Source organism: Mesoplodon densirostris, chromosome 3, assembly GCF_025265405.1.
Source record: "Mesoplodon densirostris isolate mMesDen1 chromosome 3, mMesDen1 primary haplotype, whole genome shotgun sequence".
Lineage (NCBI taxonomy): Eukaryota > Metazoa > Chordata > Mammalia > Artiodactyla > Ziphiidae > Mesoplodon > Mesoplodon densirostris.
The window spans coordinates 15,105,198-15,177,286 of NC_082663.1; the positions used below are offsets into that span (position 1 = coordinate 15,105,198).

The 72,089-nt window shown below is 40.5% G+C and overlaps 1 protein-coding gene across 1 annotated transcript; it reads left to right on the top strand.

Moving 5' to 3' along the window:
• Positions 1 to 3,542: 3,542 nt before the first annotated feature.
• On the top strand, positions 3,543 to 57,938 carry BASP1 (brain abundant membrane attached signal protein 1). The gene is made up of 2 exons (XM_060092752.1): positions 3,543 to 3,759; positions 56,369 to 57,938. The coding sequence occupies exon 2, from the start codon at positions 56,378 to 56,380 to the stop codon at positions 57,062 to 57,064; it is 687 nt and encodes a 228-aa protein (XP_059948735.1). The 5' UTR covers positions 3,543 to 3,759; positions 56,369 to 56,377; the 3' UTR covers positions 57,065 to 57,938.
• Positions 57,939 to 72,089: the final 14,151 nt, after the last annotated feature.

The following is a 72,089-nucleotide window of genomic DNA, read 5'->3' on the forward strand; positions in this document are numbered from 1 at the left end:
AAAGATGGCTAGGGCAATACTGTCAACATGCCTTTGCTTCATCCATGTTGGTCTACATGTTTTATTTGGGATCTTAATTATCTTTTTACTGTTTAGGAGGAAAGGATGGGGAACTGGGAAGATGCTTAGCCTTGGTGGGTGATATGAGAGGTACTGAGAGCGGAGATGTGGGTGAGGTTTGGAGGTGAGATGAGGTCTATATAATAATCTATTATATATGTCTCAACTGACAATAGATACAATTTGAAAAGCTGAACACATATTGAGGTTTTTGTAAACCTACTAATTTAGGTGGCAATGAGTTCATTACATTGCAAGCAATTCTACAGCAAATCATTTAGCAAAAATCAGTAGTCACCGAATCATTTATCTTTTGGATTAATATTTCCATAATGCAGCTTATGCCTCACTGAAGCAAAATATGTAGGCAATTGAAAATGACAGTGGAATTCATTTTACAACCCAGGACGTCTAGCTTTATTTATTAAAAAATTATTCATTCCTTTAGGAGAATAAAGCAGTCTTTATTTTCAGGAGTATAATGTTGAAAGGAAATTAAATTTGTTATAAATTGCACCTTTAACATCTACTCCCAAGTTCATTCGTCTATAATCTAAACAGCTAGTGACATCCACGATAGTTAATGTTAAAAATTTTCTCAACTCCAGAGCTTTAAATGCTTATTCATTAATTTCCTAAGTGTGTGTTTAAAAAAAAAAAAAAAAACTTTCAAGAAAATGCGCCTTAAAAATGTAAGACGTTAGATGAACAACTACAAAGGGGACTAAAAACTTAATCAAATTGGATTTTATGTAGTAATGTGTTGGGATATAACATTTTGGGTACCATTTGATGTATGTCTATAAATTCTGGAAAAGCTTCCATTCTTAAGGTTAATAGCACTATCAGCCAGCTACATTATTTTATTAAAGAAGAATTCCTTTAAAAATCTTTTAAGTAAACAAATAAATCTGATGGAAGACAAAATTGAGGAGACCTGCAGTCTCACTGGTGTAAGCTTTTGCCTCCTGTTTCTATGATAACCTATGATCTATATTCTAATCACACCTTTAAAAGGCTTGGTTTCTCCATCATGAAAATTTAGCCAGTAGCACCAAAGACATTAAATTTTATGTCTCTTTTTGAAAAACTGAAAAAAAAGAGAAGATAGAAAGAAGATAACGTCCAGAGGCTTATCAAGCAAACACAATAGGAACATATATTTACTAATTTTGAGATGAGTTTACATGCCTGGAAGATCACAGGGATAAAAACTGAATGCTAAACGGAATAACTACACAGATACACTAACAAGTACACTCAGTACAGGTTTTGAGCATAAAATTGTAAGTGCTCATTTAATTTAATAGGGTAAAAACTTAGAGACTTGCTCACGACAGTTAAAAAAAAAAATTATAGCCCAGTAGTTTTCAACCTGGAGTGACTTTTACCTTCCAGGGGACATTTGACAATGCCTGGAGACATTTTTGTCATCACAGCTGGTGTTGTTGTTGGTGGTGGTGATATGTGTGTGTGTTACTGGTAACTAGTGGATGGATAGAGGCCAACAGTGATGCTGAACAGCCTACAGTACACTGGACAGGTTCATCCCCATCCCCATTGGAAAATTATCTGCCCAAACCAGGAGGTTGAGAAACCCTACATCTAGCTTCATAGATAATGTGCTGGAAAGAGGGACGTATATTTAACATATTAAATTATTGAACATTTACCTTCAAATAAATGCAATGCTTTGGAGGAAACCCTAGTTGTAATTTGCTTCCCTGTTTTTGTACCATATTTACTTCTTTGTTACTTCATTTAAATGGCAAACAGAAAAAAGAAAAAATGAAAAAGACAGCAAAATTCCCCTGCCACTTTGGCTTTCAGGTGTGAACATCCAGCTTGCATGTCTTTGTCTAATCTGGTGTGGCCTGGATAAACTGTAAATAACTGCACAGTCGGGGAGCCTTGTTCCACTGCAAAACTTCTAGCCTAGTATGGGGTTGACACTGCCACCCCGCCGAATTTAAATATAGTAATCAGATTCTGGTAAGTTTTCTCCCTGTTCATCGAAAATGGACTTACCCCAGTTGAAAGCGGATGCACTTGCCTTTGGCGTCTGCCTCCCTAAATACGGTTACATTTTGTCGCCCCGATTTTGGAAAATATTTCTATCCTGGAATCCAGGCCCAGGTCAAGAGGGCAGAACCATCCTGGAGGGGAAACAGCAGCTCAATCCTTTTTTCTTTTCTTTGCTGCGACGTAGGCGAGCATGAAAGCAATTCAGACACAGCCAGAGGGCGCCCAAATGCCGCAAATGAAAGTTCCAACGTTCAGATGGGTTTTGCAGGAAGGAAAAATTGGCTTTTGTCTAGTGAAAGAGCTACCGTGCTAAACGATGTCGTATTTGCTTCTTGCCAACAGATAAGCAAGGTGAGCATATCTTCCCACCCTGGTGGTTACTCTGTATTCCTGTGTTAAACCAAGTGGCAGCCCCCCGGGCCATGCCGACACACGGCAGTTGGCTACGGTTTTGACCTGTGCGTTTCTGAGCGGCACTGTGCAGGTTGCCTCGGCTAACTCAGTCTTCCTGAGAACCGGTGCCTCCATTAAAGCACAGGCATCAAAAAAACCCGACGGCTCCTTGCCTAGGGCTCTTGTCTTCCCTCCTTCCTCTCCCAAGTCCTGAGAGCATCCTCGCAGGGGCTACGCCGCGCGCCCGGCCAGCTGAGCCTTAGCGCCGCGCTTGCCCAAAGCTGCAGCCTTCCCGGCTCAGCCCAGCGTGCGCGCCAGCCGCCCGCCGAGCGCACTCGGTCCGCCGGGGCGCCGCCCAGACGCGCCTGCAGTTGGAGGTCACTGTCAACCGCGCGGGCATCTGTCCTGATGGGCTGAGGGCAGCCACCAGGTCACCCCCGACCTCACTGCCTGCCCGGGGATCAGAATCTCAGCCGGACGTCGCGAGCGGCCGGGTTGGGATGCTGAGAAGGGTAGCAGGTGGCAGGGGGCGTCATTCACCACCTCGAAGCAGCCCCTGGAGCCTGAGCGAGAGCCCGAGCACTTCTTATCCAACCGTTCCAAACAGAGAGAGAGAAAGAAAGTGAGAGAGAGAGAGAGACTGAGAAAAAGAGAGAGTAGTGCCCACGGACATCTCCGGCGCCGCGGGGAAGGGGAGGCGACAGAGGTGGGGGGCTTGGGACGGGAGAGGAGGGGAGGGATGTGGGGAGGAGTGGGAAACCGGCGTTCAGATATGATGTAGAGAGGCAGGAGGGGCACAGGGATGGAGGGCAGGGGAGGGGGAAAGGAGGGGACCAGCCGTTTAGAGGAGAAGGGAGGTGGGGGTAACCGGGATGGAGGGGATTTGAAGGGAGACGGGCGGGGCCCCGGCGTGGCGGGGAGCTCAGGGGAGGCGGGAGGGGCACCGGGATGGAGGCGAAGGGAGGGGAGAGAGGTGGGCGGGGTGAGCGGGAGGAGGGAGGCTGGGCGGGCGGACGCGCCGGGGGAGGGCGCTGGGCAGGAAGGGGAGGGGGAGCGCGAGCGCGAGAAATGCAGAGGCTGCAGCGGCGGCGGCGGCAGCAGTAGCGGCAGCGGCGACGGCGGCGGCGGCAGCGCTCCAACTCGCTCCTCGCTCCGGGCTCCGCCGTCGAGCCGGGGAGAGAGCCACCGCCAGCGGCCAGGCACCCGGCCGGACGACGCCAGCGACCCGGGCCCCTCCGCGGCACCGCGCTCACCCAGGGGCGGCACAGGCACCCAGATCCGGTAAGGAGGCGCGCCCCGGTGGCCCAGCTGCCGCCGCGGACCCGGGGTGCCGGCCACCCGGGGGCCTCCGTTCCCCCCTCTGCCCCCGCCCCACCCCCGAGGCCCTTTGTTCTCTCTCGGCGCCGCAGCCCGGGGCGGGGAGGGAGTGGTGCGGGCCCCACTAGACGGCGCGGGTCGCGCGGTCCCCCTCCGTGAGGCCTCTGTCGCGCTTCGGGCATCTGGGGTGATGGGGGGCCCCGAGGTGGGTGGTTTCGACCGCTCGCAGGGCGGGGAGGATGGGGGGTTGGTGAGCCTGATAGACGGAGTTGGAGGTGGGCGGTGGGAGGGAGGCTGCTAGTTAAGGAGGAAATTGCCGAATGTGAAACCCCTTAAATGAATTGCGTCCCGAAGAGACGGTTTTGTGAGGCCGAGGGGAGAGTATCTGCCACTGGCCCCGTCCAGAGCCGGGAAGAAAGCGCTTGGTGCGAGGGGCGCAGCAGCAGAAGATGGAGGGTGGGGTGCGGTGGGGCGGGGGGGGAGGGAGGGGAGAAGGAATACGGGGAATCTGGTGTGATCCGAAGGGAGGAGGCGGCTTCTTGGTTCAGCAGATGGGTTTCCTTGGCCCGTGGGAGTCCTGAATCTTGGTTTCGGGTGGCCAAGAAAATGCGAGGTTCACACGACAACGTGCCTCCAGAAGCACAGCTGAGCAGATCAGAGACCCGGCCTCGGTCGTGGCTGAACTGCCTTCCCATGAACCCGTGGGCTACATCTGAGCATTTTATGTTTTCGAGTATTCGGTTCGGAGAATGCGCTGAGCGCCTCCTGTCGCGGGCCCGGCCGGGAGGGTGTGAGCTTGAACCTGACAGCGCGCGGCCCCTGACCGCCCAGCGCGGCTGTGAGCGAAGGTTTGGGGTTTAGCAGGTTTTGCTTAAAGCGCTAACACTGAAAGCCGACTCCCGGCCCTTGTTCGCCCTCCTCGCCCAATCGCCCTCGCCTACCCCCACCCCCCACCCCAAGAATAAAAATTGCAGAATCCCTGGGTCCGCGCGCACACACAAAAAGCGTGGCTACAAACCGCATTCTTTCATGAATATTCATCGAATGCTTGGCTGGCCTCCTGATCTGCTTCCTCGGAGACATGTCCGCCTTGAAACGGACTCCGTGAACAGTCTTTGCCTGTAATTTTCACTCTGCTTAAATTAGCACAGCGCACATGGGTGCATTTTTTGTACCTTTACCAGGATTGACACCACACCTCGGTCTGCCGCGAGGCCACTAGCACATCTGTGGCGGGTTAAAAATCAAACACTAGTCTAGAGGTGGTCTTCTTGCTATAGGGGTGTGGATCAACCTCCCAGGGATTACAGCCGGGGCCAGCAGATCCTCAGTACTGCGGACAAAATGAATGAATCGGGACTGTAATTACCTATTCCTTTGTCTTGGCCTGGCGCATGCGCCGGAGAACAGGGAGTGGAGGGCCCAGGCAGCCCTATCTGATCTTTTCATCACCCACCCCCCCACTCCCTTCCCAAGCCCAGGAACAAAGGCGTTTGCCCTAAATGTTGCGTGAAACCGCTGGATACAGATGACAGTGTTTTTTTCCCCCTTGTATGCGTATTTCTTCTTTTCCAGGCTATCTCATCTCTTGCTTTCTTAGCGATTTCAATTGATGAAAAATAAGATTAGCCTTGACGATGAGGGCAAACTGGGGATTAAATATTTTTGTAAATGAACACTGCTGTTTTCCTTTCTCGTGCTGTGCATTGTTCTCTTTCCTGTAACGTATTGCGCTGCAGTGATGGTGGCTGTCTTAATGTGCATCAATTAACCGTCTGTCTGACAGATTTTTGCTGCTGGCCATTTGATTAAGGGACCTTGGTCTCAGAAATGACAGTGGGTATTGCCCCTAGTGTCACTCCTTGGGAAAAATTAAGACATTTTGGCGTTTAGACGAACAAGATGGCCTACAAAACCCAGAGCTGAGAAAAAGGGTTACCTTGTCAGGATCCTAACGCTGTCTGTTTTCTCTTGATTCCTAGTACCTCATTGTTTCATTAGGAATCCCAAAGACGAACCCCATGGAGTTGGAAATCCACTGATAGGAGAGGAAGAAGGCAGCTGGGGCTGCTGGGGTGAAGATGGTTGATTAAGTTCTTTTTTTTTTCCGGTGTCTAACAAGCCATGAGCCATCCTCTCTCTCTCCCTCCCTCTCTCTCTCTCTCTCTCTCTCTCTCTCTCACACACACACACACACACACACACACACACATTTGATGGTTGATGACTGATTTTTTTCCAGTGATGCAGTAACCAGATTATGGCCTCTTTTGGGGCTAGTTTGTTCTACCAACTAAAAGACTTACTGTGTGTATAAAAAGGAGCTAAATATTAATAATATTTTCGCAATGGTACGTTATGCTTGAGAGAATTTTATGCTTAAGTATTCTCGGTACACCCTGGTAAGACAACACGTGGCAGGAAAATGGAAATCATCCCTTTTGTTCCTTTTAATAAAACTTGATATTGATCAAGTTTACTGTATCAGGACCTTTATTTGGTAGGGTGCCTGCCTGCTACCCTCTCTACTCCGTAGTATTGAGTGGTTTTTTTTTTTTTTATGGTTTAGAGGGCTAGATGTAGGGTTTTTTTGTTTGTTGTTTGTTGTTTTTCTTTTCCTTTAGGTTATGTTTTTGAGATGAGTCAATATAGACCACATGCAATGGCAAATATATACCAATATATCCCCAATTCAATGAATCTTAGGTTTTTGAGAAAGATAATTCTTAAATTGAATTATAAATGATCCGTTACCTTTTTCTTTTATCCAGCTAGTTTTTTGGCAAGCTTTAACAGGTAGAGAAAGGGAGTTGGGCCTTTTGACAAAATGCGCCAACAATGACTACACAGTATTATCAGTGGTGCCAGTGGCGCATCTCTCCTTAAGTGGTGCTCACGCTCTGATTATGTGGGCACAGGAGGATCTTTTCTCCCCACAGACCACCCTAATTTGAATATCTAATTTGAACACCCTAATTTGAATGGAAGAGCCCTATGGGCTTTGGTTCCCTCTCTTTGGAGGCATCTTTAAATCTTCCTGGATTTACTAGACCAAACCATATTATAATCTAAGATGTGACATATTCTGTCTCTTTAATTTTTGTCTTTTTTTAAAAAAATTCACATTAACAACAATTTTAAACCATTTTCACTCCGTGGTCAAGATGAGTGGAGTATGAAAAACTTAGGTTTGGAGGAGATTCAGTCACTGTACAATGGATGTCTGTAATAGTCACTGTAGTTTTGTAAAAAATGGCAAAATCCAAAACCATTTTTAAAGCAAGTAAGGTGCCGTGTATATACACATACACAATTTATACATATATACTCATGTTACGAAATAAAATTTTATAAATGATATGAAACTAAACTAGTTGGTGTAGAATATCATTTTACAGTGCTTCATAATGGTCTTCGGAAAGTAATCAATTTTCTTTTTTTCTCAGTATGTATATAGATGGGAGAACCTAACTGGTCTACTGAGATGCTCATTTCCACTTTTTACCCATGTACTCCTGAAACAAATGGGTTGCATTGAGCATCTGAAATTAACATGTTCATTTACGGGCTTAAATATTCACATAAAGCCCTTTAAAAGCTGTAATAAACAATGCTTACTAAATAAAAGATTTATAATAAAGTTGCTCTGCCTTATTTTTGTTATCGTTTGTAAAATTTTGTTTTGAAAAATATTCAGAAAAGGCGTGCTAACTATTGTTTGTCAAAAGCAATTGCCTTTGGTGTCTGCTTCTGTTGAGAGCAATGCTCTGATTTGCTTAGGTCTTTATCTTTCTAATAGGTAGTTTTTACCTACTCATTTTACACCCTGTTTATCAAAAGATTAACATCTTAATGATTGTTTTAGCTGGTAAACTGGAAACCAGGTAACTGCTGAGGGAAAACCGAGCATGTATGTGGGTTGAAGTTCTGCGGGTGGGGGGAATGGGTGCGGAATCTGTCATTTTATCCAGTTTTCTCAACTCACTGAATCCTTTGCATTTATTCTGCCTCTTAAGACTTTGGATAATACAATGCAGTGTGAACTTTACAGCTAAATTCTGGTGGATTAGTATCAGGAAATAACTGAGGTTGTGAATAGCCAGAATGTTTTTTTAAAGAGCAAATACCCTTGATGGGGAGGTTTCCTAGGATGTAGTTAGTGGAAAAGAGAGTCAGTTTGAAAAATCTCTAGGCACTGGCTCGGCCACTTTGGCCAAATTACTTCAAACCTCTTTGCATTTCACTTTATTCAATTGTATAATTGGAGTAATAATTCCTAATTTTAGGCTATAATAAGGACCACACATATGTCTGAAAAGTGCATAAGTACAGTGGCTAGCTCTTAGGGGCCGGCCTAACCTCTCAGTCTGCATTTTCAGCACAGTCATCAGTGTGATTGACATCGGTAACTAATTTCTGTATATTGAGCTGTATTTTTGTTCCACTCTGATTAAGACCTGAGGGTTTTGGTGTATTCAGTCAGAAATAGGATATTTCAAACCTCATGTAGATATTTGAAATTCTGTGATATGCTGTGTGGGAATTTGCCCCAAAGTGGATTGAATGAAGCTAGGATGGCCACCCTCACTGAATTTCCCATGGCTGCTTATGTAACTCAGGAGATGGCGTTTAAGTTCTTTTGAGAAAATACAGGGGTAGTCTTAAAACCACAGAAGTTCCCAGCCTGCCAAAGGAAGATTTTTGTTAAGTGCCATTTCCTCCGCTGCTATTAAGACAGACATCTAAGTAAGTGTCATGTGAGAAAAAATGTCCAGTAAACCTATCAAAAGTAAAAGATAATCGTTTAGGGAATCAAATTCTTACCAGGATATAGTGAAATTGTAATTTTGAAAAGACACAAGCCTAAGAAGCAATGAGGTTAAACCACAGCCTTTTCTTCCCTCTGGAACTCAGAAGTGGGATGAGATGGATGCAGAGAGTCTCAGAGTGTGTTTTCCCTCTTCAGCACCCTGAGGGTTTAAGTAACTTTAAAAATCAGGCTTTCCAAAGGCAGTAGAAGTTTTGAACAAAAACAGGGAAAGCAGAGATTTTTTTTGACTAGCGAAGGCAGTCAGTGAGGGGAGGTTATGATTGAGCATGCTTCGAAGTCTAGGAATAAATTCCTGAAAGCTTTCGAGACTTAGAAATGGAAGTCATCTGCAAGCACAACAGGGAACCAGGTCATAAGCAAACGTTTCAAGATAATATAAGAAAATGGTGTTCGTGAGGAAGGCAAAGTATTTACACATTTCCTTCTTATCTCTTAAACACTTTCTGAACCTGTTTTTGACTTGATTTTTTATTTTCTTGTTCATTTTGGATGAGGGAGGAAGGACTGGACTTCATGGGTTTGTTCCTTGAACTTCTGTTTGAAATATAGGGCTCAGCCACTGTACATTGTGTAGGAAATATGATATTTAGAAAGAGTGACTTGGAGGGCTGGGTGTGGAGCCAGATTCACTGGGTTAAGAATTTTGTCTCAACCATTTACTAGCTGTGTGACCTTTGGCAAATTGCTTAGCTTCTCTGTGCTTCAATTCTCATCTATAAAATGGGGGTTATAATATAGAGTTATTGTAAGGATTAAGTAAAATAGTCAAAGACCTAGGACAATGCCTCACACACATTCTGTGCATCTTTATAATGCACATACACTGTAAAGTTGTGAGAGGACCAGCTTTCTTTACTTCATCCTCTACATTTATAGCTGTTTATATGCTTATTTCAAAGATTATTATTGCAAGACAAGCTGGTGGTGGTACCCTGGACAGTTGGTAGAACATAGAAGTCTGTAGTTTAGAAAAATCCTCCAGGTATAGCCATGATACCTTGAATATGTTGCCAGGGCACTTGTACTAGCTTTGAAAGTCCAAAGTGGGTAGATTCATAGAACCCCAGCCTCCATATTGATTGGTATTACAGTATAAAACAATAATGTGAAAGTCCTTGGAAATTGAGAGACCTTCAGAGAAAGGCTCACTGATTTGTTATGTTGAGATCTGGACTCCACTGGATAACCTTGGGTGTAGACATAATTCATTCATATTCCTGAAGAGACTTGGCTTTGTTGTGTCCTGAGTCAAGGTGCATTCATCAGCATATGAAAGGAGTGTTTTAGTCATTAGTGCAAAGATTGATATAAACCAATTTAGATATTTAAAATCCTGAGAACACACCAGGAATAAGCTTTCACTTTTCCACATCCCTACCACCCACACCAGGAGTAAAAACTAAAGCTTGTCTTACTCAGGAATGTTGAGGGTGTTGTCACCTGTTGACAAAATCTTTAGAAATAATTATCTCTCTGGCACCCTTAGTCACTGTGGTGTCTTTGAAAAGAAAAAAAAAAAAGGGAAATTCTTTGGAATTTCAGATATTTGAGATGGTTCATCCTGGAATCAGTTTGACCTTTCAGGCATTTAATTCAGGGATCTGCCTAAGTGATTTGTTTTTGGCCTTCTACACACCGGGCTTTGCTGCTGAGTGAAGGTAAAATCATTCTCATTTTGGCTAATTTTTTTTAATAGTTTCTTTAAACAGGATTTTGAATCTTAAGGAATCAGGAAGGGAATTATATTGTCTTACTTTATCTGTCAGGTATTCAGTATAGGAAAGAGGTTTTGGATATAGTGATTGTATCATTTAAGAAATTTCCTCCATCAAAGGTTTTTTTTTTTCTTTTAAATCTGGAGAAGTTAATGGACGAAATTGGACACTTGTTGACTATTTATTGTATGTCATATGCTCTAATTGAAATGTATGCCCTCAAACAAATTGTAAGATGCATTTTACCTGTGAATAAAGGAAAAAATAGAGGGTTAAATAATATACATAAGATCCTAGAGCTAATAGAAATTGATAGAATTTGAATCCATGTCTGGTAGCCCTATTCCGCTGGCCAATGCTGCTGTCTTTCCCATCAGCCATGGCCATTTTATTTCACGTAATTACGGACACTTGAAGATAAAATGGATAACATATTGTAACACATTAACTTCTTCAATATTCATTTAGAGAGAGTTGTCCTAAGTTCTTCAATGAAAAATTATTTGTCTTAGAAGAGATACAGTGTCTAATAAATATTTAATCTGTAAATACATTAAGTGATCTCTAGATTAGAAATGCTTCCTGTCACGGTGAACATGGGCTGATATCCTTAAATTATTTCTGGGATGATGATGGTGAGGATGAGGGCTGCTTTTCAGGACTGTAGAGAAACGTGGGTTTGGTTGCCGCCTTCACTTTCCTCATTACACTTCCCAAGTGGAAGGAATCATTCAAATGCCTTACCTGTGATTCTACCTTTGAAATACTAATCAGAGATACTAGTCAGCCCTCTTCCAGCTATGCAGTTAGGGTTGCCTGATTAGAAATAAACCAAGTCCTAAATTTGTGACCCCATTTTCCTTCTGGCCCCACACAGGATTCATTTACAGAAGGTTGGTGGCTGCTTGTAAATACTATGCTAACTCAACCGCAGTCCTTTGTAAGTACTTGCCTCATTGTAACAGAAGGTTTGAAAGCTCATGACTAAAACACTTCTTTTGGAACTGAAAAGGACCTTAGAAAAGTTAGTGGCTTATTCAAGGTCCCCTGAGCTGGTTAGTGGCTGAGTGGAAACCCAGGTTATTTCTCAATAAAGCCTCACTCCTATGGCCCCTCCCTTCTGTCTGATTGAGTCAAGCTCTTACTGTCTATAACTTAAAAAAAAAAAAAAATTCTTACCATTCTTTGACTCTGATACCAGTTTTTGAAAAACCCAGTCCTGATCCTGTTTCTCTCCCTGATGCCCTGTCTCCCCTCTCCAGCAAGAGAAGCCATTCTGCCTTTGATAACACCACTTGTGCTTAACTGCCCGCTACTGCTTTATCTACGCGCCATCTTTCCCCCTCAACTTCTCTCTTTTTTTTTCTTACATTATAGGCATGTGGTTTCCTTTAGATGCCAAAGAATTTATGGCATGCATTAAAGCAACTTCGCCCAGAAAACTCAATTTTCGTGTCATATCTTTGTTTTCCTCCTAGAATAAACAGCGTTGCAGGGTTTGGAGCCTGCACATGGAGGGCAGGAGTTTGAAAAGAAAGCCAGTTGGTTTTAGACTAATTTGGGGGCTGTAGAGTGAGTGGAGCAGTCAAGCATGGTACTCTCCAAATGCTCCAGAATCTCCTGGAAAAGCTAGCGTGCACAGTGCTGTGGAGAGGTGATGGACACGAGCTTTTACGCTTATTACTAGTGTTATCTGGCTTATTGGTTTGAGAGCTGTGTGAAACATGAGGTTTAATCTTTTTTCTTTAAAATTGTCATTTATAGTATTGGGGCCGATTTAGAGGATTTAAAAGGGCTGTATGTTTCTGAAGTAGTCATTAAGATATGGAACTTAAGTACTTAAGGTGTTAAAACACTTCATAAAGCTTCATATTCAGATTTTTGAAACGGATTTTAGCAATGTAAACTGTTTATGTGCATCTGTATTTGGAGAAGCTGTGATAAGTTTAGTTTTAGATAAGAGAGTTCTAATTTCATGTTTAAAATAATCTCTTTAGACATTTCAATAAGTGGAGAATAAGTTTTGGATAAATTTATATTGTTTCCCAGGGAAACCTGCAATAAGCAAGTGGCGTCACAGTTTTTGTAATGCTCTTAATTATTATAGTTTTGCAGGTTCAGAAATAGATATATTCCTAAAACAAACCCAACTTAAAACTTTTTGTAAGTTTATGAAGAAAAAGATGTCAGAGAACAGCTTTTCCTGGTTGAGCTTTCTAAATTATGAGTTTCCTGAATTGCTTGGCCAAGTGATTTTGAAAAGACCCACATCATTTACCCACTGACAGGCATTCAAAACACAATTGCCACATAGACTAATACAATAGCCAAGTTAAATAGTAACAAGATCTAATTGGGAAAATAGTATATCAAAAGAGAAAACAATAGGAACCATCTAATAACTGAGGACATCCCAGTTTCTTAAGGTTATAGAGAAGAGCGTCTCCTTGGAATTGTTGGGTAGTCACAGAGTACTGTTTTAAGCTTCTCTGAGCTTGTCTTGGAAACTGTAGGAGCTGTAGGAATATTTGCCGTCTCTGACCTTTACAAATGTTCTCAGCTGTTTCAATACAAGATAACATCATCTGTATTTGCTTTCGGCATATTTAAGACTATTGGGTAAAAGGAAAATTGAGAGAAATCAGTGACTTACAGGTGGAGAGATTTTGAGATGACTTTCTCTCCTCCTTTATCCTGCATTCCATCAAGAAGGTAGGGTGAGGTTATATGACCACTTGGGTATTCACTAAAGACTTAAATGATTAAATGAGGGGTTCTGGAATCTTTTCTGAATGACTCATTTTCCTAAGGAAGAAAGGAAGAGTCTCAGTTAACAGTTGGTGGTGACAATAGCTCTTGGTGGGTCTCGTGATCACCCAGCCTCAGTGAATACTACCCTTATTGACCAGAGGTTATTGTGGCACTAGGGTTTCCTCAGTAGCCCTGGTGATCTTTTGTTGAGACCTCAAGCTTTGAATTCCTAGGCCTCACCCAACTGGACTTTTCCAGCACTTTCAGTGTGTGGTTTTCAGACAAATAGTAACAAGTGTTTGTAGCAATGTTCTCAAGAAGGTTGTTAATACAAGATTGATGGTTTCCCAGGTATGTGTTTCTTCATGTGACTCACGTGATTATCAGTCTTCTTCCTCACCTCATCTGGTTGTTGACTAAGGAAAAGTCTCACTGAACGTTTCATTGGTGTAAGAGACATAACTAGTAGCGCACTCCATTTACCTCCACCTTTTCTATTCTTACTGGTTTTGTTTCCACTATCCAGAGAGCTTAGCTTTGATTTCATCTATAATAAAGTCTCCTGGGTGGGTGGGTGGGTAGGTGGGTATGAGGGTCATCCTAGGAGAACTCAACTGGCTACAATGCAGAGAGAAGCAACCACATGATGGGATTATAACACGTGATTTCACTAAGGTAAGAGTTGTAGTTTTAAATGGGAAAGGAGTTCCATTAATATGTCTAAGCTATGATGTTTGATTTACTACTAACTCTTGAGTGCTGAGAATATAACCAAAAAATGAACTCCTGAAAAACTGAATTTGCATGTCAACAGGCTTCACATCCCTCTGCCTCATCAGCCATGTTAATTAGTCCTTCCTGCTTAAAAAAATATCACATTGTTGCACTTTAAACTTTAATGTTGTCAATAGTAACACATCCTTTGACTGTATCCTTATTTCCCGCAACAAATATTACCATGTTAAATGGAGAAGTGGTGGTTAAAGGAAGCAGTTGGCAAATTAGGATTTGTCCCCAGTTAAATTAGGATTTGTACCCATGCTACTCCCTTTAACTTGCCTTCTTTAAGACCAAGAGCTACTGCTCACATATCTCTTTCCTGTTATTGATCCGCTTTGCTAGGCATACCACCTAAGGAGTATCTTTTGTCATACCTGTAGTGAGATAGCCAAGAATCCCAGATAAAGGGTAAAGAAGTCCAGAATGATGTAATACTGCAAAAACTGTTACTGCTGTTTCTAAGGTGAGTGAAAAAAAAACTCAAGCCAGTTTTGGGTTGAGCATGATTTCTGTTGGAAGAGGGTGTGACCTGAGGGAGATATATCTAAAAACCCCCAAACCTCCCAAACCCTTAGGGTATTTAGACAGCATAATATAATACAATTAATGTTAGCACACAGCATGGCAACCCAGCAGGCCCTGACATGCTAGCAATTGTTTGCATAGTTTACCTAGTAGAGAAAATATCTTAACTACTAGAATAAATGTTTTAGATCACTGACATGCACCATGGTTAGTGTGAGATGTGAGTTGGCTGGGGATGAATTTCCATTGAAATCTGATTCTGATAACACATTTAACTACCACCCTAGCTAATTAAACCATCTCATCTTGAGAGAGGGAGAGGCGTTTGGATACAATAACATTTCTTGTGAAATACTGAGCTTTGTAAAACCCTTCTGAAAGGGAGCAAATGGCTACACTTGAGGGAAGTTTCAACGAGGTACTTTTGCAGCCATATTTCTGGATGGAGAGAGGGGAATGCCATTCCTTTCTGTTCTTAAAAGTGTCTGGATTCCCCTTGCGTGGGCAGGAGTTCTGGTAAGTACGCTACAGGAAGCAAAACTACATCATTCTAGATCAGCAGTCAATGACCTCGTTTCCAAGCCCCACACCGCCCCCTCCTTCTAGAGTTTTCTGGGGGAGAAAAGGAGACTAGAGCATGCGAGGAGGAAGGCGAGGAACAGGAGGGGAGAGGTGGAGATGCTCACGCAGTGATAGGAATGGCAGAGGCAGGGATGCTTTGTTCCTGTATTCATCTGCTAGGGCCGCCATAACACAATACCCCAGACTAGAGGCTAGAATTTCAAAGTCAAGGTGTTGACAGTCGAGGTGTTCGGTTTCCGCTGAGGTCTCCCTCCCTGGCTTACAGATGGCCTCCTTGCTGTGTCCTTACGGGATCTTGCATCTGCATGTGTGCACCCCTGGTGTCTCTTTCTGTGTGTCCCAATCTCTTTTTATAAGGACACCTCAGTCCTATTTGGACTTAAAGGCCCTCTCTCCAAATACAGTCACATTTTGAGGCACTGAAAGTTAGAGCTTCAACATACGAATCTGTGGGAGGAGGGGACACAGCTCATAACAATTCATGTTTCATATTAGGAAAGGTGGTTTACAGTGAGGAACATTCGAAGCCCCTGTGCAAAATGCCATTTTCCCTGCCCTCAAGATGAAGGGGGTGGGGAGAATGAGCTACCCTGGAGCCTGTGGTTTAATCCTCACAAATCCATGTGAGGCAAGCCTAAGTAGTGTTCTCTTTGGACAACATGAGATGCAGAGAAGTTAATTTCCCTGAGATTCACGTTGCTGGAAAAGGTAGAGCCTGTGTGGAATTCAAAGCCTGTTTCTGTGGCTCCCTTGGACTGGGGTTGGCAAAGTGTGTATGCAGGTACCGTTCCCTCTGTTGTACTCAGGATGGACTTGGGTCTATGGATGAGGCCTCAGAATCCTTCTCAACACAGTGCTCTAGGCAGTCGCCACCAATCAATAGGCATTAATACGTGGTGAAGCCTATTTTTCATTCTAGCACTGTATGATCATGTTTTTCCTCTGCTCGAAGCATTTCCCATTGGTTATCCATATGCCTAAAAATGACAAGAGTGAATAAAGAAAGAGAGAAGGATTTACTGAGTCCATGTCGTGTAAAGAACTAGCCAGTCTTGGGTAAATTAAAATAGAGGTATTCTGGTGGAAAAACCAGCAACAAAAAACAAACAAACAAACAAAAATCTCTTACCAATAGTGGCATTGATAAAGAGCCCTTCCTACTCTAGATGGAAGAGTTGACCAGATGCGTCAGCCAGTTTAAAATCCTATTCTAGCATCTATGCTTGTCGATAGGGATTCACCATACAGAGTATTACTACAGGGCAAGTTTTATTGCATGGAGACTTGAAGACATTAGAAGATACGAGCTTTAACAGAAAGCAAATGTGGGAAGAATGGTTGGAGTTTTGATAGGTTTCTGCACAGTAGGACAGTAAAGAGTGGGAAGTTAGTGTCAGGAGTCGTGTGAAGTCTTTGATGACAACAGAAATCCAGGCTCATGAATGTTGGGGCCTTTCCAAGTAATAAAACAAGTAGTGATACTGAAGGGATTTTTTTTTTTTTTTTTTTTTGTGGTACGCGAGCCTCTCACTGTTGTGGCTTCTCCCGTTGCAGAGCACAGGCTCCGGACGCGCAGGCTCAGCGGCCATGGCTCACGGGCCCAGCCGTTCTGCGGCATGTGGGATCTTCCCGGACCGGGGCACGAACCCGTGTCCCCTGCATCGGCAGGCGGACTCTCAACCACTGCGCCACCAGGGAAGCCCCTGAAGGGATTTTTTGAGGGGCATTCCCAACAAATGTGGATGTGGGTATGTCTTCACTTAACACTTTGGAGATGCTCTTTTTCAAAAAGCAATTTACAGCTTTTGAATGTGCCCTCTCAAGTGATTCAGCCGTTGCCTTTCTGTTTCAAGCTGCAGGTCACGTCATGTTGTGTTAACTGCGGCAGTAAAAATATTACCTCACTAAGCCACAGTCTAATTGAATACAGTAATTCACTGTGATGATTCTAGATGAACCAGCAGCCCTAAACTAATTGAAATTTGGTACTGTTTAATATCTTTTATAAAAAATTTCACTGGTAAATTATTTTCTGCATAAAACCTACAATGTGAGTTACTGTTGAATTTTTTATTTTAGCTAGTTTATGCCACATCTATTTTCGAGCCAATGTCTGCGGTCTTCTTTCAGTGCTCAACGTCTGGTTACTAGCACCTTCTTCCATTCATTCCAGAAAACTGGGCTCTTCCTGCTAACAAAACTCTATGGCATCTACCTTATAATTAGCCCTCACATCCGTCCATTCCCCTCTACACTAAGCTAGGGACCTAGTCGAAGTTTGATCCCTCTCCTCGATTACTGCTATCTTCTTCTGCTAAGTCTAAGCATGGCATTCCTGTGCTGAAGACTTTTCTATCATGACTTTCTGTGACACTTAGAATAAAATGTAAAAATCCTTTGCTGATCTGTCAGTTCCCACGTGTTCACCTTCTGTTTTCCTCTTCCTCCTCCTCTCGTCCTCGCTGTCACCCACCCTCTGTTCGCGGCCTGCCTCTCGGGTCTCCCAATGCTCCAAGCTCTTTCCCACTGTTCTTCTGCTGCGAGTGTTCTTTTTTCCCACTGTCCGAGTACTCCTTGGCTTAAAAATGCCACTTTCTCAGAGACGCCTTTCCTGATTATCCCCACACCTCTCAGAACACTTGGCAGTTTTATCCCCACATTCACCAAAACTGATGTGATTATTTAACGTCTCCATTCCTCTAGCTGGAAAGACCTGGGAGGCAGGGGTGTGTCAGTTTGGTTGATCCGTAACTGTGCTGTGCAACACTTCTGGGACTTAGCAAGCACTCAGTATTTGTTCAGTATCAAAGTTTGCCTACAGGACATTATATTCATGCAGCGCACCTGCCCTCTGAAAGGCTGAGGTCCTTTGGCAGCTGAGGTTACTTCCATTTATGGACGGGAAGTTTCAGCTCATCAGTTGTGCTTACTATGAAGATGAATATCTGATGAACTCCAATTAGTGTAAGTATTCTGTTTCCAAGCGGTAACCTTAGTGGTCATTGTACTAAAGCCCTGGGACATTATGGCATGATTAGTACTAATGGCTCCTGCACCCCAGCTTCCTCCTAAGGTAGGGTGTCAAAGGAGGAATGAAATCGTATTGTTATTTGGGAAACAAATAGTATTACACTGTGAGGTCTTCTCAGGCGTAAACCACAGTGAGACTGAAAGCTGGGGCTGGCTGTGGTTTTGTTTCTCATCCATACTTGCAAGTCACTGAATGCCATGGATCAATAGTATTGAGCACCTTAACTCATGAGTGTTTGTAACAGTCTTTGTGGGGTCAGGAGTATTAGGCCTCCAGATGAGCATATGATTTTACATCTTAACACATTAGTGGATTATAAACCTAATGAAGTAGATACGAATTTAGCCCTGGTTCTGTGCTGCGACCACTTACTCTAAATGGTGAGTTCATCCATGCCAGGACTTGCTTCCTTCATCTTTGGATGTCAGTTTCTAGCACAAAACCTATGGTCCAGTAAGGGCTGAAGGCACAGAAGGGTGTCTTTTGTGGCCATGTGACATCCTGCTATACAGATAAGGCATATTTCAGAGTGTTGGCCTTTGCTGTACTTTCACATCCGAGGACCGGCTTGTAATGAATCTTTAGCAGATATCACAGTGTTTTCTTTGGGGGTAGGGGGTTGAATACAGTTAAGACAACATTTGTGATTTAATCCTCACCCCCTCATTTACATGTCAGTATTCAACTTTTATTGTCTCATTCCTGAGTGTCTCTGGCCTTAGTGGGAACTAAGATTCTTAGAGATAAGCGTTTTCATGTCAACCCTGGGGTCTCTCACAAGACAGTGCCTAGTGCTCTAAAGCTGATTCTTAATGATCGAATTCTTATTGAATAAAATAAGTTTGTAGGTTTTTACAGTGTTAGGGAATTGATTTCTGAAATAACCTGTAGTTAAGAAATAATAATGCAGGGTTCCAGTAGGCAAGTCTAATCTGGCAATACAACTTACTCATTCTAAAACATTTCTAGATATTGATACTTTATTTGCAAAATTTTTATTTTAATAAGCTTCCTTTTTACATATTCAAAGTGTAGTTATGGTTGAGGTGATGGCCAGGTATTTATTGTCTATATCTGTGAGCTGCTTTGGGCTCTAGGACATTCTCATACCCTCTCCAAGATTTATACTATAAACATGTGCTACTTTTACTATTAAATCAATACTTTGTCTTAAAATGATCTCATTTTAGACAAGATGGGACACATTCCGGTTGTATGTGGCTGATTACTCAGATGGTCTCATTTTATATGAATTCAGTTTATGAATTAGCCAATGGCATTCTCTGCAGCTGTGGCTCCTTTATCTCCCCCCCCCCACTTCCCCTGGCGCCCTTCCCCACTAACATATTAGGATGGCACTTCCATATGGATCTAAAGGAGCAGGCCCTCAGAAGGGAGAGCATAACTAGGCATCATCTACTCTGTAGGGTCAAGTCAGTTGGATTTAAGTTGGGTAGTAGAAGAAAAAGGTTTTTTTTTTAACATCTTTATTGGAGTATAATTGCTTTACAATGGTGTGTTAGTTTCTGCTGTATAACAAAGTGAATCAGCTATATGTATACATATATCCCCATATCTCCTCCTTCTTGCGTCTCCCTCCCTTTCTCCCTATCGCACCTCTCTAGTTAGATACAAAGCACTGAGCTGATCTCCCTGTGCTATGCAGCTGCTTCCCACTAGCTATCTATTTTACATTTGGTAGTGTATATATGTCCATGCCACTCTCTCACTTCATCGTAGCTTACCCTTCCCCCTCCCCATGTCCTCAAGTCCATTCTCTACGTCTGCGTCTTTATTCCTGTCCTGCCTCTAGGTTTTTCAGAACCATTTTTTTAAGATTCCATGTATATGTGTTAGCATACGGAATTCGTTTTTCTCTTTCTGACTTCAATCTGTATGACAGTCTCTACGTCCATCCACCTCACTACAAATAACTCAGTTTCGTTTCTTTTTATGGCTGAGTGATAGTCTATTGTACATATGTGCCACATCTTCTTTATCCATTCGTGATAGCTCTTTGCAGCTAACTTTTTATCTTATGCACTGTTGAGTATCCCTAACTCACCATATGGCTGGCTGATTACCAAACTTCATGCTTTGTTTTGAAGCCCTGAGGTTGTAGATTATGTACTTGGGATATGTAATCAGCTGGCATGACATGGTATTGATGGTTGACCAGCAATTTATGACAAATGAGTAACTGGACGACTGGTATACCTTTAGATGTGTATTTCCAAGCAGTTTACTAGATGATATTTTCCTTACTTAATTTTTTTAAAAAGTCCTCTCATGTGACTTGCTAGGGTAAAGGTGTCGTTTTGGTTTTGCGATTGAGGAATATAAACAGGAAAGTTGCTGTGGCTGCAGTAAGGAAGCCCAGGGCATGATTGGCTTAGATGTCTAAATTCCACCATCCTCCAACTCCAGGAAACATTCTCTATGGGCCTCCATCTTCTGCTATTGTGGGTACCTACATAACTCCCCTTCAGTTGTGTGAAGACAATTCTATTTCTGCTCTATAAATGCCTTATTGGGTTGGATACACAAGATGTAAGTTTAAAAATGTATTTTGTATAGTTAAAAGGTGCAAGTATTGCTTTGGTGATGAATTCATTCTTTATTCAGAGATCAGTGGTTTTCTAAAACATTTAAAAAAAAAGATCGGTTGTTTTGGTAAGCATATTTTTAAGACTAAGCTTTTTAAAAGCAGTTCAAATGAGCAATGGATGTAGGAGTTTTCTACTCTGCTAAATGCAGTGTAGGAAGACACAAACCACATTAAAATCTTGTAGAATTAATGTTTGTTTACTGAATGAGCTGAGAGGTGCAAAGACCTGTTACCTTGCTTTTAAGAAGCTCACAGTTGGTGAAGACAAACAAGTACACCAGTAATTACAGTGAGACAAGCGTTGGTCTGTATAAACAGGATAGAGATATTAGCCGATAATCATTGAATTAATAGCATGGATCAATGATTACCTCTGTCCTTACTCTATTCTGCTGTCAGTAGATCCATCTCTTCCACTTGACTAAGCCATGTGGGGTATTCCAAGTTCAATTGGCTATTATTTAAAAAGAGTTTTATGTAACGATCTCTTTTGAGAATATGGAATTCAGGATTGATTTCACTTAATTCAAAGGTTGTAAGCACTCGGTAGAAAAGTCATTTACATATCCTACATTTTCATCAAAAACAAAGTACTTTAGGATTATAAATTGAAGGAGAAGCCTTCAAGAATAGTTAGTTCTTAAAACACGGTAAGGATATGCTTTAGATCTCGAGTGAGCAGCATCCTTACAGTACCTGAGGACCTTTTGGGGAAATGTCCCCAGCTGGTGCTCCCTCCTGCTGGCCTGACTGCCTTAAGACAGACTACTCAGCTTGAGAAACAGTGAAGAATTTCTGTTGTTCTTTTTTCAAGAGTCTCAGAAAAGCACACAATGGTTTGCAGGATCCTTCAAGTCTTTATTCTCTGGAAGTTGCTCCCTGAATCCAGGAATGAATGGTGCTGGTCCTTTGTTCCAGAGAGAGATGGAATCTCTAGGGACACAATGGGAGGTGCGTGGAAATTACTGACATGCAACTAAGGAGTGTCTCTATACAAAGAAAACATTTTATTTTGATAAACTGTGCTTTGAAAAATGTAAATTCGAGTTTCTTCTTGGATTGGGTAAGTTTGCAGTGCTAAGGTTGATAGCAGATCATTTTTCCATTAATGTTTTGTCACAGGAATTATATTTCCTTATGTGTCTAGTCCTTTTTGCTCTAAAGTGCTGGTTTCTCTTGACTTCTGAAATTTGCAATTCAGGAGCTTACAGAGACTCTTGAACATGACTTTAAAAAAAACTCTCAATGATATGGCAAGGTTGGTAACCAATTTCTTATTGTTCCTCTAGCCTTCACCTTCTAGTCTGATTTGTACTACCTGCCATCTATATCAGCTGACTGACAAATGATTATTTCTCAACCTCATGGGGAAACTCCTTGGACATAGGAGCCCTGTCTACTTGACTGTTGTTCTCCTAGAATTAAAGGCAATAGTTGGCCCAGAATAACTGCTCAACATAAATCAATGTTCTCCTAGAATTAAAGGCAATAGTTGGCCCAGAATAATTGCTCAACATAAATCAATGTATTAATTTTGGAGATTATTCTACCTTGAGGGAGAAAAGCAAAAATGATTACTTTTTACATTTTAAAAATTTATTACTACATGAGTTTAAACCAGTGATACATTTGTGGGTCTCTTGGGCAAATCACTCAGAGAGCTAGTTTCCTGGCTGATAAATGGGAATTAAAGTATTCATACTCTGTTGATGTTCTTTCCTAAATAGTTAAATGGCTACTGAATATATCCTGAGACCATATCCTAAGAGTTTAGTTTTCATGTCATTGTTAAAAAAAAATCAAATATTTTAATAATACAAATTAAAGATTTATATCATCTTTGTAGCTCCGAATATCAAAAAGTTGAGTAGGTCAAATGTGGCAAGTAATGCACACTTCTAATTAGATCCATCTTAAGAAAAAATTCTTAAGAGGCAGTCTTGGTTTAAATAAATCATGTCTTCATATCGAACAAGCTACTGTGTAATTCCTCTGAAATTTTCAAGAGCTGGAATTTTTGTGTATACCTTTGAAAGCTTGTTAATGGAATGTTCCAGCCCACCCTGCAGTAAACAAGCAAGAATTCTTCCTGGAGGTGTTGTAAGGAAGACCGATAAGGCTCTCTGGTAGGGAAGCAAAGAACCCTCCTTGAGCTCATCTGGAATTCTCTTCTGAATTAAAACACAGACTATAGGTCTGTTTTTAATGTTAGTAACTTGGATAATTTTCATTTTGAAGAAGGAAAACTGCCTAAACCTGGGGTTGGACTTGCAGGCATTACAGTGTAGACCTTGGATAATGAGGTGTATAAATGAGGCTTCTGTAACCTGGCCTTTCCTGGGTGTTCCCTGATGTGACTTTCTAAAGTCAGAGTACTTGTGGTGTCACCAAAAGCCAGTACAAAATGGAACATGTGTGAAGAGGCCATTTAATTATATAAATGCTTGTTTGGGGGAGTCTTGTCTTTTCCAGTTCTCAGTCATATTCTCTTGGATGGATCTGAGCAGTTTGACACTTGGACTAACACTTGATTTGGTTTGCCACTTGGAATATGTTTGTGAATTGTACCTCTTCTATTGTCTAGGTGCCTGTCTGTTTTTTTCTCTATGTCAAGCGCTTTCTCTTTTCAGAAAGGCATTGCACTTCTCTTCTCCTTAAACTCAGTCCAGATTCCTTTGGTTCTCCTCAACATCTTACTCTTAATATAGGAAAAGCAGTCACCATTTTCCACCAACTCAGTTTACGTAGCTGGCTATCTGAGTTTTTTTTTTTTTTTTTTTTTTTGCGGTACGCGGGCCTCTCACTGTTGTGGCCTCTCCCGTTGCGGAGCACAGGCTCCGGACACGCAGGCTCAGCGGCCATGGCTCACAGGCCCAACCGCTCCACGGCATGTGGGATCTTCCTGGACCGGGGCACAAACCCGTGTCCCCTGCATCGGCAGGCAGACTCTCAACCACTGCGCCACCAGGGAAGCCCTATCTGAATTTTTATTGAAAGCAAAATAAAACTTCAAAGAAACTTAAGAAGCTTGAGCATCCCCTCTCTCTCTTCCAACTAACACCTACCGAGGTTTATCTTTGGAGTAATTTGATGTTTATTTGATGAAACATGTAGTTAAGTGTTAAAGGAGACCAATGTCAAGCTTCAGAACGGTGTGCAGAAACCTTGGATATTTTCTGTTGAGCGTTGGCTATCCTTTGGCCATGGGTTTCTATGGAATCCCTGAAAGCTAGTAGATGCTTGCCTGACTCCCCAGTAATCTCAACCAAATGTGCTGAAGTGTAGCCACAGCCATTTCACATCTGAACTTGACCCACCTTTTGTTCATCTCCTGCTGTCTCTCCTTGCTGCCTTGGGCCATCTCCAGTTTGCCATCCCACTATCCAGCAGCACGAGCTGCTCCTAATTTCTGATAAATATCTGAAGTGAGGCATAAAGGATATGACTCTTTAAATGTAACTCATTATGAATTGTATTTAAATATTGCTATGACGACCATTTTCCAAAGAATACGTGGAGACTTCTTTTTGAGTGTGAACTATTAATCACCTACTTTCCTGTTGAACTTTGGTTATCTTTGGTAAATTTTAAGGACCTTTCCACTCAGATGAAGACTGCCCAGCTCTCTGATAAATGCCTGGAAAAGGAGGATTGGGTTAGTGCTTCCTCATTTCAGTCGGGTAAGAAGCCAGTTTAGCTGGCTTGAGCTGAAGGAATGTGTAAAGAAGTGGGGGCAATAAAGCCACACAACTCCTTATTCTTACCTGAATAGTCAGTCAGCACTTGGCTGAGTATGACACACTACTCTAGCTCCTTCTGAAGAAGGTCTGGATGGCATAGATGAAAAGTCCCCTCGCTCTGTTTTTTCTTGGTAAATCATTTTCTTTCTTTCTCCCTCCCTCTCTTCCTTCCTTTCTTTCCTTCTTTCTCTCTTTTCCGTCCCTCCTCCTCCTTCCCTTCCTCCCTCCTTCCCTACCTTCCTTCCTTCCTTCCTTCCTGCCTTCCTTCCTTCCTATTGAAGTATAGTTGATTTACAGGTAAACCATTTTTGAAGTTGCCAAACCCAGGGTCCAAGTAAGAAGGTCAATGTTGGTCCATATACAGAGGGCCATATATTTGGCGATAACTGCTGGTCCGGTACTCACCCTGGGACCTAGGCCTCAGAGTCCTGAAAGATGTGTTTAGACAGCCTAGACCATCACCTTAATTACAGCTTTGGTTACCTTCCTTCCAGGACCTTGCAATGTAAGGCTGATCCTAGTCTGAACTCAGTTAGGGATTTAGATGTGAGTGGCATATTTGCATCTGCTAATGTCCTCTAAGGGTTGAAAACAGAAGCTTCACTTAGTGAAGCAAAACCTCCCCAGTTTAGATTTACCCTCCTCCACCACCCCCAATCTGTGAATCTGTACAGTACTTATTCAAAGTCCTCTCTACTGGTAACCACCACGGTGGTGGTGGAGTATTTGGAGAAGTAGTATGGTGGTATTTGCGTTTTCTTTTTCAACCTGTAGTCCTGTATTTGGCACTGTTCATAGAGATGCAGTTTCAAAGATTCTACTAAATAAAAGGCCCGGATTGTTATGATTTTGATTCTAAGTTGATAACATGAAACCATCATTACAGGGAAGGCAAAGCTATACAAATATCTAGTTTTTAAATGGCATTTCACAGCATTTTGTAATCGTTTAAAGTTATATTATTATAAGATAAAACCTTTTAGTCTACTGAATACAAGATTATCATGGGCCAGGCAGGCAGTGCACAAAGCTTTACAGAGACTGACATTTACAGAGACTGACAAGACACAGCAACCTGATGGTACTGTTGTCATCCCCCTGTACAAATGAGGAGACTGAGACACGGAGAAATGAGTAACAGGTCACACAGCCAGTGTGACCAGCCGTTCTTGGGCCGCGTGCCATGCTCTTAACTTGCCAGAAGCATTGCGGTCAATAGAAAAACTTAATTTGTTGCTTCCAACCTCTTTAAATAAGTGCCGTGCATTAGCTGTATTTGTTGGAAATGAACAGGATTCTGAAGCTTTCCTATGTCTGTTCTGGGACTGGCGCAGAGCCACTGGGCCTGCCTGTGAATCCCTGAGGGCCACCAGTGTCACAGACACCCCTCCTCCAGTCCCTTTGGCTGCAATGGGTGGGATTTGGTCCTGTGGTTCAACTTACCAAAACAAAACAGAGGTTTCAAACCCCCCTGACTGAACAGAAGCTGGGGATTTGTGGACCCGGCTGCAAAACTAGTACATGGAGTCAGGATGCAAACTTGGGATTTTTGAGACTCAAACTTAAGCTTAAAAAATTAAATCAGAGGACGCTTAACTGAAATATTGAACCGTACTGTGGTCTCCCCACAAAATACGAGATGTGCTGAGTTTTAAGGGCAAGTGGTTCTCTCAGAGAAGACACCTCATTCCCTCGTATTCTGTGTGCTTTCTTGAGTGGCAGAGAAAGGAAGACAATTACAGTAAGGCACTATCTTCTCATGCTGCTCTGTAGAGTGGAAGGCATTCTTGATGCACCCTTCATACTTTTGGCAATGACTATCAACTACACTGAATCACTGAATTTCTAGTTCCTTTTTTTTTTAATTTTATTGATGGCTCAGTTAATAAAAAAGCAAGGAGAGGGAGAAGTTTAGGATACATCCATATCAGCAGTGAATGGGGTTGAGAATGATCCTGTGGCTTTGTCTTTCTCTATCTCTCTTTTAATACTTTTTAGAACAGTTTTAGGTGTACAGCAAAATGCAGCAGAAGGCACAGAGATTTCCCCTGTGCCCCCTGTCCCCAGACATGCATAGTCTCCCTCATTATCAACACCTCGCCATGAGAGTTGCATGTTTGTTACAATCCATGAACCTGCATTGACCCATCATAATCACCCAAAGTCCATAGTTTGGTGTCATACATTCTGTGGGTTTGGACTAATTTATGACATGTATCCACCACTACTGTGTCATAACTTTGTCTCTTAATAAATGTTCAAGTCAGGCCTCATTTAATTTAAGGGGGATTAGTGATTGTCAGTGCATTTATTATGTCATTATGACTATTAATATGTTTTCAAATCTTTAAACAACAAAAAAATTAATGCTATTTATAATATTACATATTTGCTCAACTTATTAATATTCCAATGGAGTGGAAGTTTAGGGAAGAAAATCAACTTGGTTTAAAAAAAAATGGTAAACATCTTTTCCCTCCTAAAAGGAATTTTTTTGGGGGGAAGGGGGCATATCTTTAAGTGAACATGTGCTAGTAAAATTACTTTAAAAAAAAATAAATTTATTTTATTTAATTTATTTTTCGCTGCGTTGGGTCTTCGTTGCTGTGGCTTTCTCTAGTTGCGGTGAGCAGGGGCTACTCTTCGTTGCGATGTGCGGGTTTCTCATTGCGGTGGCTTCTTGTTGCAGAGCACGGGCTCTAGGCATGCAGGCTTCAGTAGTTGTGGCACTCAGGCTCAGTAGTTGTGGCTCGTGGGCTCTAGAGCACAGGCTCAGTAGTTGTGGTGCACGGGCTTAGTCGCTCCATGGCATGTGGGATCTTCCCAGACCAGGGCTTGAACCCGTGTCCCCTGCATTGGCAGGCGGATTCTTAACCACTGTGCCACCAAGGAAGCCCTAAAATGACATTTTTATAAGCGCTTCCATCCCCCGAAGTTTGCACTTTTCCTTAAAATCTGAGTGTAAGAGTGGATCATGTGTGTAAAGGGGAAAGGAACATTCTGGAACACGTGTACCCTACTGTCTCCACCAGGCTCATGCGATAGGTGGTGAAAGGGAATCATGATAGACCCATCCGGACTTAAAATCTTTGTTCTATGCCTTCTTTATATCCAAGTCCTCCATCCTTCTTAGCTTCAGATACTTTGTGTCTCATTTGACATGAATGGTATCTACCTCATGTTCTTATAAGGATTTGCCAGGCACTGGAGTAAACCCTCCAGAAGGAGTGGTATTACTGTTACTCACCTCCCTGCTCTAATCCAGATCTTTGTTTCCTTATAGCACTTAGGACACATAGTACTTATTTTGTTTGGGAATTTGTCTTGTTTGTGGACTGTGTCTGATCATACGGTCTTCTGGTTGGTGGTCTTGTCTTGTCTGTGCCTGATGCTATCTCCCTGCTAGCTGGTCATGTCAGCTCTCTGCTATCAGCCCAGGTCTCTCTCCAGTGCTCCGCACCGTGCATGTCCTCAATGCATAGGTATTCACTGCCAGCAGAAAACAAAGCACTGGAGCTCTTGCCAAAGTGTTGATCAGACACAGTTTCTCCAGTGCAATACATGCTGGGTACTACGTGAAATCAGGTAAAGTTAATTCCTTGCAAACATATCCTTACACTGAACTGTAACACAGAGTTGAAGAGTTCTATTTTGATATTTTAGATTCTCAAATATTGGTAGATAACTTTCTATTTGGTGAGAGTCTCTATGTTAAATATTTCCAATATATGCCCTCTTGATAAGAATATATACATTATACATTTGCAAGATTAGGTGAAAGATTGGTCCAACATCATGCTTTTTTTCTAAACACGTAATTTAACTCATGCCAGTATAATTGGATTTATGTTTATACGTGATCTGCTTTAACTTCAGACTGAATAGTGTCAGTTTTTGTTTGATTTGCTCTGTGTGTACAGGTAAAAATTATGTTGAATCACAAACGTGAATAAAACATGTGTTGCCCGTTATCAGGAAAATACATAATGGCTTAGAAATTTGTTATCCATGGATATCTGGGGACCTACATTCTAGCCAGTAACTCCTGCTGAGTTGGGGTCTGACATTGAATCCTAAGAGCTATCTCTTCCAACTCTCCCTTTTAGGGGTGAGGGAACTGATGACGAAAGGGTCTATGAGTTACCCACAAGCACGCTGCTATTGTATACACTGTCAGATCCTAAAGTTATGTTTTAACGTAAAGGGGGCTTGATAGGTGTATAGGCATTGAATATATATTTACGTTTATGTGCAAAATACTCTAATTACAGTTTCTAAAAAGGTAGTTAAGACATTTTTTTCTACTAGTGGATGTCAAATAAACTATATAAAAATTATCTTACATTTTAATATTTTAATATTAAATTATTTAGAATTTAAATTTAATTTTTAAAAATTATTTTTTACTCTCATTTTGAAGATGGAGTTTATTTTATCATTGTTAATACTATTTTGCCTCAGGTATTTGATTAACACTGTTTTGTTTCAGTATTTCAGTTGTTAACTAGACATTTATAAACACTAAATCTAAATGCCAGATATATTTGTATATAAATCATATAAATCTATAAATACCACTTTGCCTCCTTTATTAATTTCATTTCTTTTATAAACATTCTCACCGCAGCAATTTAATATATGAGATTCTGAGATTAAGGATAAATAAATTTATAATTTTATAGGCCTTTAAAATTTACTAGGTTCCTCATAGAAAGTTACATAATTTTTTTTTCCCTCTAATCAGAGAATCTCTTCAGTCTTTACTGTTTGTCTCACTTAAAAAAATACAGAGAAAGCTCGCTGGGTGGGAAAAGGTGAAAATAGAAAAAGGGAAAAGGGAGGGAAGACAAGAAAAGGAGAGATTGAGATCAGAGTTAATAAATACATTGCTTAGGATAACTCAGGTGTTCAGTGGAGGCACCAGGATTCAGAAGTGTGTGTGTGTGTGTGTGTGTGGTGCTTAAGCTTGTGTGTTTGCTTTTATGGAGTCTAAACAAAACTGGGGGGCAGTAGTGAGTAACTGATAATGTTGAATAATATCAATGGACTGTATGGATAGAGAAAAAAATGTGAAGAGGACGCTAGAAAAGGAAAGGAAATCGATGTTTTTCTAGAGTTTTTCTGGAATTTTCTAGAATTATTGGAGAAGATTTCATGGTAGAGCCACATCACATTCCAAGGTATTTGAAGAAGGTTTTTCAGCAAGACTTGTCTCAGCTTTGAGGATGGGCTTAGCCTCTTCAGAGGACAGTCTCAACTGTATTGACAAGAACAAAAGACTCCCTGTAAAAGACCTTTGGAAGGGAGAGATTCTAGATCAGAGGGACCAGAAGACAACCCTGAAAACTAGGTTGAAACTTGGGCTCACAAGATGGCAGTGGGGAGTTAGACTGGTCGCTAATGGAGCAGCACCAAGGTTCCAAATCCACAGCTCTCCAGTGCACAGCATTGTTACATGGGAGGGTGAGAAAGAAACTCGTGTGCCAGGGGCTAACCTACCGGCAAACTAGTAAACTTGAGAGAGGATTTTTAGGTTTAGAATCGAACCCTGGTTATTATTTCAATTATTGTTATTTAGTTCAAACTTTGTTAAATAAAACTCATTATGAGAGAAACGGTGCTGTGCTTTGGGTCAACTCACATCTCTGTGTCTAGGTATAAGCTTGTACAGAAATTTGTAACTTGGCAAAATCTAAAGGAGGGGTCTTTTTCAAAATTGCATATTTCTACCTCTGAGCCTCTGGGGATTTGAACTCTGGCTGTCACCATAGAGGTGAATTGCCCTGCCTTCTATCTGTCATTTTATATCACCTTGTAAAAGTCATCTGGATTTCTGAATGTTGGGTTCTTACTGGGATTAAAGTTCTGAGCATAGAAAGTACTGGTCACTGGATCTGAGAGGCCCTTGAGGGCGCCACAGGCTCTAAAGGATGTGGATCCTGACTTCATACCTACAACTATGTTATTGCAATGTTTCCATGTGGTTCAGAGGATGGGAAAACATAAATGTTACCATGTCTTCATTCAACTATGGAAGACATCATTTGAATACCAGAATGCCCAGTGGGTGTGTGTTCCCATTTATTGTCTGGCTTTTGAGACTGATCCAAAGCTATAACTGTATCATGGATGCTGCTTCTTCAAAAGGTACCCATGGTTGGGAATCAGCTTTGATGTGGCTCATAAAGTGCATGGACCAGCACTTAAGCCTGCCTTTGATGGAATCACGCCTCAGTCACATTTACGCAATGTGACTGAAATTGTATCTCTTTCCGCATATAAGACAGTGGCAGGAATGAAGTCCACCAGTGTGTCTGAATAAATCTGGCCCTTCACATGTCCCAGATTTAGCTGAAAAGAATCAGTAGAGTTTGTGTTATGAGAATCAGGGGATAAATGTATTGCAGAGGATTTGGAAAATAGTTCGCATTTTTGTGGTCTCCTCAGCAGTGCCCCACTGTTTCCTGGAAAAGCAGCATTAGTGATCAGAGAAATTGTGAATTTCTTTGCATCTGGGCCACCACGAAACTGTCTTAGGCATAGGCTGGCCAATAGCCCCACAGTCATGAGGTTTTCTCTGTCTTGTTCTCAGTTGCTTATGATTATTTCAGTTCAAACATTTAAATATTCCAGATCTGGGATAGTGAACAGATGGTTTCATCCTGGTCAGTATTCTAGTAAATACATTTTAGACCATTGCCTATCAGAAATTCTCACTTCAGCTATAAATGCAACAGTTTCTCTGGTACACACTTAAATGTAGCCACTGTTTATAAACGATTGCAATGAAAAGACCACGTTCACATCCAGCGTCTATTACCTGGAGAAAGTGACCCAACAAGTGTGCATTTCAGAGCAGCCTCTGTTGTGACCTTAATCTATTGATTTGGTGTGAAAATAGTTACATCATACTTTAAAATAAGAGGTGTTTTCATCATATGCTGTTGCTGTGTGTGCCGGATAAGGATTTTGTAACTAAAATTTCCTTCTGAACGGCAGTGCATATTGATGCTGTAGTTGACTATGGGAATTTAAATGGGAAGTCACTTCAGCAGACTGTTGAAAAGATCTGCCTCAGCTTCAGTTGGACATTACTCTGTCCAATGTCTATTCTATGATGGAACATTCTCATTGCATAAACTAGAGGATTAATAAAACCAAATTCAGTCACAGAAGTGTTCTTTTGCACTCAGAAGAAGGGAGTGATGTGTTGCCCTATAGGATGTGAGTAGCTTGCAGACTGTGGTAGAGCATGATGTCCTAAAACAACCATGTCTGGGGGACCCTATCCAACAGGAGGGCACTGGATGACTCTGACACCATAATATCTTGATATAAATACACTTCAAACATTACAATTGTGCTTTTTCGTAGCTTTTAAGCACTTTTACCTATGGTTGCACTTTTTTTAGGCTCCTTGATTGCCTTTTTCTATTCGCATACCATCATTCCACAAGTTCTAGCATCTCTTAATTATGGAAGGCTTACTCCACATCATATTAAACATGAGAACACTCTCATCCCAAATTAAACATAATTTGCATAACTATAAATCTCTGTGTTGAGTTGTAGGAGCTCACTGGCATAAGTGTTACTGTAGACGCATTTGTCTGAGTCTATTTGGGCTGCTCGAACAAATAACGTACAATGGCTTAAACAATAAGTGTTAATTTCACTTAGCTTTGGAGGCTGGGAAGTCCAGGATCAAGACCCCAGAAGATGCAGTGTCTGGAAGGGGCAAGGAACTCTCTGGGACCTATTTTATAAGAGCACTAATGCCATTCACAGGGCTCTGCCTACATGACTTTGCACCTCGAAAAGACCCGACCTCCAGACACCATCACATCAGGGATTAGGTTTCAACATGTGGATTTTGGTGGGAGGGGGGAGGAGACAGACATTCAGTCTATAGCAACACTTAAACACTTGTTAATGAAAATCTGGAGGTCTTCTTTTTGCACTTTGGAGGCACTATTTTATTTCTTCGAGATCCCAAACTTTTAGACTTTCCAGAGCCCTTGTGAGCTCAGACAGCCTTGCCCTGCACCTGCAGGGCCTGATGCACGAACCATTCCTGCTGCTGGCCTGCACTGCTTCACCTCTTGATGGGGGCGGGGTGTCTGACCTGTATGGGGTCCAGTTTTTGCCAGTGTCCCTGAAGCCTTTTGTTTCTCACCCTGAAGAAAATTTGGTCATAGGTGAGAAGCCGTCTGCGCCTCTCTTATGCAGGCCTGTAGCAACAAGTCAAAGCTGTCATCCTGAGTTGCAGCATTCAGACCCTTCTTTATGGTAGCTCCCTCCTGAGCTGAGGGGCTGGCAAAAGTCTAAATGGTTGTGATTAACTGATGCAAAATTTGCAAAGCCAAATTCAGTGACTAGTTCCATGATACCCTCTTGGTCCCATTCAATCAATGCCAAGGCAATTTCCTATCATATATTTTTTAAACCCTACTTAAAACCACTTGCTAAACATAGCCTCTTTACCTTTTTAAAACTTCAATTTAGATCCTATCCTGTTTTCTATAAATCACTTTTTTCATACTAACATGTCTTTATCTTTCCTTGCTTTGCTCCTTCCTACTTAATTTTTTCAACCCACAACTTTTTTTCTTGACCGTTCTTAGGCCTTCTCATGCGAGTGTGTTTTTAGGGCTCCTTTTTCCTTTGACTTATTGCTAAGACTCACTCTTGCTCGTGCTGTTTGGTCCATCTTTACTAAAGTTACCCCTTCTGTTTCAATTTGATATTTGGTCTGCTTGACTATAAAAAGTCACTTTGGGGCCTCCCTGGTGGCGCAGTGGTTGAGAGTCCGCCTGCCGATGCAGGGGATACGGGTTCGTGCCCCGGTCTGGGAGGATCCCATATGCCGCGGAGCGGCTGGGCTCGTGAGCCATGGCCGCTGGGCCTGCGCATCCGGAGCCTGTGCTCCGCAACGGGAGAGGCCACAACAGTGAGAGGCCCACATACCGCAAAAAGGAAAAAAAAAAAAAAAAAAAAAAAAAGTCACTTTGTTCTTTATAAAATCTTTGCACTTTACAGAAAGTGTGTTCTTTGGTTAGCTTGTCTATTCTTTTGTGAAATTAGCTGCACTGACAAAGTAAGTATGACAAATCAACCTAATTTTCTGTTACTGTTTTATTTCTTTACAGCATCAGTAATATTTTCTGTGGCAAACTCATTGAGTAGACTTGGTATTTTCAGGTGATACCTTACTCTGAACACTGACTATTTAGAAATGTATGTATGCATTATTTGAGAGATGGTCATGAGGAGGAGGGAGTCATCTGAATGATTTATTGCCAAATGTGTTGAGATGCTTTAAGCTGAACTTTTGGTACTTGAGGAGTGATTTTGAGAAAACTACTCTCTGTTAGGATTAGATTTTGCTGCATAGACAGAACAGAAAATCCAAAATTATAATGGCTTGAGTGAAAGAGAAATAGAATTCTCTCTTACGTAAAATTCCAGAGATGGGCCCCAGGGCTGATGTGGCAGTTCAGCAGTGCCATCAAGATACCAGGCTGTCTTTCTGTCTTCATGGTTCAGAATGGCTGCTGGAGCTCCAAGCTATCTTTTTCAGAAGTACGTACAACACTTTAGATCATATTTTGTTTTCCAGTGCTTAGCTGTGGAATGATGGACTGTTTTAAGCAATTGGATACAAAAGTGCTGGTCATGGTGGTTCAAGTTGGTCCACAAGGACCCCTGTATTTCTGCCCAGGCAGTGGGATGGATGGTGGTTGTAGTCTCTTGGATGGGAACACAGGAAAAGGAGTAGGTTCAGGAAGGTGGGGAAGGTAGCAATGAGCTCACTTGGGGAGATGTTGAGTTTGAAATACCCAAGGGACATCCATGTTGGGTCAGTGGTATAGACTGTGTGTGAGTCTGAAGCTCAGGAAATAACAGTCAGCGAGCTGTAGACACTTGGCAGAGGGAGCCTTAGCATCCCAGAAGGCTCTCGAAAGTGTGCACGTGGTTGGATCTCCCAGGAAAAGCAAGACAGCTGAATTGATGAGGATCAAGCGCGATTCCCCCATGGACCTCTGAAGGAAGTTACGGACAGGAGTTCGGGTGGAGGCTTGAAGATGAGAAAGACAGGTCCAGGGAGAATGAAAGGAGAGCAACAGCTGTGCTTCCTTCAGCTTCACTTTCACCATTGTTTGATATTATGGAAGCATCACAAAGCTGAGCATTTTCACTTCAGAGAAGGCCAGGTGTGATAGAATCCGGAGTGTGTCACAAGACCACACCCTCTGCTCAAGCGGAGCGTTGAAGTCTTTGTTGTCTGATTTGTTATAAATCCAATCTCGTGTACAGGTATTATCCCCATTTTATGCTTTTGAAAAAATAGGCTTACAGAGGATAGGAAACTCACTCTATGCCATGCCGCAGGAAGGAACGGAACCCTAGCTTGGAAGCTAAGCAAGCGTTTTGGTTCTCGTCTGGATTTTGTACTGGGGCACCATGCCTCCGGAGAGGTTCCGTGGCTTGTCCAGTTTTTGACCTGGAAGTGCTGTGTTGATACCAAACCTAAGTCTCCCTGGTCTCAGGCAGTCAGAATACAGAGAGTAAGTGATAAGAGGTTAAAAAAAACAAAAACCACTATCTTGTTTCCCAATCTTAAAACAGTCCCATGTGACATTCTTCTTTACTGATAATATTGTTGCAAACCCAAAAGAGCCTGATTAATCTTTGTAGCATCTTTTAGGCTTGAATCACACTTTCATCTGATAGTAGGAACTGAGTCACTGGTGAAGGATGTTCATCCAAGACTAGACAGGGGTCAGCAAACTTTTTCTTAAAGGACCAGATAGTAAATATTTGAGGCTTTGCCAGCCCCACAATTTCTATCGCAACTACTCAACTCTGCTTTTTCGGCATGAAAGCAGCTGCAATATGTAAATGAATGGGCACGGCTGTGTTCAAATTAAGCTTTATTTTCGAAAACGAGCAGGTGGCCCAGTTTACTGACCCCTGCCCTAGAAGAAAACTAAGTTGTAGAATTTCCACGTTTCATCCTGCCAGTAAAGTCATCCGACAAAATTGTGAAAAAAATTTTCATTTCCAAAACTCAAAATATTTGGCTAATTTTGTTTTTGAAAATTAACTTGGGGCTTCCCTGGTGGCGCAGTGGTTGAGAATCTGCCTGCCAGTGCAGGGGACACGGGTTCGTGCCCCAGTCTGGGAAGATCCCACATGTCGCGGAGCAAGTGGGCCCATGAGCCACAACTACTGAGCCTGCACGTCTGGAGCCTGTGCTCTGCAACAAGAGAGGCTGCGATAGTGAGAGGCCCGCGCACCGCGATGAAGAGTAGCCCCCACTTGCCACAACTAGAGAAAGCCCTCGCACAGAAACAAAGACCCAACACAGCCAAAAATAAAATATACATAAAATTTTAAAAAAGTAACAATGGAAATTAAAAAAAAATTAACTTATCTCCGTAATGATCTTTTATAAGTGTAAGGACAGTTCTGGGAGAGCAGCTGCAAAGTATGAAACTGGATTTCCTTATTTTGTTCCCTCTTTTGTTTTCTCCTGGGTAGTCTTGATGGAATTCTGAGTTGTCAAGGTGCCTCCACATCTCTCAAAATAATCCATATCTTTCAAGTCAACCCCTAAATCGTGGAGATCCTTGATTACCAAGCTGAGACGTTGAGCTGCTTTGATCATCATCCATGTGTGTGTGGACCCTAGCATCTGTAGATTCGCAGACTGGAATCTGTGAATGTGAGAAAGTTCCTATACGTGCATTATTAACAAAGTTTCATGTATTTTACTCACCAATGATAAGACCACTAGCACATTCTGGGGGCTTTCTAGAATATTTCTATGTCCTCCAACATCAGTTACTTTATGTCCTGTTTTTTATTTGTATTATGCAGATGTACATAGCTATCTTAGAAAAGCATTCTAAGTGGAATTTGCATGTTGATAGTTTTCTGATAGGTTCAAATTGCAAAGCTTCGTTTGTTTTGTAGTTGAACGTTTTGGATCCATGAAGTAGATGGAATTTTTAAGGGAAATAATTTCTTTTCGCATGAAAGAACAAACTAGGAGGACTTTAACATCTTGGATGCAAATAAGGGCTGATTATGACAAATGAGCATAATTATTTTGTAAAAGAATCATAAGCAGATTCTTGATTCTCTTTGCACTTCTCATTTATTTGTAATTGAAGAGGCAATTTTTTGCTAAAATAATTGTCATTCATCCTTTCTGTTCATTTCAAAGTGCCCTTCCCCTCCCAGGCAAGGCCGGCAGCATGCATTGTAGTAGTAATACAGGATGCACCTTTGGTGAATGTCCCCTCTCACTGCTGCTGAGTTCTGCTTCTGTGTTTGGCCTTTGCCTCTCTTTGTGACTTACAGGAAATAAAATATTTCTCCTCCTTGTGCAGAAGGTCTTTGAAATTCGAGTGCCTGGGGGAACTGAGACATTGTGACTGTGTTTGGGGAATCCCATGAGTCTGTTATAATCACTGTGACAGTCAAGTTTCACTAATTCCAAGTAAAAAGAGACCTAAGAGGATGGTTTGGATTTTAGTGTAGTCTGCTTTCAAAGCTGCGTTATAAACAGAATAAATCTGTGTGAATAAGTAAAGTGAGGTAGGTTGATAGAAATGTTTAATTTGCAATGGATCTCCTGTACTTAATGAAGAATTCAATAAATTTTGAATAACTATATTCATTTCTCAGATAAGCATTCAGTAAGAATTGCAAAGCCCATGTTTGAGTCATCACAAAGTGTGAATCGTGATTTAGAGCAAGGAATTTTTACTGTACAGCATGCTTGGTAATGATCCCTAAGATATTTTAGGCTTAAATTAGTAAGAGGTCCAATACTAAAATGGAGGAAATAAATCTTAAAGCATTGTCTATGTTGAATGTCCTTAGTTCAGTAGATAGCACCTTGGACGGCCTATTTCAGTTGACACCAAAAGAAATAACAATGTTCTGACACTGATCTTTACCTTATTAGATGCTCCCTCTTTTATGGGTGGTCTTAGGTAATTTTAATTCACCTTCTGCTTCTTTTTAGCCTTCCAACTGACTAAAGGTATAGCTTTGATTTTTCTTCATGTTACATGATAGTTTATTCTAACCAGCAATGTTTATTTATGTACTTATTTGCACCCATTTTTGCAAACAAGTAAACAGTTTGGGACATGCAAATTTTTCTATATTGGTATTTATTGTAATAGTATTTTACACACATGACATTTTAGAGATGAAATAGCTTAAGCCCTTTATTTTATAGGAAAACCTTGTAGGCCCAGAAATGGCGGGGACGGGTGGACAGTCTCAAGAGCTAGAGGATGCCGTTCTAACAAAGATTTTCCTTCCCTTTGGTTCAAGTTAATCTATTTTGGTTCTCCTGGTAATGATGTAGTAGAATAATTTACTCACTTAATACTATAATAGGTTCACTAGGATTTTCCCATTAAAAGACTCATGAGTCATAGCCTAGTGTTACCTTCCAAGCTTTGATTCTGTACTCTCTATACACCCGAAGAGTTGTATGGCATCTGTAGTACATGTGCCAGTCTAAAGCTGGTGTGTGTTTTGAAATCTCTTGCCCCACACTGATGCCTAGCGTCAACCAGGAAATGCTGTAATTTGTTACCCACTACCCTGAAGGTATTACAGGGTAGGAAGTTGTGGGAGTGCAAGGTTGGTGGTGGGAATGAGTACTAGAACCCTCGGGGTCTTTACTGAGGCTTAGTTTTTCCTGCCTGTATAAGTCAGATTAACTTTGTCACGTTAAATACATCTTCTCTATCACCTCCACCTTCTGTTTTCAATGGACACTATGTTTGCTTTTGACTTTTTTATTAAGACAGTACACCCCTCATCAAATGTATCTGTCACAACTCCAGGATTGCTTAAGACTCACGCTGTCACTGGCACATTCCATTTAGCAACGTCCTCAGATCAGAGTACATTTACAGACAGTGAACTGCAGACACTCACACACAGGAGACATGGGTTGAGTGCACAGGTAGGACCCTTGGTCTACTGGTCAGAAGAAATTTATGACCAACTGAGTCACTCTGGAGGTGTTCCTTGCCTCTCGTTTGTCTGGTATCAGCATGCCTTTCCACCCCTTTCAGCACTCCTCTTTCAGGAACTCCCACGTGGGTCCGCATCTTGGTGCAGAACAAAATTTGAAGGACGTCCCAAAGAAAGCCTAATGAGATTTGGGCCCCTGCCTATGTATTTTCTGCTCTAACTTTTGCAAAATAAATTGACTTTTCTGTTGTAGTGTACTTGTTAAAATAGTTTAAGCCATACCGCCAGAAGCCAGCCACGAGCTAGAGCTAGCATTTGCTGTTACCTTAGATCTTTTTAAGAGGCATAATTTTCCTGTGACCTAGACTTGAAAGATCTATGGGCTGTCTGAGTTGACCTTGTTTCCCCTTGGGCGTCCAGCACAGAGCTTGGACGATAGTGGCATTTCTGAAATAAATGCATTAGTGGATTTGGGTGCTCAGCATAATCTAATTAAATAACACATTTGTGTAAAGATAAAAAATTATAGACTTAAGGTATATAGTTCTAGTCATTTATATGACAACTGAAATAACCAAGCCCTGGGGAATTAAAAGTGGCTTGTTTAACATAAGCAGCCAGTAGTGGCTAGGGTGAGACTCAAGCTCAAGTTTAACAGATACTTGTAAAGATTCAGGTTCACAAAACGTGTACAAGGAATGGCGTTAGCTCCTTTTCAAAGGAGAATGCCTTAGATGAGTTACTGTGTGGCTTGAACAGCTCAAGAGGGACTCCACTGAGGCATGAAATGGGTGCCCTGTTTTAAGTTCCACATGTTGGGATGGTATTTAGCACTTAGTCAGCAGGCTGAGTACCAGCATGATGTTGGTGTGGCTCAGAATGCAATGCCACATTCCCTAGTGCCCCCTGAATTCCAAGAAAAATGCTCGTGGATTCGGGCAATTGGCTTTTCTTAACTTGCTTTTCTAAGCCTATAGGAAAAAATAGAGAAGTGGCTGGCTTCTTGCCTGAATTTTTTTTTTTTTTGCTAAAATTGAGGAAGGATATCTGGTCATTGTTTTCTTACTTTAAAGTGTTTAAATGTAGTATTTTATAGCTGTAGATGAAGAATAAAATATTCCTAGGGAGAAGGTTTATTGATTTTTCCATCTTAAAACTATTATGAACTCCAAACAGGTGAAACTGGTAAAAAAGAATATTGAGCATGGCTCTGCACCACAGCCTCTCAATCAAAAGCAAACAGGATGGAAATAGAGTTGGAAAAAAACCCTCCCTTTCAGAAGGTTGCTTTAAAGCAGATTTTAAGGCCCATTGTCCCTTTTTGATTTTCCCTGGGGCATTTTCTTGTGTCTGCTGGGCTCACTCAGTCCTTTGTTCCTGGTTGGCATTCATCTTTTCCCAGTGTTACCAAACTTAGGTTTGGCTGCCCACTGCTTGAAAGCCAACAGTGGAGAGTGTTGGTTTGAAAGGAAAGGTTGCTTTATTTAGGAGGCTGGCAACCTGGGGAGAAGATGGACTCGTGTCCCAAACCAACATCTGTTCTCATCATTGTAAGATTTTGCCCCTTAGGTAACACTTGCTTTTAAAATCTACAGATTATATAATGCATATTGCAGACTTCAATCTAGAATTTAAATGTTAATGAAAGTGATTATTATTTTGATTATAATTGTATCAATTTCCATTTGTTTGCCTGTTTTGAATACAGTAATTTGTTCCACCTCTGTTTTACTTAATCTTGAACTTCAAGATTACTCCCTATTACATATGAACAGAACTGAGAAATGGTTTTAGGTAAAGGAGTAAACAAAAATTTACTGAATACCTACTGTGTGTCTTTAGCTGAACTATGTTCTTTCCTGCAAATACTCCATTTAAATGCTATTGATCACCTCCTCTCCCTCTTTTTTCTTTTTTTTTTTAAGGGTGAGGTTGAGTGTGCTGAGGTTAACGTTCCTGCCTAAGTTCACATAGCTGAGCTTGGCCTGCTGACCCCATTGCCCATAGGCTTTCTCCTATACTGGATCAGGGCTCAAAACTCATGGCAAGCCATCAAAGTTCCATTTGAAATGAAAAGAGGAAAACCTGTTTTCTGAACCGTGAACTCTAATTACATAAAATGGATGCTTCTGAAAACCGTGTTGTCTCAACAGGGCGGACTGTAAACGTTGAACAACAATCGAAGCCTCACATTATGTAAGAAGGGAGTTTACAGAGCTGAATACCCACCGTGCTGTGATTCTCCCACGAGTGACAGAAGTTGCTGGGGTAACAAAGGACTGCACAGAGCCTGGTGTAGGCACAGGGGCTTCTCTGCAGCTGATAAAAGGGCTCTTCAGTCAGGAACCTTGCTCTTCTAGGGGGGCTGCTTGTGCGGTGCCCCTTCTGCGGCTGAACAATGGCATTGAGGAGGGGCTCAGGTGGGAGAGTGATGGAGAGGAGGGTAGGTGGGTGGTGGGGCAATTGGATGCTGGGGAGCTTGGGGGAAGGAGAATAAGCCCTGGTCATTCTAACTTATTTGTGATTCTGGTAGCAAAGAGCACTCAGAGACAAAATGGCTCAGTAGTTGATAAGATTTCATTGGGGCTGACACCACCCCCATCTGCAGGTTAGACCAAGCTAGGTGTTCTGCCATGCTTGTTTTTAGCTTTGTGACCACCAGTAATCACACTGGTTTTGGGGATTTTCATGTTTCAGTTTTTGCAGATGATGAAAAATCATTAACTGTCTCAGTGTCACTTCAAACTCCATGTATCTGTATTTCTCAACCAGTGGCTCTGAGCCACCAACTCTGGCTACACCTGGTCAACTTGCTGAAAAATAGATTCTTAGGATGCACTCTGGACCCACTAATTAACCTCCGTAACGAGACCCCAGATCTAGATTTTTAACAGGCTCCTTGGGTGATTCCTATATACACACATCTCACTACTTCTATCTGACACATTACATTGAAATATCAACAAAAGAGAAAATTTGAGTGACTTTGCTCCAAATGACATCATGAATAAGGAACAAATTGGTATTGAATTCCGGTTGCTTCAGTTAGAATTCATTCCCATTCAGTCATTACTTGAAAAGCTATGTATTGTGTTTTTGCCACATGCCAGGTCTGGGGATGAAAGGCAGTCTTTTTTTCTTCAGGAGTTCCATGGTTGGGAAGAAGTACCCCTCAGTTATGTTTTTAAATCCCACAGCTCTCTGGGACTCAAACCTTCAATGTCTCTTCATTGCTCAGTGCTTCATTAAGTAGCTAAGATGCTCAAATTTGAAGAACACAAAAGTGTGGCAGGGAGTGTGAACATGGACAGCTTGGGACAGAGTGTTTGGTTGAGAAGTTTTGAGAGATAAACTTGATTTGTAAGGAGAGGCTGGATGACAAAGGACATTAAATGTTACACTGTGTTGCTTAAACTCAACATTTAGGAGCCTCTTGAAGATAGACATAGCACATACTTTCTGCCTGTGGATTTAATGCATTGTTTCTTAATTCAACACACATTTACTGAATCCTTATTTGTGCTAAGCACACCACCAAGAAAAAAAGCAAATTCTTTGTTTAAAAATCAAGGACACGTATGAAGAATTTTGGAAAGGTTTTCATCAAAAATGATTAAAATATGCAATAGTTTTAGGACTGGAAATGCTACATTTGCTGTTGGTGCCAGGGAGGGGTGGGGGGGCAGGAAAGACACATTAAAATGTCAATATATCATGATTTTAGACAATCATAGAAAGTGTGAACCTCCCTTGATGATTGGATATAGAAATTACTAGAAGTAAAATTGCAGCTTCTCTTGGTGTAGGTAGGCCGCCTCCCCGTCTCCTTGGTCACCAGCCTGTCTTTGTCGGGTGAGCTACACTGAGCAAGCCTGTTATGGCTCCAGAGCCCATGATGGTCTGTCTAGTCCATTAATAAGCAGCAAAAATATCTCAGCTGCTGTAAGTTTTTTCCCCTGTGGTTTATTTTAACTCTGTTTTGAGAATTCAAAATTAGTTGTGGTGATAAGACATGATAGTTTCCTGACTCTGTGGAAGAGAGAAAAGGTTCAGAAGTGATCTCAGGGGCTTGAATTTCCTGGGCTGGTTGTGGTTCACTTAGTAGCTTTATTGAATAAAAGACCAGGTGATTCATATAAAGTCATATGTTAGGATGCTGTAACCAGGGCTTTGGAAAGGGCCACCTTACCCATTAAGTGCAAATAAATAACGATGTGAATGTACAGCAGACTCTAAAAGCATATTAGACTATTGATGAGAATGAATAATACATGTTTTCTGATAGTGTTTGCGGCATGTGGCAGGATATTTTAAAAGTGGGGAAAAAAAACCTCTGTGTGAGGTCTGCATTTAGTTAACCTTTATATTCCAAGACAAGCTTAACTGTCATCTGTCATATTTATAACAGCAGCGTCAATTCAGAGTTTTATGCTCAAAACCTGTAGACTCAATTAGGAGATACACTTTGAAAAATTGGTCCCTATGATATGCACACAGTAACCTAAAAGAAAAATGTCTTGTCAATATTATTGTAGTGATTTCTGTGTATTCTTGTTTTAATTATGTGATGGGTTCTAGTGCTTTAGAGTTTGCCATCATGGGTGATCCCTGGAACTTGGTCATGTCTCATTGAATGGAATGGACATTTCAGTTCTAATTTAGCATACTTATTTCTACTGCTAAGTGAAAGCAGAGTTTACATAACAATTTATATGGTTGTATAGACTTTCATCTTCTGAGTTTTATAACTCTTTCAAGTTATAAAACTTGAAAATTGCATGTTTCAGTGGATAGTGAGTCCATAGTACTTACCAAGTACCCATTGTGCTTTACCAATCTTAAAAACAAAATCTTTGTTCTGAAGTCATTATATTTACGTTGAATAAATCTGAAGTTAGACTTCAGGTTGATGTTGAAGTGGGGCAGATCTATTTTACTTCTAAAACTTCCAGCACAATCACAGTATAAAACGGTTAAGCAATGATGATACAGGTAAATAACCAAAGATGGAGGCTTATCTAAAACCAAGACTAGATTGCATAATAAGGAAAGGATAAGGGTAGTAATGAAGTTCTTAAGAATTAATGTCCCTTGTATACACTGTTATATTTAAAATAGATAACCAACAAGGTCTTACTGTATAGCACAGGGAACTCTGCTTAGTACTCTGTAATAACCTAAATGGGAAAAGAATTTGAAAAATTCGTACATGAATACTGTATGAATACAGGTCTAGATATCAGCTATGCATTTCTTATCTAAGAAACTCTTAAACCCCTTCATAATGCACTAAGCCTATTTGCTCTACTTTGCACATTACATTCTTTCACAATAAGACCTCTCCTGGTTTAGTGGTCACTATGTTAATTCTTTAGCATTTTAAAGCATTTTGGTTGATGAAATGTCTGTCCTTTTCCTCCCAGTACTTGAGAAATCCTCACTGTTATATGAAAGAAAAGATAAAGTACCAAAAGGTAAATGACTGTTTCAAAGACACATGATCAAACATTTACTCTAGAGAGAACTTATTTGAGTCTTTGGTCTGGAATCATTCAGATTTGACTGCGTGCACTTGAAAGACAGCGATGCCAGTGGCCAGGCTGGGAAAACCACTGGATTTGGAATTCATTTCACTCCTCTCTTGCCCTCTGTATAGTTAAGAGTCCCTCCTTACCAAGCTTAATCTTGACTGACCTTTCTGAGTCTTCTGGAACCTTGCCTTATCAATTATTTCTCCTTTGTCTTTCCACTTTCGTTTCTCTCTTTATTCTTTGTCACATCCCATCTTCCTGTATATATTTTCAGTTCTTCTAACTGCTTATAAACAAATAGACAAAACTCAGTCTTGACAAAGTTGCAAATTCTTGCCTTGACATTGCTTTTACTTCACTCATGCTCTTCAGTGTGGGCCTTTGTGGCTATCTTTTCTGGCTCCTCGTGTGTTCTTTGAGCCTTTCCAGAGAGGCATGTGTCTTCACTCCTCAACCTGAGTCACTCCAGGGTCTGTAGTTAACAACTCATCACAAGATCAAATTGCACAATTCCTGTTCTTTTTTCTTTTTTCATCTTTTTGTAGCAGAATATAACTCCTCCAAGCTGCTTCCTAAAATTCTCTGTTGATTTCTGAAACATATTTATTTTTTCCCCTTTCTGGAAAAAAGCTGGTTTTCTACTTTCTGCCACCTAAATTCAAACTTTCGATTAGAGAACCTTGATAGATTATATTCCATCATACCTCCCTCCAGGCAGATGAGTTCTTCCTCACTGAGCTCCTAAATATAAATAAGGTTTTCTCATACTCTTGACTGGATTCTTCCTGTTGGTTTGCTCTAACATAAATACTTCCTACTTCTCTATCTTGATCTAAAGGTAGCTTAGTCATCTTTCAAGACAGTTTATCATGATGATTAAGAGACCTCACTCCAGAACCAGAGTGCGTGGGTTCACACCACATCTCCAGACTACTAGTATATGATCTTGGGTAAGTTATTTGGCTCCAACATGCCTTAGTTTCCTCATGGTAAAGTGGAAGTAGTAATAATTTCTTCCTTGTAGGATTGATGAGACAGTTAATGGGTTAATATATGTAAAGATTAAATAGTAAGACAGTTCTAGACAGAGTAAGTTCTATAAGTACTTTTGATATTTCTACTCTCTCAAACTCCACCTTGTCTATAAAACTTCTCATCTCCTGAGTCCAACTAAAAGTCATCTCTTCTGGGAAAACTGTTATTTTTTGCTCTCTTATGAGGCTTAACTTACTCTAATTTTAATTGTCTCAGTCTTAACCTAGGTTAGAGTAGGCTTTTTGCTCTCATGTGTTCTCATATCTTACTTAACTTCAAAAATATTTTCTTTTCCTACTAAAGATCAAGTCTATTTTTTCCTAAAATAATTTCTGAAGATTTGAAGGTCTTGAGACTATTCTGTGTTTTGAATTTTTGATGAGAGATCCCCAAAGATACTTTGAGGATGCTCTGTAGGGCTGGCCTGAACTTCATGAAGGAGAATAATGGAAGTGTCACTTGTGATTAATTTCCTTTTCTATAGGAGGGCTTTCTGACTGTGTAGCTCTAACTCATCCTAACCACCTCTTTGGGAAAATTGGGTTGTAGCAGTGTATGTATATCTGTGTGTTTTTCAAATATTTCTTGCACATTTTACAGTACATTTTTACAAAGTTGAACATATTTATTGTGACAAGGAAATAAATTATCTTGAAAATGTTTTCTTTAAAATTTTACTCTTGTATTTAATAGGTTGGCCTTAGAAATTTTGACATGGGTTGACAGCTCTTACTATAGTACCCTCTCCCCAGAGGACATTCCGATACCCTAAATGTTGGTGATGTTACAATTGCTGAATGGAAGCTTTCACTGAATCAGATACTGACAACAGTAATTCCAACAACAGAAATTATCACCAGGCATTGATAAAACCTGAGAGCAAATCATTATGACAAAGTACATCCTGATGGGAATACCAAAAATACACATAGGCTACATTATCTTTATTTCATTTTCCTCTTTTAGAGTAAAAGTTTTGGTATTTGAAAGAAAAGGGACAGTTGTTTGTTGAAAATAGAAATTTTTGGACATAACCAACCATATGTTTTAGATTTTTTCCCCTGTATTCTTACTGAAAATGTATTTTGAATTTGTTGTGTTTCTCTATACTTTGTAAATTCTTTCCTTAAGGTAAAAAAAAAATGTTTTTTCCTTTCTCTTTTCCCAACATTTGCTTCAGCTAGGTTTGACCAACAAGTTGGATTCTTTCAGCCTGAGTCATTGTAAAGCCAACATGTCTGGTGATGTTTGTAGGCAGATGCAATTTATGAGTCAGTTCTAACTTTGTATGTTACTTTAAAAAATCAGTAATGGATTATCTTGTATTTAAACCTGTTGAACTTTTGCAGCCTTGAATTTGCAGAGTGACACAGTTAATGTGCTATGGTCACATGTTTAACTTTGTCAGGAAACATTGATTCGTTTTCATATGTTATCAAGACAAGAAACAGTCTCTTTTTGATTCTGTATCCATCTTATAATCAGAAGAAAATATATCTGCCTCACAGATGGAAACAGAATCAAAAGGAGACTGTTTCTTGTCTTGATCACACCGTGAAGCAGCAATCAAACCAGAAATAACACTTCAGTCTCTGACACATACTGTTGCATATTCATGTTGGGTTTTGCTATAGACTTGGAGTCATCTTTTTCATTGTAATCTGTTTGATATCATCCCTAAGAACTTTAATCTCCTGGTTCTAGATGACATGTTTAATTAATCCAAATTTGTATTTTCAAAATAGAAACTTGGCAATGGATGTGACCTTTGTATGATTCAAACTGTCCTATATAGAAAATGCCTAGATATTAGTGTAGAGAGAGAAGATATAAATAGGAATAGCATTGGAAGTCCATATGGAGAAATACTATTATCAGTCATTTTCTTGTTTTGTTTTTTACACCAGTTAACGTATGCCAATGATTTTCATTGTCACAGAATTGCATTACTGTTCATTGACAGAGTAGCACAAATGTAGAAGTATGCAAATGAGAAATGGAATTGGGAGATGTCATGGAATACGTACTAATTGTAGGAAGAATACAGTGCATGTAATCCCCGTGGTTTTGGGGTAGTTAATGCCTGGAAACTGTGTCATTATGCAAGGTTGCATTTTCTGAAGTGGGTCAGTGCTATAATTGGGGCTTGCATTTTTTTATCTGAAGATGTGGGAAGCTTTAACTAATGGATATAACCGACAAAGTGCTACCAAAATGAAAATTCAGCAGTCACAAATAGTGGTCATCTGCACATCAAAACATCTAAAATTCAGTACATGGGCTGAGATAAACACTAACATTTAATCATCAATAATTTTGCTTGCCAGCAGAATGCAGAATGGTTCTTGTAAGCTCTTTGGATAATGCAGCTCTCTAGAGGGACTCTTCTAGGATGCCTGATGGTGTGCTATTACTTAGACCTCCCTCAAAGGACTGAAATTTTAAAGTTGGTGATGACAGTTCTCTTGTTTCTCCTACTCAAAACTCCTTTTGATCCAACACTTCCCCCTTCTCCCTCACTTGCACTCAACCAGACTACTTAGCAAGTATTTTATTTCAAAGACTAAAGAAAGGAAACAGTAAATGATAGCTCCCAGAAACCTCACATTTTATTGGAAAGCCATAAGAACAACTTCCAGAACGGCTAAAATTTTGATTAGAGTCTATCCTGGTAGGTAGGGTTGTGCCTATGTCTTAAAACACTGTCAGTTGTCTTACCCGAAACCAAAGGAATATATGGGGAGAGGGACTGAGCTGTGTGTTTTCACTTGGTAGCCAGAGAGCCTCAGTCACTGAAAGGGGCAGAACTGTCTGCTATAGAGACTACTGAGGACCAGGTCAGCTCCATGGGTCCACTCGCCACAGTCTGCTAATTGGCTCCTTTCTTAACATTGGGGAACAGGAAAACTGTTCCAATGGGCTTCTATTCCTCATACCATTGCTTTACCTTTAGTGCAGAATGGAGTCAATGTTTAAATCCTTTACTGCTGGATACTTTTGTCTTGCATCTGAAGGTGTCCTGCTAGAGAAGCTTATGGGATCGAATATTTGGCTTCAGTTTCTATAAGTTAAAATGCAGAAAAAGATTGGTTCCAGTGGAGGAGTAGATATTCAGAAGCAGAATAAGGAGGGTGAAGAGAGACTATTCAAGGGCTTCCCTGGTGGCACAGTGGTTGAGAGTCCACCTTCCGATGCAGGGGACATGGGTTCGTGCCCCGGTCCAGGAGGATCCCACATGCCGCGGAGCGGCTGGGCCCCGTGAGCCATGACTGCTGAGCCTGCGCGTCCGGAGCCTGTGCTCCACCACAGGAGAGGCCACAACAGTGAGAGGCCCGCGTACCGCAAAAGAAAAAAATAAAAAATAAAAGAGAGACTACTCAAAACGAGAAACTTTCTTTCTCCAGCCTCTCTCCCTCTCTCTTTTATGTGTGGGTAATGAATCTTTGTCCTTACTGTGTTAAAAGTCACCATGACCTCATGCTAATATTCCCAAAGCAAAGCTGTTGGTATTAAAAACCTATAGCTGGCCTGGAACTCTTTCCCAACGTATGATAAACTCCAAACAAAATCTTCTATGTTGCATTCTAACAGCTCTGTAAAAATGGTTCTATGTCCTGGTTTTGTTTGGTGTAGCTTTCCAATACAATCGATGTAGAAATGAATTACCCCTTGACTTTGGAAATAAGCAATTCATGAGCAATTTCTTAGATAAAACTATTTCATCAGGTTCTGAACATACAGGAGAATCCATGAAAAGATACAAGCCTTTATGAACAAGTGAAAATTTTTTCTTAGAAGAAATATTCCATTTTCTGGGCTCAATTCAAAACAAAACAACAAAAATGTGTCCTTCCAAAGTAAATGGTATAAATAATTGGTGATAATAGTGTTTGCTTATGTGTTCACCTCTTCAGACTTGTTGAAGGAAGGAAAAGGGAATGGCTCCACAGCTAAAACCTTCAACTTTGGCAAAATTTAGACCATTTTTGTGGTATCGGACAATCTTAACACTTATTCTTGCTCAGGAATTTAATCCACTTTCTTCGTAAAATTCAAGATACTTTATCATATTTTTTTCCATGAGAAGATTAACCTAGGTATAAATAAAATCACCCTTCATACTTTAAAGATCCGTTGCGAACTTTGGGGGACAAAGGAGTCTCTAGTTAGGAACTTGAGAATTTTAGCATTTATTGAGGAAGAAGTGAATCCAGCCTCTACTTAGATAATTTTTCTCACCAGTAGCAAGGGGGTGAAAGCTGGTTTCTGGCAGACAAAATACACCCTGTTGCAGGCCACACATGACTAAGTGCTCAATGTTGGTGTCCTATGAAATGGCAAATCTTGCTTTAGAAAAAAGCCAAGCCTTGCATTTGCATTGAACGTGTGTTCCCGAAGGTTTTGCAAACACTGTTCACAATATCAACTAAATTGGATGAGGTAGTGGAGATGGTGAGGGCAAGAAAATAATTTCTACATTGCACCAGTTTATGTTTCATAACTGGTTTTTATATATAGGAAACAAAATTTGGGCATAGAGCAAATCTTGCCAAGCAGAACCACCAGTGGTTGGTAGGTTACCCATCAAAAGGAAGTAAAGTGGAAACAACTGAGCATCTTCTATAAACACAATGCTGTGAAGTAGTTCTGCATAAGCAAAGCTAATGAAACCGAATTTTTCTAGCACTGATATTTTCATCTAAGATGTCTTCAGTGTTCAGTTCCATTCCCATTCATTACTTACAGAACTGACACATTATCCTGAAAACATTTCCTAAACATAATTGAAAACATTAAAAAGTCTGGTATTTGAAAAACATTTGGATGTTGTTTTACAAATTTTTATTTCTGATTTTTAACAAGCTTCACACATGTTAAAATTATGTATAAAGAAATCCAATCATACCAATAAACCAACTGGTTGTCAATTTGATTTTCAGGGTGAAAGGTGGTGGATGTTTTTATGGTAATAATTAACAAGAGTATAGAACTTTATTGATTGTCTTCATCCATTTGGGCTGCTCTAACAAAGTATCATACCCTGGTGGCTTATAAACAATAGAAATTTATTTCTCATAATTCCGGAGGCTGTAGAATTTCAAGATCAGGGTGCCAGTATGGTTGGGTTCTGGTGAAGGCCCTTTTCTGTGTTGTAGACTGCCATCTTCTTGCTGTATCCTCATATACTGTAAGGGGCCAGAAAGCTCTATGGGGGTCCCTTTTATAAGGGCACTAATCCCATTCATGACGAGTCCGCCTCATGACCTAATCACCTTCCAAAGGTCCCAGTTCCTAATACCATAACCTTAGAGGTTAGGTTTCAGGATATGAATTCTGGAGAGACACAAACATTCAGACCATAGCATTGATCACAGCACATTTTCTCACACATACCTTATTGTTTAGTGCTATAAGCATCCATAATATATATATAATCTTTTTTCAGAAAAAGAATAAGCTAAATATCTTCATTTTACTGAATGAGAAATTTGAGACCCAGAGGGGGAAGTGACTTGCTCAGAGTTTTATAGCAAATTATTGACAGCTGGGACCAGCACTCAATGTGCATGCTATGTTTAGCAAACTTCATACTGAGTGAGTGCTAGGTGGCTTGTTTTTGACATGAGTCGTAAAGAAAATATTTATAATTTAATTTTTTCTAAATGACATTTTGTCCTCTGCCTGTCTACATTTATTTTCTCAAAATGAAAGACTAAGTTTTAATTCAGTAGGCTATGCTGATAGATTGGTTTATTTCAAGGTGAGAAAAACAATCAGGTGCATATTAGGAAAGTTCTGGCTGAGTTGATCACATTAGAATTTGCAAGAATGGTGGTTGTTTAGTGAAACCCCATGATAATTCAACTTCTACAGAGGTGATTTTGCCCAGTGTGTCCTGGAATTGTTTGTACAAAATAAACACAACTTAGCTGATTTGAATGGCTAAGGACCATCTTCCGTGTTCCCTGACAGGCTTCCTGGAGTGAAAGGAACAAAGAATTTGAAGAGCTTTGTAGAGGTGATTATCTTGTCTATTAGAGTATCTTTATTACAGCATAGCATTTCAAATTATTTCTTGCCCAGAACCCCCCAAAGAATTTTTTTTTTAATTTTAGGTTTGCTAGGGTGGCAATATGTAGGATCATATATTTTTTTCTTATACATCTATATTTGTATTCAACTTGGTAGTTGGACATTAGCTTGTAAATAGGATTTCCTTTTACAAGAAAAGAAATACTTGTTAGCTCTAAGACTCAACAAAATCCTCCAAATATTTGCTTTGGAGAAAAAATTAAAATCTAATATTTAGGTCACTTCATTTACTTATTTCTGAGGACAAAAAATTCCTCACCTTACCTAGCCTGCCTAACTAGGAATTTATCACATGGATGCCAGCTCTTTCTGGGACCCTGATGGGAGGTGTAGACAAAGGAGAACTGGGCTTGGGGGCTCCATAACTGCCACTGATTTTCTCTCTAACTTTCACAGCTTCTCTCCTGTTTTCCCACCTACCATCCCAGGTTGCTTTGATCACATAATAGTGCTAGAATGTCACTTTCTCTCTTCACCAAGAAGCAGAATTTTAATTCTTCTGGACTATTTTGTTTATAGCCAAGTGGGATTAATTAACTAGATAGAGGTTCACTTTTATAAGATTGGGGGAATAAATCACAAGATGGCTGTGGGAGATTTAGAACACTGTGTTTGTTAGTGCCTAAAAAATATTAAATGATTTGGGACTTTATACAAGAAAAATGTCATCTGTGGAAAATTAAAAAAAAGAAAAAAGGTGGTGACATTTGACTGTTACTTTCCCTCATAGACATTCTATGTTTAGCTTATTAGCCAAGATAAAGTGTAGATCAATTTTTTTTTGTCTTTCACGTATGTATATAATATGAGTCAGTAAATGAGATTTAATTGAAGAATTTGGGCTCTCTTTTCATCCTGATGACTGAAAGGACTCTTTTTCTTGTTTCCTTGGACAAGGTAATGGAGAGATAGTGGGAAGATGAAATGATATTTCTTCTATGACCACTCCAGTATCAGATCAAATTGGGAGGAGTTAGATTTGATGACTGATCTATAATTTTTACTTCTGTCTGGAAAATGATTTCTTGGTATAAGAGACTGTTTATATTTTTAAAAGACTTGTAACCTCGAGAATCTTAAGTACATAAAAGATTCAAATCAAAGAAGTAGACTGATTTTAATATTAGCAGTATGCTGGTAGTATGGTGACAACAGATAACTGTACAAACTTCTTTTCCACATATATACAGTCAGCAGGAGCATGCTTGGAACACAATTACCAAAAATCTTCTTGATGCCATTTAAAAATATTTTTAAATGTTTTAATTACAGTGCTTCTAATTCCTGATTCTAGAACTTGTGTGTGTTTGTGTGTGTGGAACCTATGTTCTACTTTTCTCTTGGGGTTTAGAAGCACAGAATTATCTAAGAATTGCAAAACTCAATGATGGGGAAAGGAACTAACATTTATTGCAAGCCCATGAAATGTCAAACGTTGTACTGATGCCTCACATAAAATTTTCCTAAGATTGACCTTTCTTATTGTACAGGAAATGCAAGGACAATGAGGTTAAGTAACTTGCCCAAGGATTCAGGGCCAGTGTGCTGTGGAGATGGGATTCATAACAACATCTACCATGATGCAATGTGCAAAGTCTCCATGAAATAATTCCTGTCCAACATTTTCCAGATTAAACACAATGAAGTTCCTCTCTCTTGCTGTTGGTTGTTAGTTGTTTTCTGTGCCAATTTGAAGTCATCAGTCTTCAAATAGCTTTGGCCTTTGTAAATTAGAATTCTTCTGTAATTTCAAAGGACAACTCCGGAGTTTGCTTTCCTTTGAGATGCTGTAACTAATAAATCAACTTTAGTGTTTGGTTATTGTATCAACATGGAGAGCTTAGTTCCAGTGCATCAGCTTGGGTGTGAGTTTTCTTGCTGTGTCACTCACTCTATGGCTAGTGAATGTCCCAAGTGTGGAGAAATGCAAAGGTAGTCCCAGCCCTTTCATTGTAGCTTAGATTTGGGTTTAAGTGCCTTCCAGCATGGATTACTAGTTGCTGTGTTGTTTTTGTTTTGTTTTGTTTGTTTGTTTAACTGCCCTTTTTTTTAAACTTAGAAGTTCCAGCTTCTGAATTTCTATACCAACTGATTTCTTTCAAAATTAGAAGTAATAGAAATGAGAAATAATTAAAATATATGCCCACCACTCTCCTTATTTTTTAAGGGTTTTATACAAATCTCCATTGGCAAATGGGGTGATAAAAAGTTTAGGGGCAAAGGGTACCTGAAATTCTGAATTTCATCCTTATCTTGTCAACATCTTGAGTTTTGAATCACCCTAGATCTGCACCAACCTTGTGACCCAAGGTGGGTACCATTCCCGAGACAAGAGCTCTGCCCGTTTGCCAACTTCTTGGTGGGGTTCCCTGTAACCTCCTAGACAGTGCCCTCCTGCCTTACCTAATTTTGTTGGCTTGGTCTTTTGCTTATGACACTGCTGCATGAACTCAGCGAGTTAGAATTTCCATATGGGTAAAAGGAGGACACTAATGGTATACTTACGACCTCATGGTCCTGTTGAGAAGATTAAATAAAATAGTTTAGTAATGTGTTTGGAATTAGGATTGTGCTGGACCCCTGGAAACAGTTAATAGATTTTAAGTTATAATTTTAATTTATCCCTGGCTGTTGGCAAGGTTTTCACCCACATTGTCTTGGGAAATAACCAGACTGCCCTGCTTTTCCAGGGTTCTAGTGGATTCTGTAAGCCTCCCTCTGATACCTCACTATAACTAACATGAGAAAATTTGCAAAAGTAGGAGTGTTTATTAACGTTGAAAGACAAACAGGAATGGAGACACACTTTCTTACTTAGAATTTGATTATATACATTCATTTCCTACCCAGAAATAAAGAATAGAAAGTGGCCCTAACTGTGTTTCAGAACACCAATTTTAGTAAAGTAGATTTTAGGTTTGCAAACCAACATGACTTTAAGCCTCTGGGGATAGCTGTATAGAATTTCATGCCTTGTGGGTCAGAAAGGGGCACTCATGTGTTATGTTCATACACACACTGCATTTATCCTTTGTTTTCTATTCTATAATTTCTAAGTTGGTGTATGGGTTTCTATTATAGAATTGGGAGAAGATCCTAAAGGCAGGCCTGTCAGGTTTTCTCTTTCTTAGCTCTAAACTAATGTACCAAAATACCTTGAAATATCAGAGCTGACATTTTGACGTGCACCATTCATGCATACTGGGTAATTAAGAATTCAATGAAAGAGTTATAAACTATAATTTAAAATACTGCTTCAGTTTATTTCTTCAGATTTCCATCTATTGTTTTGTGATTGCTTACAGGATAAAGGTGCATTTAAAGTATTTTTACCATATATGTTTGCTCCCACTTCTGGGGGAGAAATAACCAAAAATTAAGTCAAATAGAGCCTGTCGGATGTCTGACGTAGGTTATGACCAAAAGTCACTCTCTTTTTAGAAAGAAGTGTGTAAGAGAAATTATTACTTTGATAATGTAATAAAGGCCTTCCTTGAGAATTGGAGCAGTATTTTCATCATCCTTCGGTTTGTTCCTTTTTTTTTCTTCCCCAGTTTTGGACAGGAGATTCATGTATAGAGTGGTGAGACAAATTTTGACTGAAGAATAGCACTCTTCTACCTAACACCCGGCTTCTAAGTAAGATAAATGTAGGTTATCACTGTCCTGAGTCATGATTCCAAGGAATGGAATGTATAAGCAGCAAATTTTCTGTTCTAAATGGAAAATACTTAAAAAAAAAAAGATCGGTCAAAGAATACAGTATAATTCTGCCAGGAGAGAGCCCTGAACTAGAACAGAACCAGAGGTCTCACCTGTACACTGGTACATGAGGCACAGGGTAAGGCGTGTGTCCTCTCTCTTTTTCTCTCTCTTTCTCTCCTGGACTTATTTGTGTGGACTAAAGAGGATATTGCCATATGATTTCTGCCATGCTTCATCAAGGAAAGGCAACAGATTTTCCTCTAAAGAGCAACATTTCAGTGGATTCCCACTGATATATGATGCCGTAAAAATACACTTGAACAAAAAGAAATGGAGTGCCAGTTTAGCTCCGACAACGGTTCTGGATTGAATTTATTATTTTTAAATTTATAATTGATTACTGATTTGGATTAATGCTTTAGTACCAGAGGAGAAAAATTCAGGATCCAAATATATTCATAGAATAAAAGTGTCAACCTCCAGGAAGTTGGAGACTTAACTTTGAGTGAAATAGGCTGTTAATGACCATTGAAGTTGTGTATCTACTTTGACTTCTCATCAAGAAATTTATAATGAAGGGCACTTTTATATTACTATGGAACTATTTCTTTTAAGCCAAAATACCTTGAAAAGCAATGAATACAAGTATGACACAACTAACAAACTAAATGTAACTGGCAACACCAAGCTTTTCATTTTCTGAGTGATAGTTTTCCTTTAATGGGTCCTTCTTAATAATGAGATAGACTAAATCCTCCTTGCATTTGGTCTTTGAAGATGTGTGTGCATATATGTACATATGTATGAATAATGGAGTTTGAAAGGAGTTTGTAGTTTGAGATTATTTTCTTGAAATTTGTGATTTTCCATCTGTGCCATTTCCTTGCAAAGTGTTTTAAAGTTATGACACCTTTTACTAGCTTTACTATAGACCTAAAATGGCTGTCACTGCCATTTTGTTCAAGACTTGGTGTTTGAGCCGGACATGGGAAAGCAGATAAAACAAATACTGCACCACTTCTCTTTAGAATTGACAAGCTTAGTCTTTTAATCACTGATTCTTTGATCTCAGGTTGGTATGTCCTTGGCTTACTATGATTAGACACTTTACTTTCTTTTTATGACTCCTTTTTTTTTAATTGTGGCAAAATACATGTAGCATAAGATTTACCATGTTTTCCATTCTCAAGTGTACAGTTCAGTAGTGTTCTGAACTGTTTAGTTTGTAAACAGAGCAAGCATCTTCCTCCATTGAGGCTGCTATAACAAATTACCATAGACCGAGTGGCTTGTAAACAACAGAAGTTTATTTCTCACACTTCTGCAGGCTGGGAAGTCCCAGACCAAGGTGCAGACAGATTTGGTGTCTGGTAGGACCTGCTTTGTGATTATAGATGGCTGGTTTCTGGCTGCGTGGGCACATGGGGAAAGGGGCCAGAGAGCTCTGTGGTGGGGTATCTTCTGTGAGGTCTTTGATCCCATCCATGAGGTCTCCACCCACAACTCCCAAAGGCCCCTCCTGCTAATACGGTCACACTGGGGGTTAGGATTTCAGCCTATGAATTTGGGAGGACACAGACATTTGGTCTAGAGCCACGAGTGACTCTTTCTCGTTTTGTGCTATGTTTCGTTGCAGAACTCCAAGATGGGAGGCAAGCTGAGCAAGAAGAAGAAGGGGTACAATGTGAATGATGAGAAGGCCAAGGACAAAGACAAGAAGGCAGAAGGAGCCGGGACAGAAGAGGAGGGAACCCCGAAGGAGAATGAGACCCAGGCGGCTGCGGAGACCCCAGAGGTGAAGGACGGCAAGGAGGAGAAGCCAGAGAAGGATGCCCAGGACGCTGCCAACAAGCCCGAAGACAAGGAAGGCGAGAAAGAAACAGAGGCGGCCAAGGAAGACGCCCCGAAGGCAGAGCCCGAGCAGATGGAGGGAGCCGAGGGGAAGCCCGAGCCCCCGAAGGATGCCGTGCAGGAGCCGGCGGCCGCCGCGGGCCCCGCTGCGGGCGGCGACGCCCCCAGAGCTTCGGAGCCCGAGGCGGCGGAGCCCGCGGCCCCCAGCAAGGATGACAAGAGCAAGGAGGGAGGGGAACCCACAAAGACTGAGGCTTCCGCAGCTCCTGCCGCGCAGGAGACGAAAAGTGACGGGGCCCCAGCTTCAGACTCAAAACCCAGCAGCACTGAGGCTGCCCCATCCTCCAAGGAGACCCCGGCAGCCACGGAAGCACCCAGTTCCACGCCCAAGGCCCAGGCCCCCGCAGCCCCCGCAGACGAGGTCAAACCCGCCGAGACCCCGGCAGCTAATTCTGATCAAACCGTAGCAGTGAAAGAGTAACAAGGACAGCCTATGGAAAAAAAGAATACCGCTTAACGATGACCTGTCTCTCTGTCTCTCTCTGTCTCTCTCTCTCTATCTGTCTCTCTCTCTCCTATACTAACTTGTTTCAGATTGGAAGTAATGATACGTATTGCCCAAGAATAAGGATGTGTTCCCATCAAGGGAGGGGGGTGGGGAGAATCCAAATAGTATTTTTGTGGGGAAATATCTAATATACCTTCGGTCAACTCTACCAATCAGTCCTGGATTTGAAAGATCAATGTCTGAAAGTACAGTACATCTTTTGTACCTGAACTGCTGTTACATGCACTCCGCCACTAAGATCTGAGCATCTTGTCTTCTGCAAGGGGAGTTGGGAGTGATGCGTTTGATTCTGCCCGCAGGGCCTGTGCCGAGGCAATCAGATCTTTATGAAAGCAGTATTTTCTGTGTGTTCTTTTTCATTTACAGCCTTTCTTATTTTGATATTTTTTTAATGTTGTGGATGAATGCCAACTTTCAGACAGCCGACGTAGCCTGTCCACATGTATCTCGATGCCAATACTCCATTCTTCCTTCCCAGGTCTTTTTGGGAGTAACCAACATTCTCTCATCCTACTTAGCCTCCCTAGATTTCTCATGACGAGTTAATGCATGTCCGTGGTTGGGTGCACCTGTAGTTCTGTTTATTGGTCAGTGGAAATGAAAAAAAAAAAAAAAGTCTGCGTTCATTGCAGTTCCAGTTTTCTCTTCCATTCTGTGTCACAGACACCAACACACCACTCATTGGAAAATGGAAAAAAATAAAAAATAAAAAAAAAACAAAAAAATGTACAATGGATGCATTGAAATTATATGTAATTGTATAAATGGTGCAACAGTAATAAAGTTAAACAATTAAACTGAAGTCACGAGGATTACTGGTTTCTTTTACCACCAGCACGCTGCCGCCTCCTCTGTAATCGCCTCCGTAGAGGACAGAACAAGGTGTTGGGCATTTTCATGGGTCTATTTGGATAGAAGGATAAAGCAGGATCCTCAGGGTTATCTTTTTTAAAAATTAGCTGGATGGGCTTCCCTGGTGGCTCAGCGGTTGAGTCTGCCTGCCGATGCAAGGGACACGGGTTCGTGCCCCGATCCGGGAAGATCCCACATGCCACGGAGCGGCTGGACCCGTGAGCCATGGCCGCTGAGGCTGCATGTCCGGAGCCTGTGCTCCGCAACGGGAGAGGCCAGAGCAGTGAGAGACCCACGTACTGCAAACAAACAAACAAACAAAAATTAGCTGGATCTGTGTCAGTAAATCTTGGAAGAGGGTAAACTGAAGACTTACTATGTCTATGGAGATACACCCTATTAAAAAATGTGGGTGTTTTAATTTAAAATTTACTTAAAAGTCACAAATATTTTGAATAAAATACATTATAAGACAATAAATGGATTTGAACTTGAAGGCTGAGTAGAAGAGAATTATAAGGTCTTATAGAAACATCACATGTATGTAAGTTGTGAAGCCACTGAAGATCGTTTTGTTTTATCTGTTAATGTACTGTAGTCATGATAGAGCCCAGAAAGGGGACCTGAGTGTTGTGAGCAGGCCATGAGATAGCAGTGGAGTGAAAGCAAGCATGGAACTGGCCTTTACAGTGACCGGATTCCTGTTCAGATTTTGCCTTGACTAATGACTAATGACTCATGGCTTTTAAGTCACATCCAACCTGCAGGCTTCTCTGCTCTACCTACAGGAGGGTTAAGGCAAAGCCCCTTTTACTTCTGAAATATTTAATAGTTTGTATATATGTCTGATGACGATTTTATAGGATGCACAGGTATATACCAACAGATGTGGTGTCACCTCTGTCCCTTGGTTTCTCCACCAGAGCTGGAATAGTGACCCTCAGTTTGCTCATACTTTCTGTAGATGGAGAAGGGGTTGGAGAACTGGCATCAGCAGTTGCGTTTATGGAGCAGCCAGGCACACGTATAAATTCTATAATGTAAGAAAATAAGGAATTGTCTCTAATCTCTTGGTAGTGATTTCGGTCTTTCTGATTGGATATTAGAAACCAAATCTCAAATATAAAACACTTAAAAATGAATTTAATGCTAGCCACTACAAAGATTTCTCATGATTGAATTATTTAAATGGCAGGTTTTGGGGAGAGTGGGATTGGGTGGTAATTACCTAGAGTAATAAATACAGTTTCACCCTGTAACCTAGAAAATTTTCTTTAGAATTTGTGAAGGGCCAATATACTGGAATTAATTCTCAGATGGACACTAGTGATATAGTGGATGAGAATGAACCTTATTCGGTTCTTAATGGGTTACATTACACATGGTTAAATAAAAAAAGAGAAAAAAGGAGAAAAATAGGAAAAAAAAGTCCCCTTCAATTATCGTCTCAGTAGTCTAGTGTGTACCACACCTGAGATGTTGCCAGTGGGTAATACTGGAGAAGAAGAAATGGTGAAACTGGATACTAGGCCAATATACCTGTTGGGTTTAATTCATATCTATGGTCAACTTTTGGCACTTTTGGTTCTTGTTTCTATAGTGAAATAAATTTGAACTCTTAATGCTTGAAAGCACAACAAAAAAGAAATATGTAAACACATTAACCACGAAGCAACTGTTTTAGGTAAGAAAAATAGCAGAGGAATGTCCAAATTATTACTGGTGTGTCCTAGCAGATGTAAAATAGCTCAGGGGTGGGTTGGTCATGGTGGTGGGGAGATAACAGATTCTATGAACCATGGAAGACATTTAAATAGTTACCCATATTAAATATCACGCATTTCTTGCAGATAGATGTGCTTGATGGAAGTCATATAAGTTCACTCTTTTCATCTTTTAATAAAAAATATTCACTAGGATTTTGGGTGATTAGAACAATCAAATCAGCCTCCTTGATTAGCGTTTATCCCTATAAATTGCCGTTTAGGGATAAACGAAACTAAGGAGGCATTTTTCCTAGTTTATTTACACTTAAAGTTGTTTTGTGGGAGAATTAAAATCTGAGCTGTTTTTCTTTTTTCTAACTCTAGTAGGTGTTCCAGCAATTAAAAAGTATCAGAAATGTGGTCCCCCAAATATTGAAATCAGAATTTTAACCTAACTGTGGCTCATGACATTTAATTTTACCATAGTTAAGAAAAACTTAGTTTGACATTGTATATTCAGCAGAACGTGTTTTGCATGTGGGGGTGATGGGCTCAGTCAGGAAGGAACAATGTTGAGCATCCATTTTAACTTTGGAGGAACCTCGATTGCTCCCTTCTAATGAATGATCTTAAATAAAGTGAAGGTAATGCACAGAATTTGCTTAACTGGCAACTTATTTGGAGACTCCCCACATGTTTGGCTTAACTACCTCATGCTTGTTTAATGTCTGATTTATGAAGAAGAAAGCGTTCCAGGGCCTAACACTTGTTGGGTGCCTATGGACATACTGCAGGTAGGAACTTAATAGGAATTGAAATGAATTTGTCCACAGTGACCTGCTTTGTCCCTCTACCTTGGGTGTCATGTCCAGCAGCTGACACTGCCTCTGCATGATAGGGATGGACCCAAGTCCTCAAGAGCTGGGGTGTGCCATGGTGATCCTACCTGGCCTCAACCCTAAGAGCAGGCCATCTTCAGCCTGTCCCTGGCCACTGAGGCAGAGGCCACACATGGCCACCATCCAGGAATGCCATTTGCCATTTGCCATTCTTAGAGGGCATCCTTCCTTTCAGTGGGGTCAGACCCAGGTCCAGTGTATATTGTCAACCGCCAGGTACTGACGGGATCTAGACATTCATTAGCTGCCTAAGTTGGGAAAACTATTTGGTTTTTGCAGCTATACACTTTGTTCTCATAAAGCAACCTGAAATCTTAATTTTCATTAAATGACATACCATGGTATATTGAAACACAGCATCTTCCTTGAAACATTCAGCATATCAACTGATGTCCAGTGTCAGAGCTGGCTTTGGGACACGCATCTTATGTTGTTCCTTTACATATAGAAAGTTTTGACATACAGCAATTTCAGTCAAGTTTCATTTATGGGAAAATAATCTACTATTTAGAGAATTTACTATTTTGTTGTTATCCAATTCTTGTCTCAAGATTGATGAGTTTGGGCTTCCCTGGTGGCGCAGTGGTTGAGAGTCTGCCTACCGATGCAGGGGACACGGGTTTGTGCCCCGGTCCGGGAAGATCCCACATGCCGCGGAGAGGCTGGGCCTGTGAGCCATGGCCGTTGAGCCTGCGCGTCCGGAGCCTGTGCTCCGCAATGGGAGAGACTACAACAGTGAGAGGCCCACATACCGCAAAAAAAAAAAAAAAAAAAAAAAAAAAAGATTGATGAGCTTAATCTCCATTCTTTTGACTTCTATTTTCCAGAGTAACAGCATAGTTATTTTGATCTTTATTTTTAACTAATTTACACAATAATGGAAATCAGATGCTTAGAAGATAATTTTAAGAATATACCAAATAGCAGTGCCGCTAATATTTGTGGGATAAATCGGACGGGCTTTTCTATGCATCCTTATAAAAGGAGGCAAAATTTGCTTCATTTATAACTGACACTGTTTTTGGTCAGCCAAGTAGTTCATATTTTAAACGTTTAGCTCAGGGACTGCTATTTGGCTAGGATGTCACATTTTTTTACCCTTTCTGCTCATGAAAAAGTTAAGAGAGTAACGTAGAGAGTTTTTCATAAAGGTATATGTCCTTGATTTAAAAAAAAAAGCTATTTCTTTTATGAGCCTATATGCTGCATGCCTTTTTAAGGATAGAAATTTTATGAGCATATGAAATCTCGAAATCCAGGAACCATTGGTTCAGTACATTTCTACAAGTTTTTCTCAGTCTTCATTTTATTAAAAGCAATTTTCATTCTGAAGCTGTATACTTCTACTCATTTACATATTTGAATTCCTAGAGGGAATATCTATTTAAAGAAGAACTATGCTCTTGAAAAAGAATACTTAGTACAACTGTACACATTGAAATAGAAAAATCAAATAGCAATATCATATATCTCTATCTCATGTACACTTGACCTTCATATTTTCCTAAGGTCCAAATATCACATTTGTTCCTCATTTTGTTCCCTTTGAAGGTGGTTTTATGTTTCCCCCAAATTTCCCTCTGAGTCCAGGAAAATTCACATTTAATATCATTCATTTATAAATTAATTAGCCTCTATAATGTATCCACCTCTTTTGTTTTAACTCCCTCAGGTTCATGTCTTTAATGGTCAAATGAAAAAATGATAGAGCAATAAGCACCAATTTAGAATCACCTAGAAAACTTTCATATTTGCTTTCTTCACATATGTTTTTGCTTATATAGTCCAGGATTTAAAAGAGTAAGAATAAAAGGGTCTCAAAAATGATGTATTGGGGAATTCTCATCTTGAATGTGGCTTTACATGTATTTCCCTATTTCTGAGGCAGAGTTTCAGATAACGAAAACATAGCCAGACAAGCTGCGGGCTTCCCTGAAGTCATGGGTGTAGGAACGTCTACTAAAACTTAAAAAGAAATCTATTTTTTTAAACTTACATAAATATTCTGATACATTAAAACATATATCTTAAAGATTGAGTTTCAATCATTAGAAAGCCTACTGGCAACCTCACTATCTTTTGGCTTTTTAAGCTATGAATTTATTCAAGTAGAAAATATGTTGGAATAGGTACCAAAGACTCTTGCTTTATAATTGACTAAATTAATCCTTAATGTCTACTGGATTGTACTTAAGAGCCACACATCCAGAAAGTCAGGCCCATAACATTGTTATTCAAAGGAAAAAGGCACTTTTTTTAACCTGGAGGAAAACACATTTACTTGTAATACACTTTTGTTAACAAAAAGGACAGGGAAGAAAACAAAAAAAGAAAAAAAATCCCTGAACCCTTAAAAAGAAAGCAATCCTCTTAATGGAAAAGAAAGACTACATTTTAGTACTTTACTGACAGAAAAGACCCTGTTTGGACATTTGCCATGAGCAGAAGGGAATGACACGTCTGATTACAATTGCCTTTCGTGCAGGTTTGGGAAATTTGATCTGACAGGTGAACTCCATTAAAATCTCCGATTAGAAGAAGGTCCTAAAGCAGCAGTGAACAGTTTCCATGCTACCCTCTGCCTCAGCCCAGACGTCTAAGAATAGAGCTGCCTGTCAGCCAGAGCCACCCACCGCAGCCACCAGAGTCTGACTAGTATGCAAATTCCCCAGAGGGTTCTTGGTTCTTTTTCTTTTCTTTTTTTTTTGCTGAGGATAATAGAGACTATATTTTGCTACCTATTCAACTGCCTTCTCTTGCAGGAGCTGGAAATGCCTTGACATTCATAGCAAATTCTACCTTTTCAAAATAAAAATAAAACACACAATAGTAAAAAAAAAAAAAAAAGAAAGAAAAATAACATAATTAGAAGACAAAGAAGAGTTGCTTACATTTCTGATGCTTGTCAGAACTTCATTATAACGTTTTTTTGTCTTTTATTTCCTCTCTTCCTTATTCTGTTTCCTCTGCAGTTTATCTTTCCCATCAAGTCTCCTACTTTTACATTTTTTTGGTCAACTAGTTAAATTCTAAAGTTATATGGTCACTGTCTTCCCTCCCTTTCTCCCTTCCTTCCTTCCTACCTTCCTTCCACTGAATTCATACTGTGGCAAATACATACACTGGGCCAGAACTATAAAAATTATATACATCTTAAATGTGTACTTCTTAAATACACTTTAAGTGTACTGTTTTGTTTTTTACTTTGCACAACACTTATTATTCATTTGTTCTTTCTTCAGGAAGAACAATATACTTTACTTGGAACTTACCTGTACTTTACTTACATCTCCTCTCCCCCCCATCCCCATTTATCTATAAAAATAACAGGGAGATTAAGGGAAGATATATTCAGAATCTAACATAATTTGAAACAGTCTTTGATGTAGAATGCTTATTAAAAGGGAATCCTAGAAGTTTCACCTCAAGAAACTCTGTTCCAGAATACAGGGCAGTGGTTCCGAAATGCCATACAACCCGACTACATAAAATTTTCTAAGGTATTGAAATAAAAACATTCCAACCACCAAGCCATGATTCTGAATCAGTAGTGTTTATGGAAGGTAGAGGGAGGGGAAGAGTGTCATAAAACCCTTCTTTGGGAATCCACCGAGATAGTGTAACTTTCACAAGATTTGCAAAGGGACTTGGGTTAGACTCTGTTTTTGTGGATTATTTGATCTTAAGTAAATTACTTAACATCTCTGAGGCTCCGTTACCTCATTAGGGAAAAAAGGAATAATAATAAGTTGCTGTGAATATTTTTAATAAGAGCTGGAAGTAACCAGCTCTTGATAGATACTCAATGAACCACAGCAGAGGCTTCAGTTCCTAAAAAAAGCTGGGATTGTAAGCTCTGGCTTGTCTATCCTACTTAAATTGTAGAGGAAAATGTAATGGGAAGACATTTCTTAATGTTTCCTTGGAAATACAAAAACAATGACTGTGGAATTGAGATCCAAATTATCCTAGACGAGACAGCCTAATTTGTAGGAAAAAAATAAAACACACATGCAAGGCATGGAAACCATTTGGGAGGGGGGCGGGGAATGTCAAAATCCAAGATGGTTTCCCTGAGAATATTCTAATTACTTTACTGAGATAACTAAGATATGACTCAAGGAGGGAAAATGAATTGCCTTGTGTATAGCAGGTGAGGACCTGGAATCCTACCTCTATTATTTAGTTAACTCTGTGAACGGGGAGAGCTTTAACTTCTCAAAGCCTCAATATACTAATCTGAAAGCTAGAGAATATGCCTGTCTTGGGGGCTTGTGGAGAGAATCAAAGGGCATATTTAACACAGTACAGAGTACATAAGTGTTACCAAGGCTGTTGCCCCAGAATCATACCTCTGCCTCTTCCTCAAATGGAAACCAACTACTCTTATCTAAGTTTCAGGAGGAAGCTGCAAAGAGAACAAAACAAGAACTGGTTAGAACCAGCTAGGCCCAAGATGGTGAAAGATTTGACTTCCAGTAGACCCTGAGCCTCATTATATGCTCATTGTAATACATTATCATGCTAAAGACACACCCACCAGTGCCATGAGAGTTGACAGTTGCCATGACGACAGCCAGAAAAGGCCATACAACTACCGAAAAGGAATGTTGCATCAGGTCTGGGTCCAAATTACACCCCTGCTCTCGAAAAAGTCATGACTATTCCTCTGAAGCAAGAGAATTTACTGTGATTGAGGGGGGCCAGCTGGGGTGCTGGGCAGATAGCTTAGTAGATTTGAAGATGCAGAAGAAGGAAGATATGCAAGATGGCCCTCAAAGTTTAGTAAGGTGGTAAGACATACTTGAGGGCCCATTGGAGACGGCTGATCTTGAATGATGAGTAATGATACTCCATTGCTTGCTCTTCCCCAGAATTCCTTGGCTACTTGGGTGCAGACACATAAAAAGAGCACAACTGGGGGCCTCCAGGGTTGGATTTTTCTAGGTGCGTGTGACAGAAACCCAGACCTCAAAACCCAATTAGGGAACTGGCAAGATTGTTGTTGATACGGTGGCCATCCCACGGAAATAAGACCGAGTGAGTGAAGAACCAGGAGATCGGTGGGTGGATGGGGAGAAGGAAACCAGTCCGTGTGATAAACACCGTGGGGAAGTCGAACCACAGTCTTGGTAAGAGTGCCTGGAAAAGCATGTTTGAGAAATGGAGCAGGACACTTGAATTGGAAATTTTGGAAGTGGAGAAGTTTTGCACAGTGACAGTTTTCCTGGTGACTGAGGAAGAAGGTGGCTGACGGGGTGAGTGGGTTATTGAAGGAGAGGAATTGAAGACACTAAGAGGCCAGGACTTGAGCTAAGTTGTCCACATGGAAGGCAATGCCACCCAGGAGGCTGGTGGCCAAGATGTGGGGAAAGAGAAGGAGTAAGCAGGAGCCCGTGAAAATGTGAGGAGGAGGGGATATTTTGGTCAAAGGGCAGAAGCCTCAAAGCAGACTTGGTGCTGTGTTGCACAGGACCATTGCAGACCAGACTTCTGGAAGTTGCTGTAGGAAGCAAGGAGGGAGCTCATCCTCGGTGGCTCCAGTTAAGGCAAGGAGGGAGGAGGGATGTTCCAAAAAGACGATGGAGGGCAAAAGGCCTCTGCTTGCTATGACGCTGCGCTCCTGGAGCCGAGTCTGGGAGGTGGGGAGGAGAGCGCAGCTGAGTCCAGGCAGGGAAACAGAGTGCATATGGGGAGGATGATGTTGCAGCAAATTGGGCCCCCCGGTAACTTACACTGTATGTTGACTGATGGTAATCGGAGATGAGAGACGTGGAGATTAAGCTTTAACATTCCCTTTGAGGACAGTGAGTTCTGACCCTAATGGCCAAAGACGTATTCTCCACTTTGCCTCAGTAGACCTTGCAGGCTGGACCTCAAACAAAGCACACGTGGGTGAACCTGCTTTCCATGTGGGCTCAGCACACACCTCACGTCTCTCCGAAGACCTCCCATGCCTTTGTGTTCCGTGACCCTTCCTCTTTCACAACCTGCACTGAGAAGCTGTTAGCAGACTCCTGGTTTGAAGCTTGTCTCTGAGACTTTCTGAGCTCAGCGACCTTGGACAAGTGACTTAACCTCTTGGTGCTTCATCCTCCTTATCTGTAAAATGGGAATAATAATATCACCCAACTCATAGGGTTGTCACCAAGATCAATGATATAATGGATCCGAGGCACAGTACCTGGAACCCAAGGATGGACTAAAGAAAATGTGCAGCCTTGTCTCTATTTTCTCCAAATATTTCCTAAAATCCAGACTCACTGGAATTTTTCAAATCCTCTCTTTCATATAGCTCCCTCACTAGGCTGTGAGTGACTTGTGGGCAGAAACATAATTTCTCATTCTCTTATCTCCAGTATTTTGAATGTTGCTTCTCACTTAGTATTTTTAAAATATGTGTTGAGATGTAAGTGGCTTATATAATATGGCCTCTTATGTTCTGTCCCAGACCTATTTGCCTTTTGAGATGAGACAAAAAGTTTACGTAAAAATGACTCTCATGTCTTCCCTGGTGGCACAGTGGTTGAGAGTCCGCCTGCCAATGCAGGGGACACGGGTTCGTGCCCCAGTCTGGGAGGATCCCACATGCCGTGGAGCGGCTGGGCCCATGAGCCATGGCCGCTGGGCGCAAAAAAAAAAAAAAAAAAAAAAAAAGACTCTCAATTGCCCACTTTCAGGTAAATGGTCAGGCAGAGGAGAGGTATTTGTTTGGGGAAGAGTGGGGTGACTTTGGGTGGGCAGGACAACGTTATTGATCAGGAACTTCCTAGAACCACTGAAATTACATCGTATGTGGTTGGTTTGGACTTTCTCAACTAATAAGGCCAATTCTGTATTTGGTATTTGTTACAAATACATGATATGATAACAACATAATTTGTTTTCTTATTAATAATTTAATATATAGCAATCTCCAGCATTTGGGAAAGAAAGGAGGGAAGTGCTTGTCCTAAATCAAATATTATAAATGAAAAACATGCATCTGTGAATCACAGATTGAAGCCAAGCATTATTAGTTTATGAAGATGTTGAACGGAATTGCCTCCCTGAGCTTCCTATCTCTGCATAGAGTCCAAAAGATCTCCAACAGCCATCCTGTGGAATTGGACAGTAATGAGCAGATGGCCTTATAGTGATCTTGCTGAAAATACTATTATTCAATTTAAATTTGGATAAAATAAAAGAAATTATAAAGCAACTAGAATATCAAGCTGCTTTGCTTGATATTCTTTGGAGAAAGTAACATTTATTGTTGAGCTCTTCATGGATTCCTGGAAATTTGCTGTCTGTTTTGTATTCTGAGTTTCAGGCTTTTCCTGAAGCTCCCATAGGAAGTTCAACTAGAAGAGCTGGCATTTCCTTACTTAATTCTCTAAGTCTCTCTAAAGACAACTAATAATTATTGGATGAGTTTATCTTTTTAAAACAAGGAACTAGGAGTTTACACATTAAGTCTATAATCAATCCATCAGCGTTATTAAGTAACTAGAGAGTGAGTTTATTCTGGTAAAGCCCCTACTGTAACCTAACATACATGTTACCTTCTCCCTATATGTAATGCATGATGATTCGGTAACTTCTAGTGGAAACGTATATGATTCACTTATGGATTTTCTTTTTATGAAACATAGTATTTTCCTTGACAGAGAAAAATATACAGTGTTCATAATTTCCATCAATTATATCATGTATTTTGCATATGCCTGTATCTTCATTATATTTCAGTAATTAAAAATAACTTATTCTTCATTTACACAAAGTGTACAAAAAGATGCTTCAAATATGTTGCACTTTTAAAAAGAAAAAATCCTGTTATTATCCTTAGGTTTGTTCACTGATCAAATTTATAATACAATGGAAATAATCTGTATAAGGTTATAAAGCATGTAGATTATTATATTAAAAAACATTCACATTGCTAGTTTCTTCATTTATCCTGGGCATCTGATTTTAGAGAGAAACTCTGGCTAGTCATGCTACCTAGTTTGATTGATACTTTCTTATAATCTTAGTCCTCGAGGAAACATTTGGATCTCTCAACTGAGAAGTTGATAGATTAAATCTTGGTTACTTTTTTTTGAAGGTCACCATTTTGTTGGCTGCCCAACCATCTATACTTCATAGCTCAAGAGTCACTCACATGAGGTCCTTTTGATGTTTTAATCAGAATTCTTCCAACTTTCCCCATCTTCCGATTCTCTGAAGCAAGCACAAGTTCATAGTTATGAGAGATTTCATACCAGCTACAAGCCACTACCACTCCCAAAGGCAAGAGGAGGCCAAAGTATTGCTGATGATTCAGATGATTTTGTTGGTTTGAGCCTAAAGATACTTTGCATTTGAAGTCTGACTCCTTTTTTATATCTTAGACTATGGTTCTGCTTTGTTCCTTGAGACAGTTTGGTTTATGGAAGAGTTAGAAGAGAGTCTTGTGTGACTTTTGAGGAAGATCACTTAGGAAGATAAAGGTGCAGGGGTAATAGTTGTAAACAGGATAGATGTCTGAAAACCAACAGGGCCCAGGAATGAGCATACCAACTGGGGACTAGCAAATCAGATGAAGAAGAAGCTGGTTATCCACTTGAGCACCCAGTCAACTGGCAAAGTCAGAAATCAGAGATCTTTGTGATTTATGAAGCCAAACACCCAACCATATGTGCATTTATCATGGATGCTCCATGCTTTCAACTTCTCCCCAGGCTACCTTTCCTGCCTTTTGACTTCTCCCCAGTCCTCCCAGGGCTTTTCCTGAATGTGTGGGCTTCCCCTCTGCTGTTCACACCACTCCTCATCCCACTTGTGTTTCTGATAATGGGTTTGCTAAGTATAAGGGAATTGTCACCTTTTTGAAATGGTTGAGGTGGAAGGGTGGAGATAGGAAGTAGTTCCTTAGTATATTTACCTTCACCAATTAAGAACTATACTTAAGAGATAACTGATGGCAACCATGATGGAGAGTTTTCTGTATAAGAAATAAATGTTATTTTCTAAATTTTCCTTTTTGAGCGCACTGAAAAGGGAAAGGTACTAGTATATATCTCAGAGTATTTCTCAAACATAACCTGCATATGAATCAACTGGAACCCTCATTCAGTTGCAGATTCTGATTCAGTAAGTCTAGACTGGGGCAAAGGCTCATCATTTCTAAAGATCTCCCAAGGAAAGCCCATGCTGCTTGTCCTTTCTCCACACATCAGTAGCGAGGTCTTAAGGGATTTCAAATAATTAATATTATTTATTTTATACAGTTGAAAATTGTTGATTTCTGGAAACATATGTCATAGGTGTATATCTAATTTTTTCCAGTCTGGTACTTAAAAAAATATTTCTAGGCTTTCTGCTTTGCTGTCTGTATCTGAATGATTGCTAGGCTTAAGTCATGAGATGTTGAATGGACATTGCTTGGCCTCCAACACGAGACAGCTAAATGACAGCTCCTGTATCTTTTCATACGTAGAGAGTTTTTGTTTTCTTTTTCTCAAAGGATTGCTGACCATTCCCAACATACCCTCCAACCTCCACATTCACATACGACTAAAATAGAAATAAGATTAAATTGGGAAGTCCCTGGTGATCCAGTGGTTATGACTTAGCGCTTTCACTGCCAAGGACGTGGGTTCGATCCCTGGCTGGGGAACTAAGATCCTGGCAAGCTGTGCTATGCAGCCAAAGAAAACAACAACAACCAAAAAAAAAAGTTAAACTAAGGCTGCATAACTTTGGTTTGTACATAGCAGAGATTTATAGAATGCTGGGGCATGTAAGAATCCTCATTACAGAGTGATCTTCTCAAAGAGAATAGACTCTTATGTGATCCCTGCCCTTGGATGAGAACCACTGATTCAGAGCATAACCTACTAGATTTAGAAGGCTGGACCACTGACCTTCACAGGTCACGATTGTTCCGTGTAATAATGGAAAGATCACACTGTCACCTTCCATTTCGTGTACAGCCCCTGCCAGGTTCTCATCCTCTGAATCACTCCTCTACCTGCCTCTGGGAAGACCTCATTCCCACATGAAGATTCATCTTTGCCTCCAGGATAGGGGACCATTTCTTGACCTCAGTACTTCAGGGGACTTAGGAAGATGTAGCCCAACATTGTAGTTCATGATGGCACTGTGGCCTTGGTATTGAAGCCCAGTCTACCCTTGTACTTACTTAAGATAAGAGAATCAGCGGCCTATCCAGAACGTATGCCTTCCTAAACTGTGCTCCTCCAGAACTGAGGTCCTTCTTAGATCTTGCCAGTCCTCGTCTTAACTGGGAGGCCAGGTGTTAGCCCACTGCTAGTGGCAAGATCCCAGCCGGCAGCCAACAGAGGCTTTTCACAGACTCTACAGAGGTTGCCTCTAGAATCTCTGAATTTTGCCTTTCACCTGGATCCCCTGCCCCTCTTACCTGCACAGAGAATCCTGTTATTGTTATTCCACCCTATACATCCTAACACTATTTGCCTGGACTGGTCAAAATTTACCAAATTCTCTGAATTCTGAGGTTTGCTCAGTTTTGTCCCTGAACTGGCAGGCGTCAGAGCATTTCCCACATTAAGGGGCAGGCCTATTTCTGGGTCCCCCTCCTCTGGTCTAATCTTTACACCACAGTGAATCTAACTTTGTCTGACAATGTCCTGAGATGAAACGTGGGCGCCAGGGAGGTGGATGTTCTTGACGTTTCTGAATGTTTGGTGATGGTGTCACCCAATAGAAAAACCATGTGCTGAAATTTTGAAACAAGGGTGTTATAGAAAGTTTTGGGGAAGAGTTCTTCACCTAATCTCTGGATAAGAACTCAGACTCTATGAACCACATATATTCCATTACTGTGAGGAATAAAGCTTATTGTCTTCCTTTACCATTGCATCTCTAGAGTACTTATTGATCATCTATTACATTAACTCTTAGTTAGGAAAAAGCATTCTTTTGTGAAATAGATGTTTAATCTTGGTTCTATCATTGGGAATTGACTGCTTATTTTACAAAATAAAACAGGCACTTTAGATACTTTTTAGTTCCTTTTTAGTTTTTTTTTTTAACACTATTTGTCAGACTTAAGGAGATTTGAAATCGATCAAGATATATATGTATCTAATAAATATACATGTGTGCATACACATATATATATTTAAAATGTCTCTAATGAACTCAATGTTTTCTTTTTCAGTCACTTACATCCAAAGTTGATAGTTTTGATACATTCATGTAACACCTGGACTTGTTTACTTAAATGTTTTCTTCAAATTAGTTCACTGGTTTATTTATTTCTACTGAGTCATATTTATTTATTTAAAGAGGAACATTTATTTCACCATCAAAATGGAAAGCCATTATAATTTGCTATAAATAGGAGATACCTGAAGACTTGAATTCTAGCCAGATGGCGTGGGCTGACACAGCCTCTGGATGGGAGGTATACTGACTCAAGTGAGGAGATTAGTCAGTGCAAGAGTGGAGATGAAGAGCTAGTAGATCAAACTG

What these genes read in the sequence shown, in the direction of transcription:
- BASP1 (XM_060092752.1), top strand. Translation starts at nt 56,378, where the DNA reads ATGGGAGGCAAGCTGAGCAAGAAGAAGAAGGGGTACAATGTGAATGAT.